General features: G+C 57.3%; 2 protein-coding genes across 6 annotated transcripts; both read right to left on the bottom strand.

Annotated features, from left to right (window-relative positions):
* Window positions 1-560: 560 nt before the first annotated feature.
* On the bottom strand, window positions 561-32,643 carry CAMKK1 (calcium/calmodulin dependent protein kinase kinase 1). Of its 5 annotated transcripts, none has more exons than XM_064378075.1 (16): window positions 25,959-26,160; window positions 24,804-25,207; window positions 23,928-23,975; window positions 23,435-23,488; window positions 22,358-22,409; window positions 21,993-22,126; window positions 21,522-21,558; window positions 20,627-20,648; window positions 19,367-19,455; window positions 15,328-15,527; window positions 12,274-12,327; window positions 11,468-11,541; window positions 8,319-8,406; window positions 7,969-8,097; window positions 3,952-4,055; window positions 561-711 (listed from the first exon to the last, which is right to left on the bottom strand). In XM_064378075.1, exons 1-16 carry the CDS (start codon window positions 26,125-26,127, stop codon window positions 639-641), a joined length of 1,731 nt encoding a protein of 576 aa, XP_064234145.1. In that variant the 5' UTR covers window positions 26,128-26,160; the 3' UTR covers window positions 561-638. The 5 variants fall into 5 exon arrangements, with proteins under 5 accessions (XP_064234145.1, XP_021526969.1, XP_064234146.1 ...); XM_064378076.1 differs by lacking the exons at window positions 561-711; window positions 25,959-26,160 and adding exons at window positions 720-3,702; window positions 32,624-32,643; XM_021671293.2 differs by lacking the exons at window positions 561-711; window positions 25,959-26,160 and adding exons at window positions 720-3,702; window positions 32,260-32,308.
* A 3,525-nt stretch (window positions 32,644-36,168) lies between these two features.
* Window positions 36,169-54,735, bottom strand: P2RX1 (purinergic receptor P2X 1). Its single transcript, XM_021671274.2, has 12 exons — window positions 54,582-54,735; window positions 44,616-44,763; window positions 44,268-44,339; window positions 43,800-43,869; window positions 43,405-43,501; window positions 43,035-43,115; window positions 42,686-42,827; window positions 39,900-40,027; window positions 38,929-39,019; window positions 38,487-38,552; window positions 37,876-37,977; window positions 36,169-37,754 (listed from the first exon to the last, which is right to left on the bottom strand). Exons 1-12 carry the CDS (start codon window positions 54,716-54,718, stop codon window positions 37,689-37,691), a joined length of 1,200 nt encoding a protein of 399 aa, XP_021526949.2. The 5' UTR covers window positions 54,719-54,735; the 3' UTR covers window positions 36,169-37,688.
* Between the last annotated feature and the right edge of the window lie 546 nt (window positions 54,736-55,281).

The following is a 55,281-nucleotide window of genomic DNA, read 5'->3' as shown; positions in this document are numbered from 1 at the left end:
GAACCCCCAGGTTAAAAACAAAAGTAAACGACAACACAGAAGGAACCTGAATTCTCCAACGCTGGCCCTCTCCCCAGTGCAGGCTCCGAGTCCCCACACCAGTGTCTGAATAGACCAGAGCCCTGGCGCCACCACCCCAAGGTGGGCAGGGTCCCCCCCACTGTATGCCTGGGGCAGCTGAGCCAGGCCGGCCGGCCCAGCGGGAGGTGTCTTCGGTTGCAGTAAGCCAGGCCTCCACCTGCCTTCCCTCACTCGAGTGTCTCCATCCATCCTGGTAACACTGGTCATCATTGGTCTCCTGCCTCTGCCTCATGCCCTGGGCCATGCCAACCAGCCGGGTGGGCTTTCTAAACCTCCATGGGTGCCTGGTTTCCCCACAGAATGGGTCAGGCCAAGGACAGCCAGGAGGAGGAGGAAGGCCTCGTGGGAGCGCTGCCCCAAGACCCCAAATGACATACATTCCAGTCCTGTCCCTGGACGTGCGTGCGTGGAGGTCATGCAGCACGATGGGGGGAGGGGCGGGAGAGGGGCGCAGTCCCTGGCCCCCTGCCCGCGGGGGCAGCTGTGGCATGAGGGCGACGGGCCTCTGGAGGCGCAGGATGAGGTGCTGCCGGGCGGCCCTGGGCGCATGCAGGGGCTCAGGACGCAGCCTCGTCTTCCTGGACGCCGGGGAGCTCTGGGCTCTTGCCCCCTTCACCACACCCTTCTTTCCTGTTCAGGGGACACCAGGGATAGAGGGACCTCCGGGTCAGAAGACGGCCTCTGAATCCCACGGGCTCTCAAATTCCCCTTCACCGGCTCCCCCATGCTCGGCCTTCCTCTGGCCTCCCTCCATCACGACAGATGCTCCCTGCTGGTCTCCCTGTCCAGAGCCTCAGCCCACAACCCCTCAGTGGCTCCCCATTGCCCAGAGATGAAGTCTAAACCTCCCAGCACAGCCTCCGGAGCCTCTTATGGTCTGAGCCAGCCAACTTCTCTACATGCTCCTACTATCAGCCTGGCCAAGGGCCGTGTGTGTGTGTGTGTGTGTGTGTGTGTGTGTGTGTGTGTGTGTGTGGTTTTGTTGTTTTGAGATGGGGTCTTGCCCTGTCGTGCAGGCTGGAGTGCAGTGGCATGATCTCAGCTCGTTGCAACCTCCGCCTCCCAGGCTCAAGCGATCCTCCCACCTCAGCCTCCTGAGTAGCTAAAACTACAGGCATGCATCACCACGCCCAGCTAAGTTTTGTATTTTTTAATAGAGACAGGGTTTCACTAGGTTGCTCAGGCTGGTCTCAAACTCCTGGGCTCAAGTGATCCACACACTTGGGCCTCCTAACATGCTGGGATTATAGGCGTGACCGTGCCGGCCTGAGGGCCTTCTGTGTCCACCTCAGTCAACCCCCAGCAGATCTGGGTAGAGGGACCTTCATTTTGCATTTTTCTTTGCCTTGTTCACAGGACAGAGTCCATCTATCAGTCTTGGGATTCTGTTACATTTCAACAGATTTCTGTTGCTAATTTTCCTCCCAAAATGTGTTTTTAAAATAACCAATAAATGGGTTTTGAGATCTCTAAAAAGGACCAACCCCATTTAACTCTACCATAGAGTTTCTACAATTATCCCAAAGTATAAAAAACAGTCTATGGCTGGTGTGGTGGCTCACGCCTGCAATCCCAGCACTTTGGGAGGTTGAGACGAGTGGATCGCCTGAGGTCAGGAGTTCGAGACCGGCCTGGACAACATGGTGAAACCCTGTCTCTACTAAAAATACAAAAATTATCTGGCATGGTGGTGCGTGCCTGTAATCCCAGCTACTAGGGAGGCTGAGGGAGAAGAATCACTTGAACGCAGAAGGCAGGGTTTGCAGTGAGCCGAGATCGTGCCATTGCACTCCAGCTTAGGCAGCAAGAGCGAAACGCTGTCTCAAAAACAAAACAAAACACGTCTATCAAGGATAAATGTTGGGACTTGATGATGAAGTAACATCTGCTTTCAAAGTTAAATCTGGAGGCCAGGTGTGGTGGCTCATGCCTGTAATCCCAGCACTTTGGGAGGCCGAGGTGGGCAAATTACGTGAGGCCAGGAATTCAAGTGCAGCCTGGGTAACATGGCAAGACTCCATTCCTATTAAAAAAAAAAAAAGCTCTACTCTTAATTAAACTTGGGTCACAGAGTATAGAATTTTATAGCTGGAAAGTATCTTGACACTGCTAGATACAACCTAGGCACTAAATATGTCTTTATCCTGTGTCTGGCTTCACCCGCCACTAGGGGGTGCTGGACCACAGGGTCTGAGTCAGAGGGACCAGGTCTCCAGGTTTGCTGGACACAGGCCTGATTCCACCTGTCCTGGCATAATTATTATTATTATTATTTTTTTTTGAGACAGGGTCTGGCTCTGTCACCCAGGCTGGAGTATAGTGGTGCAATCTCAGCTCACTGCAACCTCAACCTCCCAGACTCAAGCAATCCTCCCACCTCAGCCTCCTGAGTAGGTAGGACTACCAGTGTGCACCATCACATCCAGCTAATTTTTCACTTTTTATTCTTAGATATGGGGCCTTGCTATGTTGCCCAGGCTGGTCACGAACACCGGGCCTCAAGCAATCCTGCCTTGGCCTCCCAAAGTACTGGGATTACAGGCATAAGCCACTGTGCTAGCCAAATTATTAATGGCTTCCCCTTTGACTATCAAAAATGTCCCCATTTGGATGTCAAATTATATATGCCCCCCCGCCCCCTGCCACTAAGCACAATCGCAGCATTAGGGGTCTACATTCCTAGATAAGCTCAGAGAATCCGCCAACCCAACCACCTTACTCAGGAGATGTCGGGAAACTGCAGGTGGGACCTCCAAGCCCCTCCCAGGACCCACACCTCATGGTGGGCCTCTCCCTGGGTGCAAGCAACCTCCAGCAGGAGCAGATGCCAGCCTGTCCACTACGAGGGGGCCCGATGCTTCTGAAGAGCCCACTTACGACGGGGAGACCTCACGGGAAACAAAAGTGATGGTCCTGGACAGCCCCGGAGACAGCGATCCACTCGGGAAGCCAGGGTTCCCGGGCAGCGCAGGGACTCACCCCTCCGGGGAGTGCGCCTTCCACACGGAGCGGGTCGGCGTGGGGCAAACGCCTCCCACCAGCCCCTTCCCTGACGCTTCTCTCCTGGGCCAGAGGAAGGCAGTGGTGGTCCCAGGACCCCCTGGTGGGTGTCTCTCTGCAGGTTTCTGTACAGACTCCAGCAGGCCTTACTAGCATCCCAGACTGGCTTTTATTACAGTGGACGAAGGTGGAACTGCTGAGGCGGAGGTGCACAGGTTTGGGGAGCTGCTTTTCTGACCCGTCCTAGGAGGTGGTGAATCCACAGGCGTGGTCCACTGTGGGGAGCCCTCAGCAAATGGGGGTTCCTCTCTCGTGGTCCGTCGGCCAGCCTGTCCCTACTTACTCACTGGACAAGCACTTACAAAGCGCTGACGGGGCACGTAGCCCCAGCGACAGTGCAGGCAGCCTGGGCCACTCGGGACAGCAGCCAGCACTCCCCAGAGCCAGGCCGAGGGGCCAGCACCCCTTCAACAGCCTGCCAGCCTCCTACAGGGAGCCCACATCAGCCTGTCTGCAAACCTCTGCCAGGCTGCCATGGGCTGACGGGGCCACAGATTTGAAGCCCCAGAGGGTCTGGACTCCATGGGAATGTGTGACATCAAGGTTGATGGAAGGGTCTTCCTGTCCATGCATGAGGAGTGTGTGAGTGGGGGATGCTGGCCCCAGGGGTGCAGCAGGGGCTGGGCCCCTAAGGTCCCTTTAGCCCCGACTAACATTGGGGACAGAGACGCAAATGGGGCCATCATCGAGACCTGGCCACATCCCCAGGCTCTGGCCTCAGCCCAGCACCAGTGAGAGCGGGAGGATGGGGCTCCGTCCTCCCCACCGCCCTCCAGGGAGCACCGGAGGCCTCGGCCCACCAGTACTTACAGCAGTAAGTTCCCTGGAGCAGACATGGAGCGCTCTTCCCTCCGCGCTTGGGGTTCAAACGGGTTCCCAAAGGAACGCTTCCTTAGCATGGACTTCACCAGGATCTGAGGAGGACACGGCGGCGTGAAAGCACGGGCCCCGGGTCCCTGACATGCAGCTCCGCTCTGATTCCCGCCCCCATTTCAATCAGCAGAGCACGGAACAGCAGGGGCGAGGGCACAGAGGGCCGGTGGCTGGCGGCCAGTTCCCGGGATGGCAGGGGCCACTGCTGCATGAGGAGGGGCCAGGGCCAGCCCACGAAGGGTCGGCAGGCCAGGCTGAGGGTGGGGCGGCCAGGGCTGGAAGTGGGAGTCCATTGGAAAATGCCTTCTCGCTATGGTGGCAAGGTGCACGGAGGAGAGGCCGTGCCATCCTTCCCGCCTTCCCGCCACAGAGGATGTGACCACGGGCCGGGAAGCAGCTGAGCCGCATGATGGCGGAGTCTGTGGGGATGCCACGAGGGGAGCACCGCCACAGCCTGGCTCTCTGCCTCTGTCCCTCCTCCATGACAAGGACGGTTCCACACCCTGCCCACAGACACGCCGACTCACGCACAAGCAGAGCCAGCGGTACACTGACCAGTCCTACCCTCACTCACGTGTCTGCATCCATCCTGGCAACACTGCTCATCACTGGCTGCCTGCCGCATGCTGGACACTGCGCTAGGCACTGGGGCCGCACAGAGGTCAAACGTCTAGCCCTCATGTAGCTTTCTTTCTTTCTTTTTTTTTTAGACAGAGTCTTGCTCTGTCTCCAGGCTGCAATGCAGTGGCTCGATCTTGGCTCGCTGCAACCTCCACCTCCTGGATTCAGGCGATTCTCCTGCCTCAGCCTCCTGGGTAGCTGGGACTACAGGTGCACGCCACAACACCTGGCTAATTTTTTTTTTTTTCAGTAGAGATGGGGTTTCACCTTGTTGGCCAGGCTGGTCTCGAACTCCTGACCTCAGGTGATCCACCCACCTTGGCCTCCCAAAGTGCTGGGATTACAGGCGTGAGCCACCGTGCCTGGCCATCATATAGCTTATATTCTAGTTGGGAGGACGGACAACAAGTAAAGATGACAGATCAGTAAAATATGTATGTTAGCAAGTGGAAAGGAAAAAATAAAACCAGGGAATGGCGATGAAGTGACACAGGGAGGGAAGCTACAGGATCAGGAAGGCTCGCTTCTCTCTCAAAGCTGAAGGAAGAGGGGCAGCGCGTCCTGGGGCTGACTGGAGCGGTGCTCCCCAGGCAGAGGGAAGTGAAAGCTGAAGGCTCTCAGCAGCCCCTTCCATGGCACATGGCCAGAGCTGAGGGCATGATGAGGGACAGTGGAGGAGCCCCGCAGAAAAACAGGGTTGGGGAGGGCAGGCTGGGGGTCCGACTCTGAGGGACACAGGAGCCCGAGTGAGAAGCAGGCTCTGAGCTGAGAGGTGACACTCATGCCACCAGGACCATGCTGGTTGCTGAGTTGAGCATTAACGGGGGTGAAAAGCAGAAGCAGAGGACAATATGAGAGGCTCTTCCAACGTCTGGGGGAGAGGCGATGCTGGCTAAGACCAGGGATGTGGCCATGGGGACCCTGTGGGAGCCGCCTGGCTCCAGGGACCCCACAGAGCCAAGTAAGCATACGGGGCAGGGATTCAGCCAGCTGGTCCTAGCTGGGCCAGGACCCTGCAGGGGGGGTGACGGGGGTGGGGATAAAGGCCCCACCCACAGCAACAGCTTCCCTGGCCCTCATTCCTGGCCTTGTGCTTGCCCTGACTCACTCTCAGGCAGGGGCAGGGCAGGACTCTCAGTGGCCCTGATGGCCACCAGGGACAACATGAATCACTTCCAAGTGCCAACACGGAAGCTGAGCAGAGGAAGAGGAGCAAAGCTGAAACAGGAGTGGGCCCGCAGGCTGTTCTAACTGACTCAAGGGCTCTGGGGGGGATGCAGGCTCTGACACACAGGCTCTGCAGGAGATGCAGGCTCTGTCTAACTTACACTCAGGCTGTAGGGAGGATGCATGCTCTGTCTAACTGACACTCAGGCTCTGGGGGGGATGCAGGCTCCGTCTAACTTACACTCAGGCTGTAGGGAGGATGCATGCTCTGTCTAACTGACACTCAGGCTCTGGGGGGGATGCAGGCTCCGTCTAACTTACACTCAGGCTGTGGAGGATGCAGGCTCTGTTTAACTGACACTCAGGCTCTGGGGGGGATGCAGGCACTGCCTAACTGACACAGGGGCTCTGGGGGGATGCAGACTCTGACACACAGGCTCTGCGGGAGATGCAGGTGCCGTCTAACTGACACTCAGGCTACAGGGGGATGCAGGCTCTGTCTAACTGACACTCAGGCTCTGGGGGGCACACATGCTCTGTCTAACTGACACATAGGCTCTGGGGGGATGCAGGCTTTGTCTAACTGACATGTGGACTCTGGGGGGGATGCAGGCTCCGTCTAACTGACACTCAGGCCCTTAGGCTCCGTCTGACATGCGGGCTCTGTGGGAGATGCAGGTGCCATCTAACTGACACTCAGACTCTGGGGGATGCAAAATCTGTCTAACTGACACACGGGCTCTGTGGGGGATGCAGGCTCTGTCTAACTGACATGGGCTCTGCGGGAGATGCAGGCACTGCCTAACCGACACAGGGGCTCTGGGGGGATGCAGGCTCTGACACATAGGCTCTGTGGGAGACGCAGGTGCCGTCTAACTGACACTCAGGCTACAGGGGGATGCAGGCTCTGTCTAACTGACACTCAGGCTCTGAGGGGGACACAGGCTCTGTCTAACTGACACATAGGCTCTGGGGGGATGCAGGCTCTGTCTAACTGACACGTGGACTCTGGGGGGGATGCAGGTGTTGTCTAACTGACACTCAGGCTCTGAGGGGGATGCAGGCTCTGTCTAACTGACACTCAGGCCCTTAGGGAGATGCAAGCTCCCTCTGACATGCAGGCTTTGTGGGAGATGCAGGTGCCATCTAACTAATACTCAGACTCTGGGGGATGCAAAATCCGTCTAACTGACACGCGGGCTCTGCAGGAGATTCAGGCTCCATCTGATACTCAGGCTCTGTGGGGGGTGCGGGCTCCATCTAACTGACACTCGGGCTCTGGGGAGATGCAGGCTCCATCTAACTGATATGCGGGCTCTACAGGAGATGCAAGCTCCATCTAACTAACACGTGGGCTCTGGGGGAGATGCAGGCTCCATCTAACTGACATGCGGGCTCTGCAGGAGATGCAGTCGCCATCTAACTGACACTTGGGCTCTAGGGGGGATGCAGGTTCCACCTAATTGACACTTGTGCTCTGGGGGGGATGCAGGCTCTAAGTGACACTCGGGCTCCAATCCGAAGGCCGCCCAGGCCGTTCCCCTGCCGTGTCCTCAGCACCTGGTGCGGTGCATGGAGAACAGGGTTTAGTAACTGTCTGGAAGGAAGGAAACGCTTTATCCAGTCATGGTGACTATTGCCGCTAGCAAGCACCGTCTATTTCTTTTTCTTTTTCTTTGTTTTTGAGATGGAGTCTCTTTCTGTTGCCCAGGCTGGAGTGCAATGGTGTGATAGCTCATTGCAACCTCCGCCTCCCAGGTTCAAGTGATTCTCCTGCCTCAGCCTCCTGAGCAGCTGGGATTACAGGTGCCTGCCACCACACCCGGTTAATTTTTTTGTATTTTTAGTAGAGACAGGGTTTCACCATGTTGGCCACGCTGGTCTCGAACTCCTGACCTCAAGTAATCCCAAAGTGCTTGGATTACAGGTGTGAGCCACCGTGCTCAATATTCCTTTAAATCAGTCACTCTCCTTACCAAGCCCCCGGTCTCCCTACCACAAGACCTCCTCCTCCATGGGCCTCCAGCAGAATGGCATTTCCAGTGGCCCGATCACAGCTGGCTGGCCAGCCAGGCAGCCTCTGTGCCCCCACAGGACCAGGCATATAGCAAGGCTCAGGCCCCCGAGGCCTTCCAGGACAAGGGAGCATCCACCTAGCCCTCTTACCACGGTGGTCCAGCTGGGGATGAGCCTGATGGAGTTCTTCACCTCTTCCTCCGTCACCTCCACCACACTGCAGTGCTCCTCCTCCGAGGGCAGGGGCTCCTCCCCGTTCTTGGTCACCCAAGGGTGCAACTATAGGGTCCGAGAGGGCAGGGAGAGGGGAGAGATCAGGCCACAGGCAGACACTCAATCAGCAAAGGACTACAGGCCTCTTACCAGAATCACCTGGAGGGGTGCAAAGCCCACAGACCCAAACCCCACCCACATGCATCCTAGTGTAGAGCTCTCCAGAAGGGGAAACTGACGCCTGCTTTCTGTGCCCCAGCCCAGCCCAGGACCTCCAGTTCCCCGACCTTGATGTCCGGCACCCCAATCCTCGTCTCGGGATTCTTGTCCAGCATCTTCAGGATTAGGTCCTTGAGCTCCTCGCTGATCTTGGGCCTGGAGAGGGCAGAGGAAGGAGAGGGTGGGTGCGCTGATGGGGACCCTTCCTGTCCACCTCTCCTCCCCAGACCCTCGTCCCTTGGACGGGAAGACTGAGTTCATATGACAAGTGCTTGGAAAGCCTTTCCTGAGCAGGAGGAAATGTCTCCCTCCAGGACAGGGGCACAAACAGACTTCCATGCATGCTAGACACCCCGCTGGGTGGCAAAATGGTGAGGAGAGTCACTTTATGGACCTCAGGGCCTTCAGTTCCACTCACCACTTCATCCTTTTTTACACCCAGGGAAGATCCTCTCTCATTTCAGAGGAGGAAGGAGAGGCCCACAGAGGTTAGCAGGCTGGCACAGTGCCACCCGGAAGAGGGTAGGCAGAGATGGGAGACTCGGGGCGGGGGAGCAGCCCCCTCAGTGCCCCTCAGCCTGAACTCTCTCTGCCCAGACCCCAGGCTTCTTTGCCACCAATGGCCTTGGGGAGCCCATCCTTCCAGGTCTGGGGAGCAGAAGCCACTCTTGGGACTGTTGACCTCAGTTCTTCCTATTGTCTTAGATGCTTCATCCCTTCTAAAGTTCCTAGGCTGGGGAGAAAGACATCCCTGGCAGGGGGCAGAGGAGGAAGAGAGGTACCCGGTTACCACTGTGGAGGCCGGGAGGGAAGCCAATTAAAGGATGAGGAGGAAAGGGACAGAAGCCAGCTGACTGGTGCTTGGGAAAGGGAGTCACACCCCAGATAAGCGGGAAGCAGAATCTGAAATGCTTGAACGCCAGGGCTAGGGCATGGCCTCCATCCTGCAGGCTTGGAGAAGTCCCAGACAAACTTTAGGCAGGAGATGCAGGCAGGTGTGCGGGCAGGAGATGCGGGCAGGTGTTCGGGCAGGTGTGCAGGCAGGAGATGCAGGCAGGTGTTCAGGCAGCTGTGAGGGCAGGACACGCGGGCAGGAGATGCGGGCAGGTGTGCAGGCAGGAGATGCAGGCAGGTGTGCAGGCAGGAGATGCAGGCAGGTGTGCGGGCAGGTGTGCGGGCAGGTGTGCGGGCAGGAGATGCAGGCAGGTGTGCAGGCAGGAGATGCAGGCAGGTGTGCGGGCAGGTGTGCAGGCAGGAGATGCAGGCAGGTGTGCGGGCAGGAGATGCGGGTGGGTGTTTGGGCAGGTGTGCAGGCAGGAGATGCAGGCAGGTGTGCGGGCAGGAGATGCGGGTGGGTGTTCGGGCAGGTGTGCAGGCAGGAGATGAGGGCAGGTGTGCAGGCAGGAGATGAGGGCAGGTGTGCAGGCAGGGGATGCGAGCAGGAGATGTAGGCAGGTGTGAGGGCAGGAGGTGTGGGCAGGTGTGCGGGCAGGAGATGCAGGCAGGTGTGTGGGCAGGTGTTCGGGCAGGTGTGAGGTCAGGAGATGCAGGCAGGTGTGCGGGCAGCTGTGAGGGCAGGAGATGCGGGCAGTTGTGCGGGCAGCTGTGAGGGCAGGAGATGCGGGCAGGTGTGCGGGCAGCTGTGAGGGCAGGAGATGCGGGCAGGTGTGTGGGCAGGAGATGCGGGCAGGTGTGCAGGCAGGAGATGAGGGCAGGGGATGTGGGCAGGTGTGTGGGCAGGAGATGCGGGCAGGTGTGAGGTCAGGAGATGCGGGCAGGTGTGAGGGCAGGTGTGCGGGCAGGTGTGAGGGCAGGAGAAGCGGGCAGGTGTGAGGGCAGGTGTGCAAGCAGGAGATGCGGGCAGGTGTGTGGGCAGGAGATGCGGGCAGGTGTGAGGACAGGTGTGCGGGCAGGAGATGCGGGCAGGTGTGAGGGCAGGAGATGTGGGCAGGAGATGTGGGCAGGAGATGCGGGCAGGTGTGCAGGCAGGAGATGCGGGCAGGTGTGAGGGCAGGTGTGCGGGCAGGAGATGCGGGCCGGAGATGTGGACAGGTGTGAGGGCAGTAGATGCGGGCAGGTGTGCAGGCAGGAGATGCGGGCAGGTGTGCAGGCAGGTGTGTTGTGCCTTGTGTACCAGGGCTGCCCCCGCCTGACTATGTTGGCTGGACTGCAGGGAGGCCAGGGGCAGGGAGAACAGGGTGGGGAGTGGTGAGACAAGTCTGGGAGGAGCCTGAGCCCTGAATGAGGCACGGGGTGCAGGTGGCAACAGAGCCCAGAGATGGGGAAGAGGAGGACTCGAGGAGGCCTGGGGACCACACAGGAAAGGAGCAGGCATCACTGAGGACAAGGTCCATTCAGTTTCCTTATTTTTTGGGAAACAGAGTCTCCCAGTGCAGTGGGGCAATCTCAGCTCACTGCAACCTCTGCCTCCCAGGTTCAAGTAATTCTCGTGCCTCAGCCTCCTGAATAACTGGGACTACAGGCACGCACCACCATGCCGGCTAATTTTTGTATTCTTAGTAGAGACAGGGTTTTGCCATATTGCCCAGGCTGGTCTCGAACTCCTGACCTCTGGTGATCCACCCGCCTCGGCCTCCCAAAGTGCTAGGATTACAGGCGTGAGCCACCGCGCCCAGCCTCCATTTCACTCCTGAAATGCACTCCTGAAGAGGAGACAGGGAGCTCAGGCTCCTCCATCAGGAGGTGAACCACGCAGGAGCAGGAGGCCTACCAGACAGCCCGCCAGGCTAGAGACCTCAGTCACAATGGGAGGAGCGGGGAGGAAGGTGGTTTGATTCCCAGCCCCTGACAGCTCTCCTCCAGAGCGTCCTCTTTTCCATCTGTGAAATGGGGGGCGCACTAGCATCCCGAAGCTCCCTGACCCTGAGTGGGGGAAGGAGAAGTTCCCCTGGAGTCCAGGGGCTGGGTGGGTGGTGCCACTGACCCCGGGCAGGCCTGCGACGAAGGAGTGGTGGGAGCGATGCCTGTGGTCATCCCCGGCCAATGCTGGAACTCAGGGCTCCCATCCATACAGTGGTGTCTCAGAGACCCTTGGCTCCAGAGTCCCACCCCTCCATCTTCTCAGGGGTCCCTCCCAGGGAACTGCACCACCACCTTCATATCTGAGGCTGGGGTCCTCAAAGGGCAAAAGCTCCGCTAAAACTCAGACACCAGGGGTGGGTGGTAGCCCCCTTGGTCCCCTGGGTGGACAACTCACTCCTCCGGAAACACCACGGGCTCATTCTTGATCTTCCTATGGAGCGCCAGGATGTAATCGTCGATGAATGGGCACTGCGGGGTGGAGAGGCAGACAAAGGAGGTGGGCCCGGGGCCTTAACGCGTGCCAGGGGACCAGCCCCCACCCCTTGGTGGAGCCGGGGCAGGGGCAGCTCTGGGCTCCCGATTACATGAGAAGGACCTCAATTCACTTGCTCAGGGCCTGGCACACTGCAAATGTGCCACAAATGTTGACCGAATGAATGAGTCACTGGGGGAATGATGAGGCCGGGTGCATCTACCGCCATGACAGCCACCTGCAGCCAGGCCTCCGCTCCCAGCCAGAGCCACTGAAATTCCCTCCTGCCCCTTGGTGCGGTCACCAGAGCAGGAGCACCTGCGGGCCAGGATCTCGGTCACGCCAGCGCTGGGTGTCCCCAGGGTTCCACCTCAGCCAGGGTAGGAGTGAAGGACAGTTGGTTGAATGAATGAGCAACAGAGTGAATGTGTGGCTGAATGAATGAATGGCATCAAGGGACAGAGGGACGGGAGCACTCTGCTGGGGAGGTGGCAATACCATCAACACCTCCCCTTGGGTGCCTGCCATCTTGGGACTCCTTCCTTCGAATCCCTCCGCAGGGGATGGGAGAAAGACAGAAAAAGCCTCTTCTCTCTCAGGTTTCTCTGAGCCAGGTGGGCCCTTTCAAAAGCCACTTTGCTTAAGGACAGAAAGGAAGGGCCTGCGTCTGTCACCCATGCCCGCCTCCCTGGACCTGCCCCAGCTCTGCTGACATGCCCCGCACTCACCTTCCCATAGACAAAGCAGTACAATGTGACGCCAGTGGCCCACATGTCCAAGGCCTGGAAAGAAACATGCTCACATCAGTCCCCAACAGGCACCGCTGCCTCTGCCCACCCAGCTCCAATGGGCTGTAGGAGAGGCCTGCAGGGAACCTCCTTCCTCTGTCATGTATTCACTCAATAAACACGCCCCAGTGCCTCCTCCACGCTGGGCGATGTGCTGAGTGCTGAGGACACAGGGCTGGCCAGAACAGGGCCTCCACCCTCCAGGGGTTCTGAGTCTCCTTGGGACAGGCTCAACCAGGTACATTTCCAAACCAACAGGTACAAAACCTCCTTCATCCACAGGGTCACATGCGCTGCTCCTGTGTCACATGCCACCCCAGGAATGACGGTATGTACGGAACTTCTGCTCAATAAACCAGCTCGGTCGGGTTTGTAGGAGTCACCCCTTCTCCTAACAATCCACCTTCTTCCTGATATTACGAGCAGCCCCTGCCCAAACAGAGACCCTGCCCACTCACTCCCTCGCCCACGGCCACTGCAGCAACTCCTCCCGGCTCCCAAGCACCCCTGGGCTTCCCCACGGCCTGGATTCCAACGTGCACTCTCTCTACCTTCTTCTGCTCTGGGACGTCACCTCTTCTGGCATCCACTTTCTTGCTTACATGAGTGATTCACAAATCTCTACCGACATATTCCTGCCCCAGATGCATCATCTGAATCCAATCAGGGAACACCAGACAAATGCAAACTGACAACATTCTACAAACGAACAGGCTTGTTCTCTTCAAAATGGTAAGGTCAGGAAAGGCAAAGGCAGGCCAAGGTGCTCTTCCAGACCAAAGGACACCAAGGACAAGAAAGAGAACGGAGCAAGTGGCTCTGGATCGGTCCCTGGACCCGAGAAAGAAAAAGTGCCGAAGGACAGTATCGGGACAATGGAGTTTAAATAAGGTCTGTGGATTACATATGTATTTTTTTTTTTCCAGATGGAGTCTCATTTTGTCGCCCAGGCTGGAGTGCAATGGCACAATCTCAGCTCACGGCAATCTCTGCCTCCTGGGTTCAAGCAATTCTCCTGCCTCAGCCTCCCAAGTAGCTGGAATTACAGGTGTCCGTCACCATGCCCAGTTAATTTTTTTTTTTTTTGAGATGGAGTCTCGCTTTGTCACCAGGCTGGCGTGCAGTGGTGGATCTCAGCTCACTGCAACCTCCGCCTCCTGGGTTCAAGCGATTCTTCTGCCTCAGCCTCCCTAGTAGCTGGGACTACAGGCACACGCCACCATGCTTGGCTATTTTTTTTGTATTTTTAGTAGAGATGGGTTTCACCATATTGGCCCGGCTGGTCTGGAATTCCTGACCTTGTGATCCACCCGCCTCGGCCTCCCAAAGTGCTGGGATTACAGGTATGAGCCACCACGCCTGGCCAATTTTTGTATTTTTTAGTAGAGACAGGGTTTTGCCATGTTGGCCAGGCTGGTCTTGAACTCCTGACTTCAGGTGATCCACCAGCCTTGGCCTCCCAAAGAGCTGGGATTACAGGTGTGAACCACCATGCCCGGTCTATATTTAAATCTTATCAGTGATGAATTTCCTAATTTTAATCACTGTACTGAGGTTATGTGAGAGAATGTCCCTGCTCTTAGGAAATGTCCACTGAAGTGTTTAGTGATAAAGGGGCATAACACCCTCCACGTAACTTTCGAATGGCTCAGAAAGATGCGGTATGAGTACAGATAAATAGAAAAAGATGACGAGAGAGCAAACGGGACCAAAGGTCAACAATTGGAGGGTAAAAAGATATGTGGGGTTTCTTTGCACTGTTCTTCCAGCTTTTCTGTAAATGTGGAATTATATCAAAATAAAACATTTCAAAAAATCTTTGTCAACATCCCCAACTGCAACCTCTGCCTCCCCTCCCAGGTTTAAGCAATTCTCCTGCCTCAGCCTCCCGAGTAGCTGGGACTACAGCCACATGCCACCACGCCCAGCTAAATTTTGTATTTTTTTTAGTAGAGACAGGGTTTCACCATGTTGGCCAGGATGGTCTCCATCTCTTGACCTCGTGATCCGCCCGCCTCGGTCTCCCAAAGTGCTAGGATTACAGGCTTGAGCCACCACGCCCGGCCCTTTTCTTTCATTTTTAGAGACAAGGTCTCACTCAGTCACTCAGGCTGGAGTGCAGTGGCATGATCACAGCTCACTGCAGCCCCCGGCTCCTGCACTCAAGTGGTCCTCCCACCTCCGCCTCCCGAGTAACTGGGACTACAGGCATGCACCACCACACCTGGCTCATTTTTTTTGTAGAAATGGGGTCTTGCTATGTTGTTGAGGCTTATTTCAAATTCCCAGCCTTAAAAGCCCCACCTTTGCCTCCTAAAGCACTAGGATTACAGGCATGAGCCACTGTGCCCAGCCTCCTAAGCTCTTTCCTGGACACTCAACACGTGTCCAAATGCCACTCAGCCACAGCCTCCCTGGCGGCGGGGTGGTTGGCACCCCACAGGTGAAAACAGTCATGTGCCCAGGGAATTATGCCAGACTGTGTAACCTCTCATTCAGACAACCCTGCCTATGCTTCTGTCGCTTAGGAGAAAGCCCAGACTGCCAGGCCCTCTACTCTCTGCCCCCACCCCGTGCCCCTCTGCTCTCTGGTTTATTCTCTGGGTTCCAGGTCCTGCTCAGATCCTCCCCATTCTTCAAGGGCCAGTTCAAACCCTGCCATGTCCAAGATCTGCGGGGGGCCTCCAATCTCCCCCTAAACCAACCGGAGGGCAGGAAACATGCTTCTCTTTGGCTCTGCCGGTTCCACAGCCCGGTCCAGAACCCAGCACAGAGCAACCGACAGGAAATATCTGCAAGGGAGATTTGGGGCTGCTTTGCTGGAAAACAGGAGAAGGCCAAAGGCGAGGAGTTTATCATGCTCCAAGAAGAGGCAACTGTGTCACTCCCTAGACACAAGGACCCTGGCACCCTCCGGTGGGAAATGGGGTCCCTGCGGCAAGCTACCACGCCCCTCCACCTGAACACCAGTCTGACCCAGGGCCTGAGAGTCACCTTCCCACTGAAGCTCTGGCCGGAGTCAGAAATGGCCTCAGGCGCCATGAAGGCTGGCGTCCCGGCCGTGCTGGACAGCTGAGCGTCGTTCCCTTCAAACTGGTTGCTGACGCCGAAGTCAGCGATCTTCACGTGCCCATCGTCCCCCAGGAGCAGGTTGGACGGCTTGATGTCCCTGTGGACGATCTTCTGGCAGTGCACTGCAGAGAAAGGGAGCTTGATCTGCGCGCTGGCCTGGGCACTGCTGTCCGGGAGCCCACGCCTGTCCTCGCCCAGCCAGGGACACCCCAGCCTATGCATGCTTTCGTCTTGGTGACGAACCGGGAAGAGGACGTCAGGGCCATCCGCTCCATGCAGGTGAGGACACTGAGCCCAGGCTGTGAGCAGCAGAGCCAGGACTGGTACCTTAGAGTCCTCCCTGCCCTCTCCATGAAAAACGAGGTACCTGTTGCTGAGCGGGCAGGTCACAGGAAACTAGGGCAGAAGACTTCTTTTTTTTTGAGACAGAGTCTCGCTCTATTGCCCAGGCTGGAGTACAATGGTGCCATCCCGGCTCACTGCAACCTTCGCCTCCCAGGATCAAGCAATTCTCCTGCCTCAGCCTCCCAAGTAGCTGGGATTACAGGCATAAGCCACCATGCCTGGATAATTTTTGTATTTTTGGTAGAGACGGGGTTTCACCATGTTGGCCAAGCTGGTCTGGAACTCCTGACTTCAGGTGATCCACCCACCTCAGCCTCCCAAAGTGCTGGGATTCCAGGCGTGAGCCGCCGTGCCGGGCCTGGAGGAGGCTTCTTCCTAGCCCAGTTCTGCCCCTTCCCTGTGAGTGCTGTCTGCAGGCCCAAAGCCCACTGAAACCTTTCTCCAGTTCCATCCCCACCCAGTTGAGTCAACGATGTCCCTGGCCGCTGGGACTGAGAGTAAGATTGTAGGGACTGTGCTATCCCACAGCCCTCAGGATCGGGGCTGATGGGGTTTCAGAAACGCTGGCACCCCAAGCCTTAAGGCTAGCAGATGGCACAGCTGGGGTGTAAGGCCAGCCATGTCTAGTAGGATGAAGCCAGAATCAGAAATGACTCAGTAGGTGGAAGCCTGCCCCACTTCCTGGGTCAAGCACCACCAGGAAGTCACGAGTGGCTCAGGCTGAGATGGCCAGAAAGGTCCCAGCCAAGAGAGACACTGACCCCATCCCATGACCATCCACTTGCAGGCTCCCTCCTTGGCAAATACCTTCCCTTCCCCTGGGCCAATGGACCCCAGGATGCTAAAGAGGAGGGAAGAGAGGAGGAGAGAGAAGAGAGGGGAAGGGAGAGGAAGAGAGGGAGGCTGGGGGCAGAGAGGGCGGGTGCCATATAACAATAACCACAAAGCCAGTGGCACTTTCTTGATGGCCTACTATGTGCCAGGCACACATAAGGAATCCGACACACACCCATCAGGGCACAGCAGCTTAGGGGGCTGGATGTTTGGCCATGGATCTCATGCCCTTATCTCAAACCCCAGCCTCTCCCTTGAACTTCAGGCTCTTTACCCACATGGATTTCCAGTAGACATCTCGTTAGACAGCTAGGCGGCTGGCATCAACATATGTCCCTATGCATCTGACTATAGTCAGTAACATGTCTAATTCAGAACTTGATTATCCTCTGCCTGCAACTCCCGCCACCCACAAAAACAAACAACAAAACAAAAAGCCTTGCTGCTCCCTAGTCCTTCTCACTCTGTGAAAGGCCAAAACCCTCAGGATCATCCCCAGCTCCTCCTCTGAGACCCCACCCCCCATTCATGGGTGAGGTCTGTGAGCCCAGCTTCTCACATCTATCCCAGATCCAACTGCTTCTCATCACCTGCATCGCCGCCCCTACTCGCATCAACTGAGAGCCGGGTCAGGGCCTCCCTGACCCCTGGGCCCTCTCAGGGCAGCCTCCACTCTCCCTTCTTGGGGCCAGAAGCACAAGGCAGGTCTCCAGTGCCCTGTGCCTCTGTTCATCCACCTGCCAGCCCCTGGCACTAACCGCTCTGCTCTGGAAAAGCCCTTCACTGTGATGAACTGGGTCCTGATGAGGCTTTACCCAAGAACCAGGGAAGATAAACTCGTTTCTTTGTGGCGGCTAGGGGACAGCAGACCACAGGACTTCAGCTGGAAAGAAGGGCCTAGAACAGGAAGTGGTGGAGCCAAGCTGGTACAGGACTGTGCCTGTCGCTGACCATAACAGGGGTAAAATGTCCCCTTCCTATCCCATGCCTCTAAGCCCTTGGTAGGGACTTTTTGCAAAGCCCTCACTTCTGTGTGCCTCAGTTTCCCCATATGTGCAAAGAGAATCTAAATCTGAGGGCACAGGAGAGGCTGAGCAGGATAAAGACAGTCCTGTTTCTGTCACTGCAGGTCAAACCTCAGCCAGATCCCCACCCTGTTCCCCCAGGGAAAAAATATGTTCCCCAGAAACCAAGCTAAAATTTTATTTTGTATTTTTTAATTAATTAATTAATTAATTAATTTGGAGATGGAGTTTCACTCTTGTTGCCCAGGTTGGAGTGCAGTGATTCAATCTCAGCTTATGGCAACCTCCACCTCCCAGGTCCAAGCGATTCTCCTGCCTCAGCCTCCCAAGTACCTGGGATTACAGGCCCCTGCCACCACGCCTGGCTAATTTTTATATTTTTAGTAGAGACAGGGTTTGGGTTTTCACCATGTTGGCCAGGTTGGTCTCAAACCCGTGACCTCAGGTGATCCACCCGCCTTGGCCTCCCAAAGTGCTGGGATTACAGGCATGAGCCACCGCGCCCGGTCTAGCTAAGATTTTAGAGACCTGGGTCCCCAACCCAGGCCAGGGCTCTAGGTGTCTGGGGGCTCCCCCTCCCCAGACCAGCCAGTCACCCCATGCTGACCACCCTACCTCCTTCCTGTCCCCACCCCGCTGCCACTGCCCTAATCCAGGCCTCACCATCTGTCACTTGGGCTGCAGAAACAGCCTCCTCCCTGGCCAGCTGGCTGCCTCTCACCCTCCGATGACACCCTCCAATCCAGCTACCACACAGCTGCCAGACAGGGCTTTCTCAGGCGCAAATCCCATCACGCTCCTCCCCTGCTCAAAGCTCTCCGGGCCTCACAGTGCTGGCAGGATGAAGTCTTGAGAGACCTCAGAGGAGGCTCCCCAGCCCTCAGGCTGCAGCCTGGAACAGGTTTCCAGCACCATCTTTCACTAACCACGGCCGTGCTCTGCCCGCTGGAGGTTTCAGCCGGACTGAACTTCTCCCCAGACTGCAAGAGTGCGAGCCTATGCCTGGCGCACTCTCTCCTACCCCCACCCCTCAAAACCTGACCAGGGAAATCTACTCATCCCTCAGGACCCTCATCCTAAGTAGCCTCTTCCAGGGAGCCTTCCCCAACCCCCTGGCACTCCAACAGCCTGCAGGCTCCACTGTATTATCTGCCTGCCTGGATTCCTGTCCCTCCCACTAGGCTGTGAGGTCGGGTCTATGCTCCCAGCCAAGTGAATGCAGCAAATGAGTGAAATGAGACAGAGGCTAAGCTCACATCACCCTCCTGAGCTCTCATCAGCCTAGGGCCCCTGATGGTTAAACCCGCCCTGCCACCATGCCCTGGCCCCCTGGCCAGGACAGACTCTCCCCCAGAAGCTGGACATAAATCTCTTCCTTCCCATATCGCTTGAGGCCCCCTGGCGACGCTAAGCTAGAGGAAGAACTCAGCAGAAGAAAGATACACACGGAACACCCAGGACTCAGACCGACAGGACCAGACCCTGAGATGGATCTGGCGCATGTCCAGTGAAGTCCACCGCCCCCACCCTTCCCCTCCCCCTCCACCCTCCCCCTCCCCCTCCGTCCTCCCCCTCCGTCTACAGCTTCCCCCCAATGGAGGCCTTTGGCCCCGCCCACACATGCATACCCCACCCCCACTGAAGCTGATTGGCAGGTCAGCTCTGACTGACAGGAGCTGCTCAGCACCTGCTCAGCCTGGGCCCTGCTGTCTCCCAGATCCCCTAGCCTGAGCCCAGGGGGCAGGCCCGGCACTCACAGTACTCCAGGCCCAGGATGACATCCCGCAGGTAGAGGCGAGCTTGCTCCTCCGAGAAGGGCTTGTCGCAGGGCACTTCCATGACGGGCCTGTGGAGAAGGATGTGGGGAGGGGCATTCAGCCGGAATCAGGAGACCCCACCATTTAGGCAGTCAGGACATCCTGGGAAACCTGTGCTCACATGGGTCCCTACAACCCAAGATAGGAGCTTTTTCTCCTACATAATAAAACATTTAAAGCACACGTACTCATACATATTCCGCTTCAATCATAATTTCAAATCAGCTTTATCTTAATTTCTGACTGGCTTGATATTCCTTCTTTTAAGTATTTAACTGTCTGTAATCAAACAATTGCAAAGACACCATTTAGAGCACCGTGTTTCAAACTGTGGATCCCCACCCAACAGAGGATCATGAAATCAATTTAATGGGTGGCAACGGCTTTTTTTTTCCCTAAAGAAATAGAATATATCAGAATATATCACACGTAGTAAAGATATACGCTGTTTTGTAAAACTTTGGTTTCAGTTACAGATATGGATAGCAGTATAAACATATATTTCTTGCTTTGGATAGAGGTCAAAACATTGGAAAGCCTCCAAGTCTTAAAGGGACATCACTCCCTGCCCCCTCCCCAAATTGGCCTGTGGGAAGCTGCCAGGCAGAGCACCAAGCCGCAGCCTGCATTCAGGCCTTGGCAGTGAGGGTCCTGGTCCACTCAGCCCCAAGCTCACTACTCCATGTCATCCGCTCTGTAAATGCCCTGGAAAGCCACACAGTGCAGACATGTGGAACCCTAGGCTCCATCCGTGACTTGCTGTGTGACCGTGAGCAAGCCACGTACCTTCTCTGGTCCTCAGCTTTCCCTCTTGTAAATGGGAGCAAATGGAATCCCACCCACTCCATTCACAGGCTTGTGCAAAGCTGAAAAACCCTTTGTGATCTGAATACAGGTAAGAGTTGAGTCCCATCTCTCTACTTTTACTTAAAAACCATGCCTTTCTTCCCCTCTCCTCTCTCCATATCTTCCTAGTTCTTCAAGGCCTGGGTCAAAAACTCATCCCCTCTTCCAGAGGCCTCTCTGACTATTTCAGCCTCACTAACTCCCATCTTCTTGCTCTCTTATTTACCCCCAAGGGCAGGGCCTCCGTCTCTGATTTCTCCTGGGGTAGCTGACCCTTGGGCCGGGGACACAGGGAGGGAAAGGAAGGAAGGCCTGGATGAGAATTGACCTGCCTGATCAGGACGGGGAACTCACCCCTTTCTCAGGAGGTCAAACACTGAAAGAAAAGACAAGAAGGTAAGGTGTAGCTGGCTGGCAAAGCAGCCGATGCCAAGGTCCCTCCCTGTTCTGGAGGGTCGGAGGGGGCAGGCATGCAGGCGTGCTTGAGGCAGGGACAGGACCAGGGGTCCCGGGATATCAGAGCAAATAAATGGATGAGAGCGGGGCCTGCTATGGACCTGCCTCATCTGATCGCCAGGTGCCAGAGGGAGCCGGCAGCAGAAGCACGGGCCGTTTTACAGAAGGGGAAACTGAGGCACAGAGAAGGGGCAGAAGTTTTCCTAAAGGTCATAGGAGACAGGCAGGCAGGGTAGAGAGAGGAGACTAAAGCCTCAGCCTCTAATTCCTAAGCCAGTTCTTCTTCTGCCCCATTTTCTGAGGCTTCCTCTAAGCCCAGCCCCGAAGCAGACGCAAGGAACTAAAATAATAACATCACTCTTGACAAGGCAAGTAACGAATGTGCTTTACATATCATCACTCATATTCTCCTCACATCAACCCTATGAAGTAGATACCATTCGTACCCATTTTACAGGTGAGGAAACTGAGGCACGGAGCTACAGCATCTGGGAACCCATGCAGCCTGCTTCCTGCCTCTACCTGAGTGCAGAGCCTAAATGCATCCCCTGTCTTGCTGCTCAGAGGGATGCAGGGAGTGGGGCTTGGGAATATCTGCTGCGTCTAACTGGGTATTCTGGGCCTGGTTTTGCAGGGCTGGGCAAGGGACGCTGGGGCTTCAGAACGCGTGTTTCTCTTCTGTTCTCAGGAGGTCAGTGCCTTCACGCCGCCCACCTGAAGGTCATGCGTGTCCCAAGGGAGCCCTTGGACCAGCCCAGGGTGAGCTGCTATGGAAACGAGCTGGGTTACTCACCCAAATAGAGATTGTCCTCAGCTGGGTCATCCAGGACCTAGTCAGAGGGAGCAGACATGGCGGGGGGCTTGAGGAGGCATGGGGTTGGGGTCCCAGCCCAGCCCCGGAACCCTCAGTATCCACTGCAACCCCGGCTGATGGAGCAGGAGTGTACAGGTGCCAGATGGATGGAGCCTCAGAAATCACTGGCCCCCAGTCTGGCATCCAGCCCTTCTCCCCTCTTGCTGCATCGAGGGGCTCACTTCTTGCCTCTGGGGCAGCCCCTCACCCTCTGTGGGAACAGGGGAACACCCCTGACCAGGCTGGATCCCCAAAGCCTCCCTGCAGCCCCACCCCAAGTCTGGCCCTGTCCTCAGAAGCCCCAGCCACATCTGCTCCTTTGGCAAGAGCCCTGGGTCTGTGGTAGGGGCTCCCCAGCCCTAGAAGTGAGACTCAGGCTCCTGCTCCCACCAGCTCACCACCGCCCCCTACCTCGATCAGTTTGACTACATTCACGTGGTCCAGCTTCTTCAGGATGGCAATCTCCTGGTACACCCGCTCCAGGGGCAGCAGCTGCTTGGCAGGTCCTCCCTGGGCAGCCTGGGACCCTCTTGGGGGAGGGCGACCTGTGACCAGGGAGGGAACTCAAGCACCTGCTCCAGATGGCTCGGTCTCACCGTGGCCCAAAGCCAGCCTCTAGCATGTCCCAACCCCTGAGCACATTCCTTCCCCCAGCCTTTGCCCAGGCTGTCTCCCTCTCTACCCCATCCCCAGCCAAAACTGGCTCGGGACTGAGGTCTCCTCCTCCTCTGCCACTCAGGCTAGGAGCTCCCAGGGGCAGACCAGAAGATACATACGTGGAAAGCCATATTGCTTCAGTAACTTCTTTTTGGAAAGGACTTTCATCGCCTAAGGAAGGAGGGACAGAAATGTCACTAGTGGGCTAGGCCCGGGGGCTCACACCTGTAATCCCAGCACTGTGGGAGGCTGAGGCGGGCAGATCACCTGAGGTGAGGAGTTCGAGACCAGCCTGACCAACATGGTGAAACCCCGTCTCTACTAAAAATACAAAAAATTAGCCGGGCGTGGTGGCGCATGCCTGTAATGCCAGCTACTTGGGAGGTTGAGGTAAGAGAATCACTTGAACCCAGAAGGCGGAGGTTTTGGTGAGCTGAGATCGTGCCATTGCACTCCAGCCTGGTGACAGAGTGAGACTCTGTCTAAAAAAAAAAAAAAGAGCCGGGCGCGGTGGCTCACGCTTGTAATCCCAGCACTTTGGGAGGCCGAGGCAGGTGGATCACGAGGTCAAGAGATCGAGACCATCCTGGTCAACATGGTGAAACCCCGTCTCTACTAAAAATACAAAAAATTAGCTGGGCATGGTGGCACGTGCCTGTAATCCCAGCTACTCAGGAGGCTGAGGCAGGAGAATTGCCTGAACCCAGGAGGCGGAGGTTGCGGTGAGCCGAGATCGCGCCATTGCACTCCAGCCTGGGTAAAAAGAGTGAAACTCTGTCTCAAAAAAAAAAAAAAAAAAAAAAAAAAGAACCGTCACTAGTGTGCAGCCACCAGGGGCTAGAACAGGCCAGGATGTGTGGACTGAGGTCCAGAGACGCACACTGACTGGGCATCTGCTGCGCCCTGAGGGTGTGGCCCAGGCGTGTGTCACGTGGGTTTTGGGGGTGGCCATAGCTATGTCTGGGCCTTCCCCTTACTCCCCCAGCAAGCCTTTCTGGAGCTTTCCCCTAGGAATCCAGCCTCTGCTTGGATATCTATCCCCAGGGTTAGGAAGCTAATTCCTTTGCATGCCCCTAGGGACAGGGAGCTCACTCCTGGGCAGCCCTGTCCGCTCTCTCCTGTGCACACTCCTGCCCTACCCCTCAGGCTTCTAGGGCCCGGCTTGGGCAACGCCTCCCTCCCATCCCCAGACTCACGTAGTGTCTGTCTTCACTTTCGTTGTAGGCCAGCCTCACCACACCATAGGCGCCCTGCAGACAGGCATCGGTCAGCCCCACCTGGACAGGCAATCCCTCCCAGGACCAGCTCGGGAAGTGGGGAGCCTGAGCAGCTCTGGTCTCTCCTGCCCTCCATGTGCACCTCTCACCACCAGCTGGCTCATGGGCATATATCATAGCAGGGGGGGACTCCTGTGCCCCACTAACTGCCCCTACTTGGCTCAACATGGCTCCATGCCTCCCTCAGTCCCTCCTTGTCAACTGTCAAGAGCTCTTGAGGAGTCAGGACTCAGAATTCATCTTCCACCCTCCCCCTGGGTACCTGGGTACCTCCCACAGGGCACGACACTGTCCTCACCCCTAGGCTAGGACCTGCCTGGCTCTGCCTCCCATTCCCTCCCACACAGGAGAAGAGCCAGTGCCAAGCAGAGGATCCCGGAGCCCGCACTGCTTCCGGCCTGCCCCGTCCTACCTTGCCAATCTCACTCTGCAGCTTATACTGGTTCAGCTGAATACAGTCCTGTGGGGGGAAGAGTAAGCATCAGGTCAAGCTGGATCCAGAAGCAGCCCTGCTCCCACCTCAGAGCCCGTCCAGTGCCTAGTCCTGGCCACAGGCCCCTCATTCCCAGACCCCCAGGTCACACCAAGCTTCTGAGTCTGGATGGGGAAGTCAGTGGCGCCATCGACCCCGTATGTGATGAGAAGACAAGGCTCATGTTTGAACACATGACAGGAAAACGCAGCAATTCCTATCTGGATTCTGGAGTCTGGGAGACCCCATTCCATGAGAAACCCATGAGCTACTATTTCCAGAAGCAGCTGAATGAGAAAGTCTAGACTCCAAAAACAAGATGAGGAGCCCTGAGCAGAGGCTGAGAGGCTGGGTTCAGGCACAGAAAGCTCAGCCCCTGACGGAGGCCAGCTCTGTAGACTGCTTAGTACCCGAGTTCACTTTCAGACCTAAGTGGTAAGAACTCCAGCGGAAGCCAGAGGCAGGAGGCAGGCAGGCCACTTCTGAGTCAGAGCGGATTCTAGGAGGCAGAATTAGAGGTGAGGAGGGCAAGCTGGGGAAGAGTGAGGAAGCAGGGTGGACATGGCATCTATCTTCAAACCTCTGAGAGGATGACACAGGGGACAAGGGAGAGACCTATGTCCTAGGCCTGGGCTAGGGGTGGGAATGGCAGCCTTTGGCTCAGCTGGAGCTCCCCTGGGTGGGAAGAGGCTGCATTGTTAGGTAGTGATCTCCCCAGCTCTGAGGGTATGCAAACCAAAGCTAGATAGCTGTGTGACACAGATAGGGACAGAAAAGAGTTTTCACTGCAGTCTACTGAGGGGCTCTGCCACCAACCTCTGCATCTGAGATGGCCACGTGGTGGGACTCGACGGTGGGCCTCCGCCAGGCCCGTGGGGAGATGTGGCTGGCAGGCCCCGTGGCATAAGGCCCAGCCTGTGCCCCGAGATAGCTTCCTGCCGGCCGCTCCTGCAGGGAAAGCTTCCGAGCCGAGAGGCTAGGCCGGGCCGGGAGCAGTCTTGAAGCACTGCCAGGGATGACAGAGGCGGCTCTGGCCCGTGGCGGAGGGTCCACACCATTTCTAGTGGGCTCTGGGCCACCATCTGCTTCTTCCAAGTGGGTCACATCAATGGCTGCTACCCGTTCTACTAGCTCTGCCCGAGGATCCTGGCAGCAGACAGCTGGGCCACTCTCCATTGCTTCAGTCAAGCAGGGGTCTTCTGAGTAGCCTTGCTGGAAACCTGAGAAAAGAGGACAGAGAAGCCTTCACTCCTGGATGTCAGGCTGGCTGCCAGGTAAGGAGCAGCCCCGTGGCCACAGCCCCCTGGCTCCCACCTCGATGCCACTGCGCTGGCTGTTCCCTCTACCGGGAGTGCCAACACCCCAACTCAAGTCTGTCCCTATGAACTGAGGGAATTCACATCCGCTTCTGCTGTATGCCAGCCCTCCAGGCCTCAGTCTCTCCACCAGTAACAGGCAGTCACCTCTGCCTGCTGGCTTCACAGGGAAGCAGAGAGAACCTGAAACTCTGGGGTCAGGACAGACAGGGGCAGAAGCCTGGAGACCCAGCAGCACTGGAGGAGCAGAGCCCAGGGTCGGCTCAGCTCCAGCAAGGCATGCAGCCCTGTGAGCCCTGAGTCCCGACCCTGGACCACAGAGCTAGGCACTAGCAACTCAGAAGCTGTGCTGGTGCTGCAGACACACCCGCCTCCTCCAGGGAGGCCTCCCTGATGTTCAGCCTCCTATCCCCATCCCTCTCACTGCTTCCAGGAAGACTTTCCTGGGGCTCCTGACTCCAGCCGGCCCTGCCTCATTAATATCTGTTAAAGCAAGAGGATGGGCCTTGAGGGGTGGCTCAGGCTTGTAATCCCAGCACTTTGGGAGGTGGAAGCAGGCAGATCACCTGAGGTCAGGAGTTCGAGACCAACCTGGCCAACATGGCAAAACCCTGTCTCTACTAAAAATACAAAAATTACAGTTGGTGGCACACACCTGTAATCCCAGCTGAGGGAGGCAGAGGCAGGAGAATCACTTGAACCCGGGAGGCGGAGGTTGCAGTGAGCTGAGATCGTGCCACTGCGCTGGGCAACAGAGCAAGACTCCATCTCAAAAACAAGCAAGGGGATGGGAACGAGGGGACTGAGGGGTGATACAGAGGCATGACACCCCAACACCCATGTTCTCAAAGTCACTGTGTGGTGGCTGAAACATCAGGGAGGTGACGCCCAGCCCTCACCTTCAGCCATGACCCTGGGCTACACCCTGAGCTCGGACTGCACCCTGACACTCAGCCTGAGACCCCTGTCCCTGTCCCAGGCTGGCAGAGTGCTGGCCACACCCAAGCCGATGCCCCACCCCTGCTTGTGCTGGACTCCGCATCTTTTCAGGAGAAGGAAGTGAGTGGACTCCTGACCCTCCATCCTTCCTGTCTGCTGGTAACTTCCTCTGGACCCACACAGCGACTGAGAACATGGGTCAAAGGGAGCGTCGCGCCTGTGTCACCCCGCGTTCCCCATGCCCTTGCTTTGACAGATGTCAGCGAGGCAGGGCTGGCCACTGAGGAGCCAGGGCCGGGTTCCAGTCCTGCCTGCCGACCTACCAGGGGCCCCAGACAAGCTCCTTCCCGATTCTGAGCCCCGGTCTCCTGACTTGTCATGGGGATTCCATACCTTCCAGATTCCCCAGCCTCACAGCAGGGTTTGGAGGTAGACTGTGGGTGAGGGTGTGGTCCAGACTCCCGTGCCTGGCAAGTGGCATGTTGACAGAGTGGCAAGTCTAGAGGTAGTGGGGCTGATGCTGACACGGAGAAAGGAAGAGGGAGGGGTCCACACCGGGAACAGGAAAAGGCATGGAAGCTGGACCCAGAGGAGTGAGAGGGAAGCGGTGGGGCTAGAACATCAATCAGGCCTCCCTGGAGGAGGTGAGAGGGACAGTGAGTGGGGCTGTGGCATGGGGAGGGCTCCCTGGAGGAGGCGAGAGGGACAGTGAATGGGACTGTGGCATGGGGAGGGCTCCCCGGAGGAGGTGAGAGGGACAGTGAGTGGGGCTGTGGCATGGGGAGGGCTCCCCGGAGGAGGTGAGAGGGACAGTGAGTGGGGCTGTGGCACGGGGAGGGCTCCCCGGAGGAGGCGAGAGGGACAGGGAGTGGGGCTGTGGCACGGGGAGGACTCCCGGGAAGAGGCAAGAGGGACAGTGAGTGGGGCTGGAGCTTGGAGAGACCTTGGAAACCAGATGCATGGCATAGGGAGGAGGAAGCCAAAGCAGGGAAGCGCCCTTCCGCCAGGCTCCTCCCAGCATGTGGCCTATCCCTCCACCCAGTCCCCTCACCCCGCAAGCCTTGTCTTCCCTCCTGAATGTAAGCTTTGAGATTAGGGCTCTTGTCTGCCTTGTCTCTAAAAGATCACCAGTGCCCGGCGTGTAATAGGAACTTGATAAATATTTGTTGAAGAAATGAGTGGTTGCCATAGTGACCGTGACAGCCCTGTCCCCATTAGACAGATGAGAAAGCAGCCTCAGAGACGGAACCCCAGCCAGCCTCCGGCCCCAGCACATGGAAGAGAATGAACGGCAGATCAGGAGCTCCTGCTCTTTGGCTGGAGCAGGGACTACGGGACTCAGAGCCACCACAGGCAGAAGCCATAGGCTGCCTGGGCCCATACAATTTGCCTCTGATTTTCCTGAAGTTGCCATTCCAGCAAGAGGCCATCCTCTTTCATCCTTTAACACCGTTCCCCACTTTTCTTCTATTGGTAGAGTGAGGCCCAGCAGCGGGAGGGGATGGGGATGGGGATGGGGCTGGGGCCGTCCAGCAGGTCAGGGCAGAAGGCTCCTGTCCCAGCCTGAGTCCTGCTACCCGGTTTGATGCCCCGGCTCTGAAGCCAGGCAGCCAGGCTGCACCCTTTCCTGGCTGGGGGTCCTGATCAGGTGGCTTCGCCTCTGTGCCCGGGTTTTTCTCACCCGCAATGGGGTTTCCCCTCACCACACGTTGTGAGATGCTGAGGAGGGAATGCCTGTAAGGCGCTCAGACCAGGACCTGCCACTAAGCGGCCCCGTAAAAGTGAGTTGTTGTTGTGCTGCGGCTGTGGTGATTGCTTGGGACACGCAGTGGCCCAGATGGATGCGCGGGCGGTGGAAGGCAGCTCCGAGGGCTGACGTCAGGCTCTCCCTCCCTCCCTCCCGCCTGGATCAAGTTCAGGTGACTAAGCGCGTCTGTGAGGGAGGTGGCGGCCGGGGAGGCCCGAGGTTCCTGCCGCGTGTCGGGGAGACAGGGCCTGGCAGCACGGCGGTGCATGTGAGGGTGTGTGTCCACGCAGGAGAGAATACGTGCACGCAGGCTGTGGGCCTGGGGTGGCGGCATGTGTCTGCGTGTGTTGTGGGTCCACACACAGGAGTGTGATGTGTGTGTGCAGGTGTGCGCATGCGCCTGTGTGTCTGCGGGTCTCCATGGACGCGTGCCCAGGGTGGGGGTGGCCTGCCCCAGGGGCCCTGATCCCAGAGCTCATATCTGGACTTTCCTCACAGTCACTGGTGCTACCAGCCTGGCACTGCCTGCTGGGTGGGGTTCTGTGCCCCAGGCAGAAACCCAGGCCCATTGGGGGACTCACACAGGCGTGTCTCAGGCCCTTCCCAAGCTCAGGCCTCAGTAGATGCTTTGTAGAAACTAATTTGGTGGATAACTAGGGCCATGTGGGCAAACAGAGCGACGAACAGCCAGGCTGGGACCCAGGCCCATGGCACAGCAAGGATTCCCATGGGCACGGGGGCTCCCCAGGCACTGGCACAGTCCTGCGGCCATGAATGGCCAGACTCAAGCCCTCCCTCTTTGGGAAAAATACTCCAGTCCTGTCCTCCCAGACTGGGGGTCCGCTGCCTTGGACAAGTCACTGTGCCTCCTGAAGCTTCAGTTTCCTAATATGTGAATGAAACAGATGGCCGTCGTCCTGCCAGCTCCCAGGTCTACAGAAAGAACAGAACGAGCTGTGGACATGGAAGTAGCTTGTGCCGGGGCACTGTGGGGCTGGGATGTGTCCGTGTCTGGAAGCCTCCAAGAGAGCCTTGATGTACAAGGTACAACCCCACCTCTGCCCCCGGGTCCAAGACGGCCTGGCACATACCCCGCCCTCCCACCAGGTTTCTCCTCCCAGGCTGTGCCCCATCCCACAAGTGTCTGGCCACTCCCAAGGAATGTGGGCCCCTGGCTCCAGATGCCTGCTTGGCCTGGCCTCTCAGATCATGCCCCATGCAGCTGCATCCCTCAAAGGAGTTCCAGAGCAGAGCAGAGCAGAGCAGGCAGACCCTGCAGCCATCCTCGCGGGTTCAAGCAGCTCCGCCTGGGAGGATTTCAGGCCCTGGTCAGGCCGCATTCCGAGCTCTGAAAGGCCGAGGCAGGGGACTAGCTATGTCCAGGTGAGAGGACGGACAGCTCTGACCAGCCGAGGACCCACTAGAAGGGACAGCCACAGAGGTGGCAGCCACCCAGGTCAGACACAGAAGGTGGCCCTGACATCCCCGGGCCGCCTCGCTGGAGCCGTGTTTATGATCCCGATGAGTGTCTGGATGGCCCTGGCAACGGGTGCCCTCCACAGCTCCCGCCCCCACCCGGGATGACTCAGTCCCCTTGAGGGAGGCCCAGGCGTCTGTGCCAAGTCATGCTTGACGACTCCTGCTGTGAGGACGCCCGCTCCCACCATCCCCGGGGAGCCCCCAAGCACCAATAAGGGCTCCATGCCTGACTCAGCACAGCTACCCCGGCACCTCGTCCTGGCCCACCCGAGGAGGCTGATTCCAGGCCCCATCCTCCGCCTCTGCCCCTCCTCATCCTCCACACCAGGTCTGTGCTCCAGCCCCACTCTTTCCAGCCAGCTGCCTCCTCCCCCTCCACAAGCAGCTCAGATCCAGCAGGGCCCCGTTCAACTCAGCATCTTCCCTGAAGCTGCTCATCCTCCTGTCTCCATTGCTGAGATGGGTGCCGCACCCTCCCCATTCTTTCCTGACCCAGGCCAGCAATCCAGGAGCCCTCCTTGTCACTCGGCCTCTCCCTGCAGCCCATCCTCGCTCCCACCCCACACTCACTCTCCACCCCAACCACACCACAGCTGCCCCAACTGCAGATTCTGTCCTGCTGCCAGGCCTCTGTACAAGCTGTGCCTTCTGCCAGGAAGACACCTCCCTCTCCTCTGCTGCCTGGAGGACAGCCTCTTCTGAGAGCCTCCCTCATCTCCCCACTACTGGCTGGGTGAGCTCACCACGTCGAACCCCTTAGAAGTCCAGATTCCGACCCCTCTTCCTTTCCTGCCACGTGTGTCTTCCCCGATCCCAGGCTCACACCTCCACCCCACCCTACCCCCTCCTCCACACCAGTTGCTAGAGGGAGGATTTCTAATATGCAAATGTGGGTACAGTTCTCTCAGACCTGGCCTTCCAGGAACTTGGAATGTCAGGGACAGAGGAGCAGAGCTGGCCTCAGACCAGGGGCAGGGGGTCACAGGTTAGAGGGCAGGGCCACGGACAGACGGACGCCTGGGATGCAAATCCAAATAGTCTCCAAGCACCTGCTGGATGCCTGCCAGGCTCTGTGCGAGGTGTGGGGAGACACGGCAGCGAACCAGAAAGACAGTCTCCGCTCTTTTACAGTTTAATTGATCCTGGGGGCAAGAAGCAAGAAACAAGAAAGCCAGTGATTCAGATATGATATGTGAGGTGGTACATGCAGTGGAGAAAAACACAGCAGAGTAAGAAGGATCAGGAGAAGGGGGCTGGGAGATGCTGCTGGTACAGTGTGCTTCAGGAAGGCCTTTGCGGTGCAGGATTTGAGCAGACGCCCAAAGGAAGGAAGGGGGAGCAGGCAGCGTGGCTATCGGGGGAAGAGCGTTTCAGGCGCAGGGCCCAGAGGGTGCAAAGGCCGTGAGGGGCAGTGTTTGCTCCGTGTGAGGAAGAGCAGGGAGGCCGATGTGGCTGGAGTGGAGTCTTCCCCACATCAGAGGCACCTGATCACATGAGGAGTGACATGTGGAGAGAAAGCCCCTCATTCACTGTGCTGGCCTCAGGGATGGCTTCCTGGAGGAGGTGGCACCTGAGCGCTTTTCTGAGCACCGAGTAGGGTTTCAGGAGGAGGAGAGGGTGGAAGTTCACACTGTGCACAGCAGAGTCATTTCCTGGCTGGGACTTGGGGCTTGGTTTGGGGGTGGGGGCAGCGTGGTGGACAGAGCCCAGGAACCCCCTAAGTCAGGGGGAGATTGTTGGCAGGGGAGTGCCTCATCTAGGTGAGGTTTAAAACGACTGCCACGGCTGCTATGGGGACTGACAGTGGGAGACCAACAAGGAGGCGAAGTGTCCCCAGAGTGTGTGTGCCTGTGACAAAGTTGGGGGTCAATTTGTAAGTATTGGAGGAAGGAGCGCAGGGCTTGGGGAGGCTGGTGCTGCTCCCTAGGATCCTCCAGGGCACCAGCTGTGTGCCCCTCCCACGCTCCTGTGCCTGCCCCGTGGACTCCACCAAGGCACGGTGCTGTGGCCTGTGACACCGCCTTCTCTGCACGGCCCTGTATCGCCCTCCAGATGCGTGCACACCCCCTCCCCGGACAGGCACACGCCCGTGTCCGCGTGACCCGCCCTCACACACCACTCCATCCTGTCCTGCACCCCCACGCAGACACAGGCACACTCCCCCGTCCACGTGACAGACGCACGCCCGCCTCCAAACAGCACACGCAGGTCCCCGCGCACGTGGGCGCCCCCCCAGCCGCCAGCCCTGCGCCTCCCGGGCCCGGGAGCCGCAGCGCCCGCCTCTGCCGCCCCCTCGCGCCCCGGCCGGGGCAGCACCCCGCGCAGCCCGCGCCGCACGCCGCCGCCGCCCCATTCATCTCCCACCCCGCCCCCGGCTCCCGCAGGAAGACGCTCGGGAGGGCCGTGGGAGGAGCGCTCCGCGGAGAGCCGCACGTGGGTGCCCCGGGCCGGGCTCACTCCGCACAGACGCGGCCTCCACCCACCCGGGGCCGGGCGCGGGGGACGGTGCGCCCGGGAGGGATGCGTCCGCAGACAGGCGCTGGGGAAGAACGCAGGCGGCGGGGCGCCCGCAGCGATGCGATCCCGGCAGCCGGCGCAGACGCGAGCAGACTCTACGGGGCACAAACCGACCCCGCAGACAGAAGGGGAAGGTCCCCGCCCGCGCCAGATGCGCGCTCGCTTCCCCGCAGACGCGGCCCGGCAGACGCCCCTCTCCGGGCAGGCTGGGGGCAGGTGTCACGGCGTTCGTCCTCCAGCTCCCGGCCCGCGTCCCCTCCCCGCCGATCCCTACCTGGGCACCCGGCGACAGTCTCCGCAGCCCGGCGGGCGGCCCGGCTCGCTCCCGCTGCGCGCCCGCCCCGCCCCGCCGCCTAGCCGGGGCCCGGATCGCCGAGCTCAGCCCGCGGGCGCCGCGGCTCCCGGCGGCGCTCGCCGCCCCGCCCACCGCCGCTCCCGGCCCGCGCTCATTGGTCAAGCTGAACGGCCCCGCCAGCGCCGCCCAATCAGAGCCCGGGACTCTCGCCCCCTCCTGGACTCTGGGATCGCGGCGGGCGGCGCGGGAGGGGCGCTCCCTCGCCTGCTCTACGCTGACCTCGCCACGCCCCCGGCGTCCGGGGCCCCCGAAGTCCCTCCAGGCCGCGGCGCGGGGCCTTCACCTGGGCCTGCAGGGTACGAGGCTTCCTCGCCAGACCCTTTGCGCCCCGATCCCGGCCTGCGGGAGCCAGGGTGTCCCTCCCTCCCGGGCTGGGCGCGGTGCGTGCGAGGGAGGGGCGAGGCCCGGGAGGAAGGCCTTGAATGGCAGGCCCAGAGTGTAGCTGCTGCGGGGCGGGGGCAGGGAGGCTGAGAGGTGGTTCAGCATAGAGCGAAGTGCTGGCTCGGGGAGCAGGCGACAGGATGGCCTAGCGGGGCCCCAGGGGATGGAGGGAACTCAGCAGGGCATGGTGACCTTCCCCGTGGCTGTTCCTGGGGACTCTGCCTCCACCTCGTCCCCTGACGCCTCCGGGTGTGAAAACTCTAGCATTACCCCTTGCCCCATGTCCTTCCCCAAACCTGACCTCCTGTGTCCCGGTCTGGAAGTGGAGCCAGGAGCCTGGGAGTCACCTGCAGCCTGTTTCCGGCTCCACCCAGCCATCTCCAGGTCCTGCCATGCTGCCTCTTAAGTATCCCCGGAATCTGCCCACTCCTCTCCACCCCAGGTCCTCTCCCTTAGCTCAGGCTACCACCACCTTGCCCCTGATTGCTACAGCAGCCTCCTCACTGGCCTCCAGCCCCTTTCAGTGCACGTCCTCCTAGCCTTTCTCTACCTGGCAAGTTTTCAGGAACAAAGTCCACAGAATTAGCTCCTGCTTAGGCATCTTCTGTGGCTCACGGCTACCCTGAGAATAGGTCCGATCAAGCCCTGTATAACCTTACTCCCAACCATCTGCCTGTTTAACGCCTGCTTGGTCTTTCAGGACTCACTTCAATGCCCCTTCTGCCAGAACCTTCTCCATACCTCCCCACTTCCCGCCATGGGTTAGCAACCTCTCCAAGGTACTGCTTGTACCTGACATCTGTTTACCTGCCTGTTTGTCATTGGGACTGGGAGCTCCTATGGCAAGCGCTGTGCCTGATTCATCCAGCACACAGCCTGTCACATGGCATAGGTGCTCAATGGGTGATTGTTGAATGAACAATTCCAGCAACTTCTGGGTTGTGGCTTTTGCCTTCATGGTTCAAGATAGCAGCTAGAGCTCCAGCAATCACATATGCATTCCAGGCAGTAGAGTGGAGAAAAGGATGAAGAGGGCAGAGGGTCTGCACCAGCTCTCTTTTCAGGAAAGTTCCCAGAAGTTGCCACGTGACACTTTCACACACACCACTTGAGCTTAGTCACGTGACCAGACCCAGCTGCAAGAGGAAGCTGGGAAATGCAGCTTCCGTTCTGGGTAACCACATGCCCAACCAAGAACCAAGGACTGAATTGCCATAGGGATAACAGATATCCCGAACAACTAGCTGACTCCACCTTTGAGAGGGTGGATAGATGGAGGGGCAGAGCACGACTGTATGCCAGGCTCCGTTTACATGTCTTTTCTCATCCCTACTAAAAGCTACTATTGGCCGGGTGCGGTAGCTCCTGCCTGTAATCCCAGCACTTTGGGAGGCTGAGGTGGGCACATCATTTGAGAACAGGAGTTCGAGACCAGCCTGTTCCACATAGTGACACTGTCTCTATTTAAAAAAAAAAAAAAGCTGTTATTATCCTTGACTCACAGAGGAGGCTTGGAGAGTTAAGCCACTTCCCCAAGGACACACAGTGAACTGTGGCAGAGCTGCAGTTGAAACCTGTCTTTTCCTCGCACACCAGACAGGCTGGAAAATCAGGAAAGGGTGTGTCCTAGGAGCTGCTGGAAGGAAATCTTTTCACAAGGAGGGCTTGGACAACGATGCCAGATGCTGTCAGGCCAAGCAGGATATGGGGCCAAAGAGTCTGCCTAGATATGGCAACCAGGACACCGCTGGTGACCTTGGCAAGGGCATCGAGGAGAAGTGGTGGGTGGAGGCCAGTTGCATAGGGAAGTGTGGACTGGTCTTTCTGGAAGGGTTGCAGCGAGGGGAGAGTGGGCAGAGCTGCTGGGGAACCTGGGCCAGAGGAGGCAGAAGAGGGGAGCAGGTGTAGGGCTGGGAGAACGGGGGTGGCTTCCGCTGTGCAGCCTGTGGCTGGGTAATGAGGCCGAATACAGAGGAAGGGCCCTTTTCTGCTCACTCGGAAGGGAAGGGGGCAGGGGGTGCAAAAACAGGTGGGCCTGGAGAAGGAAGGGAGGGCGGAAGAGGGAGTTCCAGTCTTGTAAGTGATGGTTCTTGGTTGGGGAAGAGGGCAGAAGGCCGAGGGCCTGAGGGAGACAGCAGGGGTTGGCCTGTGTCATCCAGTCTGGCAGCCACTAGTGATCCGTAACTATTTAAATTAATTACAAGTAAACTGACCAGTCACGGTGGCTTACGCCTGTAATCCCAGCACTTTGGGAGGCCGAGGCAGGTGGATCACCTGAGGTCCGGAGTTTGAGACCAGCCTGGCCAACAAGGCGAAACCCTATCTCTACTAAAAATAGAATAAAACTAGCCAGGCGTGGTGTCGGGCACCTGTAATCCCAGCTACTTGGGAGGCTGAGGCAGGAGAACTGCTTGAACCCAGGGAGTGGAGGCTGCAGTGAGCCGAGATCGCACCACTGCACTCCAGCCTGGGTGACAGAGCAAAACTCCGTCTCAAAGATAATTATCATTATTAATATTATTAAAAGTAAATAAAATACAAATTTCATTTCCTTGGCTACACATTTCCACCAAGGCCACCTGTGGCTATTGGGTACCCAGTTGGACAGCACATATAGAGAATGTTTCCATCATTGCAGAAAGTTGTTTTTTTTTTTTGAGACAGAGTCTCGCTCTGTCTCCCAGGCTGGAGTGCAGTGGCATGATCTTGACTCACTGCAGCCTCCGCCTCCCGGGTTCAAGTGATTCTCCTGCCTCAGCCTCCCGAGTAACTGGGATTACAGGTGCCCACCACCACGCCCAGCTAATTTTTATAATGTCAGTAGAGACAGGGTTTCACCATGTTGGCCAAGATGGTCTCCATCTCTTGACTTTGTGATCTGATCACCTCGGCCTCCCAAAGTGCTGGGATTACAGCCATGAGACACCACACCTGGCACATTTCAGAAAGTGTTACTAGATGGCACTGGTTTAGATAGAGCATGGTGACTGGGGGGGACGCGGCCCAGAGAGCATCTCTGGCTGTAAGTCCAGACCCCGAAGTCATGCCCAGAGCAGCTCCCTCCACATTGTCTCAGTCAAGACCTCGTCCCCTCTTTGGAATTCCCCCAGATGTCCCTCCTGGACAGCCAGCCCCTTCCTCCCCACTGTTTCACGAGGCCACTCCTGGGGTTCTCTATTCGTCCCAGTGCCAGGCCTCTCACAGCTGGGGAGGGTTAGGGAGAGTGCCGATGTCGGGGCTGTGCCAAGATAGCAGCCCGTGGACAGAGGTGAGCTGACGTCCCCACCCAGTGCTGGCCCTGCTGGGCTCAGGGCGTATGAATCGGCTCACTAGTCCCCCCCGGCAGATCCAGAGGGATCTCAGAGACTGCCCAGCTCAGCCCCACATTTCACAGACGAGCACACGGAGTCACAGAGAGGTCTGGAAAGAAAGCATGGAAGACAGAGGTCTGTCCTCACTCCCTTTATTGTACTCCGCCCCTCGCTTTCCCCAGACCTTCTGTTCAGACAGAGCCGGGCAGGCCTTGGGAGCTGGGGCTGAGCCACAGGCAGGGAGCCCAGGATGTGGCTGGAGCTCCCACCCCAACCCGAGGTAGCTGCGTAAGGATTCGTGGCTAGAAGGGCTGGCCTGGCCTGGCATTCTTGGAGAGAAGCTTTTCCCTGTGGAGGTGACGTGGCATGGACCCTGAGTCTGTGTGTGGGGGTGGAGGTGTGTTTAGATGGTTGTGTTTGACGGGCCCCAGCTGTTCACAGACACAGCGTGGAAGGACGCTGTGTGCACGTGGACAGTGTGTACTCCAGGTTGTGTGCATGACACACTGTGTGGCACGTGAGCATACGACACACACACTGGAGGTGTCCAGGACCCTGCTCCGTGTCTGCACCTGTCAGGCGGTGCAGGCTCAGGACCAAGTCTGACTCCTGCTCAGGAGCTTAGGGTCAGAAGGTTCATGATGGGGCACGGTGGCTCATGTCTGTAATTCCAGCACTTTGGGAGGCCAAGGTGGGCAAATCACAAGGTCGGGAGTTCAAGACCAGCCTGGCCAACATGATGAAACGCCATTTCTGCTAAAAATACAAAAGTTAGCTGGGCTTGGTGGCAGGTGCCTGTAATCCCAGCTACTCAGGAGGCTGAGGCAGGAGAATCGCTTGAACCTGGGAGGCAGAGGTTGTGATAAGCTGAGATTGCTCCACTGCACTCCAGCCTGGGCAACAGAGTGAGACTCCGTCTCAAAAAAAATAAAGAAAGTTTGAGGACAGTAATTCTTCAGCTTAGGTCCAAGAACGGCCTGGGGAGTTTGCCGTCCGTGCAGGTCATATGGCCAGCCCTGGGGCCTGTGGTTTCGGAGGTCTGGGCTAGGCCCAGGAGCCTGCATGGTCGATACGTTTCCCAGGGAAACCCAAGGCCAGGAAGAAACAGGGCTCAAGCAGAGCTGTCTCATAGAACTTTCTTCGATGGTGAAAATGCCCCGAGCCGTCCAATATGGCAGCCACTAGCCACACGTGTCTACTGAGCAGCCGACATCAGGCTAGTTCAACTGAGAAAGTGAATGCTGTGTTTCATTGATTTTATTTTAGTTTAATTTAGTCGCCTATGGTTATCCACTGCCACATTGGAGAGCCCAGAGCTGGAGGAATGGAGGCAGAGGGATGGATCGTGAGGGTCCAGAGACAGAAGCGTGAGGCTAGCATACAGGTGTGTGGGAGGGGCCTGCCCAGCCCCAGCCCTTCCCCACCAGGAGCGGCTGAGACCGGGGCAGGCTCCCTTAGGGGGTGTGGAGTTGGAGCCGGTGCTCAGATTGGCACACGTCTCTCCTAGTTTGCACCCTGAGCTTCTGGCAAACTGGTATGTGCCTGGCTGAGAGGGTAGGAGACTTCCTGCGGAGGAGACCCTCTGCCCCAGCTGGGACCCAGCAGGCCCCCAGCCTGAAGCCTCACGCTGCATGCAGTCGGGAGTCAGGGCTGGCATCAGGATACCCTCATGTTCTCCTGTAGGCCCAGGGTGGAGCTGGTGGCAGCGGGGTCACGCTCACCCTGTGTGTGTGGTGCAAGGTTGGGGGTCACAAGTCGGTGCTGGGGAAGCAGCTGCCCGCCCCCCTCAACACAGACGCCCGTGCGGGAAGCTCCAAGGGGTGGGCTTAGGGAGCTCCCTCACCTCCGCTGGCCGCATGTCCTCGGCATACTTGAACTTCTTCTGCTTGTAGTAGTGTCTCTTGGGCAGGATGTGAAGCAGCAGCAGGTCACAGAGGACGGTGGCCTGGGGTCAGGGAAGGGCAGGGAGACAGCGTGGGAATCCGGGGGAAGGCACAGAGCCCGCCACATCCCCGCTCAGTCCCTGATGCTGTGGCCTTGCCGGATCCCTCCTCACTGGAGGCCTGTTTCCTGGAGGGTGGATGAGGCCCTGCAGGACTCTCAGGGGACCAAGATGGTTCCACCCCGACAGAATGAGAGGGGGGTGTCATTCAGCCGCCAGGCTGGAGTGCAGCAGTGTAATCACAGCTCACTGCAGCCTCAGACTCCTGGCCTCAAAGCCAGCCTCCCACTTCGGCCTCCCAAGGTGCCACGATTCTAAGTATGAGCCACTGTGCCCCAGCTCTGGGCCTTAGCTTTCTTAGATCTGCTGTGTGTGGTGGGGTGGGCAGCTGCTGTCCCAGAAATGATAGACAGTTAGGGTCAAGTTTTAGGGTGAGGGGTGTCTTGCTGCTACTGACTTGTGGAAGAGGAGGGGCCGACCCAGCACAGTGACCCGGTGACCCCAGCACTTACCACCCCAAAGATGCCAATCCCAGAGCCGATGGTGGTCATCGTGGGGATAATGTCAAACTTCCCGGCCTGGTGGCAGGACCCAGGGAGAGAAGGGCTATCAGTTGGAAGGGGCCCAGCTGGAAGAGGGACAAGGGCACTTCCCCACCCTCAGCTGTGAACTGTCCCTGCCTCTGACTCTACATGCACCGACAGCTGCTGGTCAGTAGACCTGGGTTTTGACCTTGGCTCTGCCTCCCTGGGCTCAAGGGGACTGTGGGGAAGGCATGGCCACAGGTTGCAAAGCTCTGTCCTGGACAGCCCCCACGCCCCGTCTGTTATTAGAAGTAAAACTGCCGGATGAACCCATCTAACTTCCAGATGTCTGTAACTGTAGATGCCCAGAGGTACTCAGAGGAGCCAAGAACGTGTCTCAACTGCCACCACACTCACGCTGGACGCTCACCTTGCCGTCCACCAGGATGTCAAAGCGAATCCCAAACACCTTGAAGAGGTGACGGTGGTTGGTCCCGTTCTCCACAAAGTGCCTGGCAAACCTTGGGGAAGGGATCAGGTGGCAGGAGGGTGATGGAGGGGACTGTCTTGGGTCTGGATTTCTCAGCGGATCAGGGATGCAGGAGCCTTAGCGGTCTCTAAATACAGCCCCATCCCCAGCCCGGGCAGGCTCCCAGGCCTCATTCTGGGAAAGTTGTACTCAGCTCTTGCTCCAACTCCTTGCTTTTGTTTGTTTTTTTGGGACTGAGTCTCACTCTGTCACCTAGGGTGAAGTGCAATGGCGCTATCTCGGCTCACTGCAACCTCCTGCCTCCCGGGTTCAAATGATTCTCCTGCTTCAGCCTCCCGAGTAGCTGGGACAACGGGAACGTGCCACCATACCCTGCTAATTTTTGTATTTTTAGTAGAGACTGGTTTCACCATGTTGGCCAGAATGGTCTCAAACTCCTGACCTTGTGATCCACCTGCCCCAGCCTGCCAAAGTGCTTGGATTACAGGTGTGAGCCACTGCGCCCAGCTGTTTGCTTATTTTAAAGAGATTGGTCTCATTCTGTCGCCCAGCCTGCAGTGCAGTAGTGTAATCACAACTCACGGCAGCCTCAGACTCCTGGCCTCAAAGCCATCCTCCCACCTCAGCCTCCTGAGGTTCAACAATGACAGATATGAGCCACTGTGCCCAACCATTGCCCCAGCTCCTGATGTCAGCAATTTCTCCAGCTAGTCCTGGCCAGGTGGACCTCAAAGGGACTGAAACCCAGGGACAGGGGATCGGAGACGTCAACGTCTCGCTCCCTGCTGGCTTCCTGCATGGGGGGAAGGCACAGTGGGAGCTGCGCAGACCCTCCGCTCCCCTCTGGGGATGCTTTTTCAGCCGCGAAGGACCACCAGGAAGAATGGCTGGGGCGTGGGGCTGACAGACACCTGAAGTTGAAGCCTGGGGAGAGGTTTTTCTCCTCGTACAGCCCATGGAAGTCGTAGATGGGTTTGCAGTGTCGCACGTGCCAGTCGAGGTCACAGTGCCAGTCGATGGTGATGCCAACCATGCCGCCCTGCCAGGGACACAAGTGGTTAAGAGCTGGGGTTTCAGGATCAAAAACCCCCATCTCGGCTGGGCACGGCGGCTCATGCCTGTAATCCTAGCACTTTGGGAGGCCGAGGTGGGTGGATCACCTGAGGTCAGGAGTACAAGACCAGCCTGGCCAACATGGTGAAACCCTGTCTCTACTAAAAATACAAAAATTAGCCAGCATGGTGGTGCGCACCTGTAATTCCAGTTATCAGGAGGCTGAGGTAGGAGAATCACTTGAACCCAGGAGCGGAGGTTGCAGTGAGCCGAGATCGCACCACTGCACTCCAGCCTGGGTGACAGAGCGAGGCTCCATCTCAAATGCGGTAACAAACAAAAACCCCATCTCACAGGTGGTACCAGTTCTCTCTCAACGACAACATTTTGGAGCCAGTCGCAGTGGCACACACCTGTAATCCCAACACTTTGGGAGGCAGAGGCGGGCAGATCACCTGAGGTCAGGAGTTGGAGACCAGCCTGGCCAACATGGTGAAATCCTGTCTTCACTAAAAATACAAAAATAGTCAGGTGTAGTGGCAGGTGCCGTAATCCCAGCTACTCGGGAGGGTGAGGCAGGAGAATCGCTGGAACCTGGGAGGCGGAGGTTGCGGTGAGCTGAGATAGCACCATTGCACTCCAGCCTGGGTGACAGAGTGAGACTCCATGTCAAAAAAAAAAGAACATTTTTTATTTGAAAAAAGACACTGAGAAGCTATTTTGGGGTAAAGGTCCTCTCACCCTCTCCAGCCTTCTAATTACCAATTACCCTCCACACTCCAGCTTTCTGACCATTTCATTTTTATTTATTTATTTTCAATTTATTTATACATTTATTTTCACCTTGTCGCTCAGGCTGGAACAGAGGTGCAATCTTGGCTCACTGCAACCTCCACCCTTGGGTTCAAGCACTTCTCCTGCCTCAGTGGGATTACAGGCATGTGCCACCACACCCAGCTAATTTTTTTTTTTTTTTTTTTAGTAGAGATGGGGTTTCACCATCTTGGCCAGACTGGTCTTGAACTTCTGACCTTGTGATCCACCTGCCTCAGACTTCCAAAGTGCTCGGATTACAGGCGTGAGCCACCATGCCCGGCCTGTGAGTGGGGTTTTTTGGTAACATCACAGAAAAGGGACTGATTTCGTCCCTGAATAGGCAACTGCAGGAGCAGGACTGATAAGGAGCACGTGGTAGCAGCTGGATAGGCCTGCCACGTGCTAGGCATCGGGCATGCCAGGTGCAGCGAGTCAACTCACTGGACCCTAGGGACAACCCCTTGAGACCAGTGCCATGATTGCCCCCCTTGATGGGGCAAAAACTCAGCCCCACTGAAGTTTAGAGACTTGTCTGAGTTCCTACTGCTTGTTTGCGGCAGAGCTGGGATTGGAACCCAGTCAGCTAGTTCTGTGCTCATAGGGACTGCTTCTCTGGAGTCGCAGGTGATTGTAAGGATCTCAGGGGCACAGGATTTCTCAGGGCCATAGGCTATAGGATTCGAGCTGCTTTTATCTTTTTTTTTTTTTAAGATGGAGTCGCTCTGTCACCCAGGATGGAGTGCAATGGTGTGATCTCAGCTCACTGCAGCCTCCACCTCCCGGGTTCAAGCGACTCTCCTGCCTCAGCCTCCTGAGTAGCTGGGATTACAGGCACCCACCACCACACCCAGATAATTTTTGTATATGTGTGTGTGTATATATATATATATATATATTTTTTTTTTTTTTTAACAGAGTCTTGCTCGGTCACCCAGGCTGGAGTGCAGTGGTGCCATCTCAGCTCACTGCAACCTCCGCCTCCTGGGTTTAAGCAATTCCCCTGTCTCACCCTCCCAAGTAGCTGGGACTACAAGTACACAGCACAACAGCCAGCTAATTTTTTTTTGTATTTTTAGTAGAAACAGGGTTTCACCATATTGGTCAGGCTGGTCTTGAACTCCTGACCTCAAGTGATCCGCCTACCTTGGCCTCCCAAAGTGCTGGGTTTACAGGTGTGAGCCACTGTGCCCGGCCAATTTTTGAACTGTTAATAGAGACGAGGTTTCACTGGCCAGGCCGGTTTTTTTTTTTTTTTTTTTTGAGATGGAGTCTCACTGTGTCACCCCAGCTGGAGTACAATGGCGCAATCTTGGCTCACTGCAACCTCATCCTCCTGGGTGCAAGTGAGTCTCCTGCCTCAGCCTCCCGAATAGATGGGATTACAGGCACATGCCACCACACCTAGCTAACTTTTGTATTTTTAGTAGAGAAGGAGGTTTCGCCACGTTGGCAGGCTGGTCTCAAACTCCTGGCCTCAAGTGATCCTCCCACCTCCGCCTCCCAAAGTGCTGGGATTACAGGCGTGAGCCAGCGCACCTGACCAAGCTGCTTTTATCTAATTTTTTTTTTTAAAGCAAGACATCAACAAACATCCAGGTGACAAAGTCTGCCCACATCTGTTCATTCTGGGTACCTCCTTTGTGCCAGGTCCATGCCAGGACCTGCTGAAGACACAGATCTGACTCTCAAGGGCCATAGGATCAGGGGACAGACCCATACATACACTCAGCCCTCACCAAGGAGACAGGAGGATGCACTGGGCCTAAGCAGCCTTGACCAGGATCCTGCAGCCCAGCCCTCCCCGTTTGCCTGGCACCATGCCCCATACCTTCTCAGCCAGGGTGCTGAAGTTCTGGCCTGACTCTTGCACCACATAGCCAAGCTGGAAAACGGGGCACAGGGGGTGCAGGGTCTTGTGGTAGAGGCAGGTCTTCATGTAGGCGGCATTCACCTCTTCCACCAAGTTGCGCCTGTCAGGGTGGAAGGTGTTGACAGCAGCCGTGTGTCATCCAGGAGGGTGCCCACCACCCCCCAAAGCCTGGGGACCCCTCATGGGCTCCACAATGCCCCTTCGATTCCTTCCATGCCAGTAGGAATGGAGGGAGACAGAGACAGCTGAGAGCAGCCGGGGCAGTCTCGGACAGCCGCCTGCACTGCTGGCCGAATTTCCCACGCACCTGTTGACCTTGAAGCGTGGGAAGCTGATGCTGTTCTTGATGAAGAGAGTAAAGTTCTCGGCCTCACGGAGAAGGGCAGGGCTGGAGGACATCACACTCACTCATCCGCTCCTCCCCAGGGGCCCCCTGTGTGTCCCAGGCAGAGCTTGACATAGCAGGGGTGGGGCGTGCATCCGGGACCCTCCTCAGCCCTGGGCGGGTGGAGGGGCGGGTGTGCTGTGACCGGCCAAGGCCCTGGGGAATCTTCGGCCCAGGTCGTGCGGACGGGGTGGGGGTGGGGTCAGAAAGGGGGTAAAGATCCTTTCTAGACACTGGTCCCCCTCTGCCTGGCCTGGGACCCTGTTCTGGCTCCCTGGAAGGTCAGTGTTACCGAGGGATGTCATCGTCCACCTCCACGGGGCACCAGCCAAAGATCTCACACGTCTTCACGGAGGCGTTGAAGGCCACACACTTGCCCGTGCGGATGCCTGCGGCCAGAGAGGAACCCCTGGGTGCACACCCCAAACTGGGGGTGCAGAGGAGGCCGCCCAGGCCCCTTCCCCAGGGGCCCCCAGCGACAGGCACCCAAGCAAAGGAGCTGAGGACAGAAACGTGTCTGGGTCTGGGACAGGGCAGCCCGAGCCCAGGTGGAGGAGGGGAGAGGGCAGGAGGGAGCCCCTCTCGGAGGACGCCTCTGCGAGAGGGGTGTGGGGAGACACTGGTCAGCAGCGAGCTGGGCCTGCAGGACGCCAGGGCTGTGGAGGGACAGGAGGAGGCTGACCTTACCTTGGGCCTTCCTCTTGGCTTTTCCAGGGGTGCAGCCACTGTCTTCCTTGCATATGCCACCTTCCGGGTGCTGGGGGAGGCGAGAGCTGCTGGCCTCAGGCCCCTCCCACCCCCAGGGCCCTAGGGGAGTGTGGGGCAGAGTCTCTGACCTCTCTAGGGTGACGTTCGCTCACAGCCTCCTTCCCTGTTTCCCCCACCCCGGGCTCCTGCCCAGCCACCCACTGCCGGTGTCAGCTGGGGGTGGGGGTGGGCAGTCTCTGCACGCTGCCAGGTACACCGAGTGCTGGGTGGGAAGGCTCAGCTCTGCAGGCCCTGACAGTGACTGTGTGTGAATACACGCCCGAATTTCCACCGCCGTGGCCCCTGCGGAAGCCTCTCTGGCTTCCTCTCCGGTGACCACGGAGACTTTCCCTGCAGGTAATTTTCCCCTGTGAGTCCGGGAAGGGGCTGGTGGGCAGAAGTCCTCACCTCTGCGCAGTACCCTTGAGCCTGCTTTGGGGTCACGATGAAATTGGTCATGACCACGAAGGAGCTGTCCCCCTAGAAGTGAGGGGCACGGGAGGGAGGGGTGGGCTGGGAGCTGGGAGAAGAGCCCGAGGACCCCAGCGCTGCCCCAGCAGACCCCTAGAGCCCACAGGACACCCAGCAGCCGCCACACCCCCTGCCACCAACATGGGGTGACATCACCAGGCTGCTTCTGCACAGTATTGCTAAGGCCCGGAGAGAAAGAGGAGCTGGGCTGCTCCCACTGGGACAGAGACCCACCCGCTCCAAGACAGGCCCTGTGAGGGCAGGCGCAGCCCCAGGCCAGCTCACCTGTGCTGGGAAGACATAGTCAGCCACATCCCAGACCTGGGGGCCGAGGCCAGGGAGCTGGGTCACAGCCAGGCCCTTGAGTTTCACAGACACACTGCTGATGAGGCCGCTGGACGTCTGGTAGCCCTTCTCGTAGACAAACACCCACCTGTGCGGGTAGGGGACAGGGGGAGTTGTGGTTCTGGCACCGGCTGGACCCGTCGCCTCCTTCCTTGCGCCCTCCCCAGATGTGCCTCTGAGCCACCGCCTGCTCCTGAAGCTCCTGTCTTGGGCTAGAGGCAGGACGGCCTCCCCTGCCTCCCGCTGCCTCCGCCTGCTGGCTCGCGCCTGAAGTTCCACTGCGCTTCTCACTATGAAAACGTGAATTCAGGCTCGGAGCCGTGGCTCACGCATGTAATCCCAGCACTTTGGAAGGCCGAGGCGGGCAGATCACTTGAGGCCAAGAGTTTGAGACCAGCTTGGCCAACATGGTGAAACCCCGTCTCTACTAAAAATACAACAGTTAGCCAGGTGTGGTGGTGGGCTCCTATAATCCCAGCTACTGGGGAGACTGAGGCAGAATTGCTTGAACCCGGGAGGTGGAGGTTGCAGTAAGTTGGGATCGCACCATTGCACTCCAGCCTGGGCGACAAGAGTGAGACTCCATCTCAAAAAGAAAAGGAAAGGAAAGAAAAAAGAGAAAGAGAGGAAGGGAGGGAGGGGGGAATGGGGGAAGGGAGGAAGAAAGGGAGGGAGGAAGGGAGGGAAGGAAAGGGAGGGGAAGGGAGAAATAAATGCTAATTCAAATACTCCCTCCAATCCTTTTCCAAGAACAGAGTTTGCTGGGGCCTGGAGGCCAAGCCATTCGGACCCTAATCCTTCCCAGGGTGCTCCTCATTCCAGAGGCACCAGCAGAGCACAAAGGCTGAGAATATGGTCTTTGGTGCCTAACAGCCTGGGTCCAAATCCCAGCTCCACCTCTTCCTCACTGGGATTTGGGGTAAGCTATTCAATCCCCCTGTGCCTCGGTTTCCTCATCTATAAAACGGGAATTATAGCAGTACTTCTCGGAGTGATTGAATGAGTGAGTTCATACATGTAGAAACACTCAGAATGGGGGCGGCACAGAATCGAGGCTGTAGAGACATGAGTTGTTATTATGATCCAGCCATGCCGGGGCCCCCTGGGAGACAGGAAGGAACACAGAGCCGGGAGGTGGCCCTCTGAAGGGCTTGCAGCGTCCTGCCCCTCGGTTGAGGCGCTGTGGGAGTGGCTCAGACTGGAGGGCTTCCAGCTTTCTTGGGAAATTCTGGCCTTGCCTTCCCAGCATTGAGCAGTCCTGTTCCTCTGGGTTCTCCACTTTCAGTCTGGAAGGTTCCGTGGGGCTAACCTCCCTCTTAGCCCCTGAGTGGGCAGATGACCAAGGCTTGCCAATCAGTGTTTCATCCCCCTGGTAGCAGTGATGGGTCTACAGAGAGGCATATGACCTGGGGAGTTTCAGCAGTGAGGCCAGGACTTTTCTGGGAAGTGCCAGGAAAGAAACACCCTGTCTACTGAGTGGCTAAGCAGGGCGGCTGCGAGACAAAAACTGTGGTGGTCATCTTCGCCGCCTGATGGAGAGGGCAATCCTGACAGGGAAGCTCACCTAGAGGAAAGCCAAGCCCAGGAGATGGAGAGGGGCAGAATCCTGACAATGTTGTTTGAGCACCTGGATTCAGCCATGCCTGAAGCACACTTGAAAAATCGACTTTTGGACTTTTCAGTTACATAAGCCAATACATTTCTTCCTTTACTGAAGCCAGTTTGGGCTTGGTTTCTGTTGCTTACAAATGAAAAAGTCCTGGATCACACTGCTCTCCAGGCGGTGGGCTCCTTCCTTGAGGAAAGACTCCTTATGGAGATGCCCGGTAACGTGTGTGTGTGTTGGCATAGGGGGTGTGTGGCTGTATACCTCCAGGGCAAATCTGTGAGTGCACCTGTGGGCAGATTGTCATTCCGCTCCACTCCTTACCCTACCCCAAGCTCACCTGTCTGAGGGGAGCTCAAAGCAATGGCCCCTTCTCCTTTCCCCAGGGCTCAGGCCGGTAACAGAACTCTCCAGGCCTCTTAGTCCCAGAGTCATCTCTCTCCCCGCTGCAGGCCCCAGGAGGCCAGCCACCGATGTCCTCTCCTTCCTCCTCATGGTCCACCCACCTCTCCTCCAAGTCCCCCTCTCACCCTGGCACTGGGGCCAAGCTGCAGAGTCCGGAAGCCTCAGCTTGGTCACTGCTATCCCCTGCAGGTCCCAGAGAGTGACAGGTGAGGCATGACAAAGGCCCCTGGCTCTCAGTGTCCTGAGCCTGTCACGATGCCTGCAGCCCCATCGGGGAGAGTGACGGCATCGCCCATCCCCCTGCCCTCCTTGGGTCCCTTCCTCCAGGAAGGCCTCTGGTTCTGTGTCCAAGCCAGAAGGAGCTGATGCAGGGGGGAGGGAGCTGCTCCGTGTTCTGAGCCCCTCTGCAGACAGGCCATGGACCTCCCTCTTGGTATCTCCAACCCCAACAGCTTAGCGACCTTTCTATATTTACCTGATACCAACTTATAACACAGCCAGGGAAACTGAGGCCTGCAGGAATGGCACTCCCAAGTGTCCCCACGCTTGAGGCACCCAGCCCAGGATTCAGCCCACCTCCAACCAAGCAACACTGGCTTCCACGCGGCTCCCAGGAGGCAGAGCACAGTGGGCACACAGAGCCACGTGGAGCCTGCACGCCTGATGGGGCTGATGCACTCATCGTGCCTCTGTGTCTGCCCTTGCGGCCGCGGGTCTTGAGGGTTGGTTAAATCTGGCGTTCGTGACCTCAGCTCTTATGATAATTGAATGACTTTGGGCTGGGCACGGTGGTTCATGCCTGTAATCCCAGCACTTTTGGAGGCTGAGGCGAGCAGATCACTTGAGGCCAGGAGTTCGAGATCAGCCTGGCAACATGGTGAAACCCCATCTCTACTAGAAATACAAAATTAAGCTGGGTGTGGTGGTGTGTGCCTGTGATCCCAGCTACTTGGGATGCTGAGGCAGAGAATCGCTTGAACCCGGCAGGCAGAGGCTACAGTGAGCCGAGATTGCACACTGCACTCCAGCCTGGACGACACAGCGAGACTCCATCTCAAAAACACAAAACAAAATAATAGAATGACTATGGTGCCAGCCCACTCCTCCAAAGCCATGCCTGGATCTGGCCTTGTTATCACCACCCTGGAAGGCAACCTATAGGGCCAGACGTCAGACACGGCGTCTTCAGAAGCCTCTCCCCTTCCAGAAATAACCCCTGCCATGCTTTCTACCTTGTCATCAGCAAACCCCGTGCTGGGGCTCTCCAACGGCCTCCTCGTGGAAGAGGCCACATGCTAGAGTGGCTGAAGGTCAGGGGCCAGCCCTGCTGCTCCCCAGCTGTGTGGCTTCAGGCTAGACACTACACCTCTCTGAGTTTTCTCAATACAACAGAAGTGATGCCACCTACCTCATAGATACTTTTTACTCAAGAACTATTTAGCCGGGCGCGGTGGCTCACGCCTATAATCTCAGCTCTTTGGGAGGCTGAGGCAGAAGGATCACAAGGTCAGGAGTTCAAGATCAGCCTGACCAACATAGTGAAACCCCGTCTCTATTTAAAAAAAAACAAAAAAAAAGAAGAAGTATTTAGTGAGGCCCTACTATGTACTCAGCCAGGGCTCAGGAGACGAAGGCATCTGGGTAAATGTTTGGGGGAGAGTTTCCATGAGATCTTTTTTTTGAGACAGAGTCTCACTCTGCCACCCAGGCTGGAGTGCAATGGTGCAATATCAGTTCATTGCAACCTCTGCCTCCTGGATTCAAGCAATTCTCCTGCCTCAGTCTCCTGAGTAGCTGGGATTACAGGCACGTACCGCCACATCCAATTTTTGTATTTTTAGTAGAGATGTGGTTTCACCATGTTGGCCAGGCTAGTCTCGACCTCCTGACCTTGTGATCTGCCCACCTCGGCCTCCCAAAATGCTGGGATTATAAGCGTGAGCCACCGCGCCCGGCCTCTATGGTTCTTTTTAAGGGAATCAGCACAGTGCCTGGCACTCAGTAGACACATATAACGCAAACCTCCCATTTTCACTGTTCTCTGTTCCTCCTTCATGAACTCCTCTTTCAATGTTGATCCGGCCCCATCCCTGAGTGAGCTGCCTCAGACACGCTGTGTCCTCAGAATTCTATCTCCAGACTGCACTATCTCCTGAGATTCAATTCCAGTCATTCAGCAAACGTGGGCCGGGTGTGGTGGCTCAGGCCTGTAATCCCAGCACTTTGGGAGGTTGAGGCGGGAGGATCACCTGAGGCCCAGAGTTTGAGACCAGCCTGGGCAACATAGCGACACTCCGTCTCTACTAAAAAACAAAAACAAACACGTATTTATCCAGCCCTATTATGGGCTGTTGAACAAAGCAAACACAAAAATGAACAAAATAGACACAAATCTTGCACCCAAGAGACTTACACATGTGCTCCTGGAATCACGATGGAGCTGTGGCTGGATGAACCCATCCTGAGTTAAAAGTGCTCTTAATACCCCCAGGTAACCCACCACAAAGTCAAAGAATCCCAAGTCACACCATTGTTAAGTCCAGATGCTCCTCAACTTACAATGGGGTTATGTCCTGATACATTCTAAACTGACCCATGTGAGTGGGGGACCGTCTGTATAAATGTCCACATTTCCAACTGCTGGGTGGCTCACAGCTCCCGACCCCTTACCTAGACATCACACGGGTTCCTTGAGCTCAACTGAAACGTTTCAAAAACAGCCCTGCACTCCCTCAAAAATTAAATTTGACCCAGCAATTCCACGCCTAGGTGTATACCTAAGAGAAATAAAAACATATGTCCAGGCTGGGCGAGGTGGCACATGCCTGTAGTCCCAGCTCTTTGGGAGGCCAAGGCGGGCAGATCACTGGAGGTCAGGAATTTGAGACCAGCCTGACCAACACGAGGAAACCCCGTCTCTACTAAACATACAAAAAATTAGCTGGGCACTGTGGCACGTGCCTGTAATCTCAGCTACTTGGGAGGCTGAGGCTGGAGAATCACTTGAACCCGAAAGGTGGAGGTTGCAGTGAGCCGAGACTGCACCATTGCACTCCAGCCTGGGCAACAAGAGCAAAACTCCGTCTCAAAACAAAACAAAACACAACCTATGTCCGCACAAAAACTTGTACACAAATATTCACGGCAGCATTTTCATAAGAGCCAAGAAGTGGAAATAGCCCCACTATCCATCAGCTGACAACTAGATAATCAAAATAGAACCACACGGTGAAATACTATGTAGCCTTGAAAATGGATGAAGTGCTGATACGAGTTGCAACCAACGCGGATAAACCTTGACAACACTGCAGTAAGTGAAAGAAGCCAGACGCAAAAGACCACGTATCGTAGGATTCTGCCCACGTGAAATACCCAGAACAGCCACAGCAGGCTGTGGGGAGGAGAAATGGCGGGCGATTGCTAAAGGGTGGGAGCTTTCCTCTTGGGGGGAAGAAAATGTTCAGGAATCAGTGGTGATGGTTACATAACTCTGTGAATATACTAAAAACCACAGATTGGATTTTTATTTTAATATGATTTTTTGTAGAGACAGAGCCTCTGTTGCCCAGGCTGGTCTTGAACTCTTGGCCTCAAGGAGATTCTCCCACTTCAGCCTCCCAAATTGCTGGGATTACAGGCATGAGCCACTAAGCCCAGCCAGAATGGTATTTTTTAAAGGGTAAATGTTATGGTATATTAAATTTCTTTTCTTTCTCTCTTTTTCTTTCCTTTCTTTCTTTCTTTCTTTCTTTCTTTCTTTCTTTCTTTTTTCTTTCTTTCATTCTTTTTTTTGAGATGGAATCTCTCTGTCTCCCAAGCTGAAGTGCAGTGACAGGATCTTGGCTCACTGCAACCTCAGCCTCCTGGATTCAAGCGATTCTCATGCCTCAGCCTCCTGAGTAGCTGGGATTATAAGCACCCATCACCACTCCCAGCTAGTTTTCATATTTTTAATAGAGACAGGTTTCACCATTTGGCTGGGCTGGTCTCGAACTCCTGACCTCGTGATTCACCTGCCTTGGCCTCCCAAAGTGCTGGGATTACAGGCATGAGTCACTGCGCCTGACTTACAAAATTATTCCAGTGCCGAGTACTAACCACTATACAAACAGAAACTCAACTGGACCAAACTGATCTCTTCATCCCCCTTTAGAACTTGTTCCCCTGTGTCCTCATCATGGAGAATGGTGCTGCCCCCACCCCATCTCCCAGGCTTGGCACCTGGGCAGTGTCCTCACAGCCACCCTCGCCATCATGCCCACATTCCTTGGGTCCCTCAATCCTCCTGTCCTCCCTCAGCTTTCATCTAAGGACTCAGAAGGGCTCATGGTGGGAAGGCTGAGATGCTGGAGGAGCTGGGGCAGGTGCGGGGGGCAGCTCTGGCGCAGGCTGGGGGGCCCGGCCAGGTGGCTGATGGGACACAGGGTATGACCATGGGCCACAGAAAGGAGTTAACCAGATGGAGCATGAGCTGTCAGACAGCAGTGGCCTTGGGGAGGGGCACGACCAGACGCCAGGCCTAGGAGGACTGCTCAGAACTGAGCCCACCCTGAGGCGCCAACGCAGCCTACAGACAAGTCCAGGAGCATCTGAGCATTTATTCCCTGAACTGCAGGATCTTTGTTCTGTTCGCTTCTGTACTTTTAGCGTCCAGAGCAATGCTTGGCACATAGCAGGGGCTCAATAAACATCTGTGTATTGCATGACTAAATGAATATGGAATTGAATCACAGGCCAATGATTTGTGTTTTTACTTATTTTATTTTTATTTATTAATTTTATTTTATTTTTATTCTTTTTATAAGACAGGGTTTCACCATGTTGGCCAGGCTGGTCTTGAACTCCTGACCTCAGGTGATCCGCCCGCCTAGGCCTCCCAAAGTACTGAGATTACAGGCATGAGCCACCACGCCCGGCCATTATTTATTAATTTTTGAGACAGGTGTCACTCTGTCCTCCAGGCTGGAGTGCACTGGCGCAGTCATGGCCCACTGCAGCCTCAACTTCCCGGGCTCAAGTGATCCTCTCACATCAGCCTCCTGAGTAGCTGGGACTGCAGGCACGCGTCACCACATTCGGCTAATTTTGTTTTGTTGTATTATTTTGTAGATACAGGGCTTCCCTATGTTGTCCAGGCTGGTCCTGAACTCCTGAGCTCAAGTGATCTGCTCACCTTGGCCTCCCAAAGTGCTGGGATTACAGGCATGAGCCACCACACCCACCTAATTTTTGTATTTTTAGTAGAGACGGGATTTCACCATGTTGGTCAGGCTGGTTTCGAACTCCTGACCTCAGGTGATCCGCCCACCTCGGCCTCCCAAAGTGCTGGAATTATAGGCGTGAGCCACTGTGCCCAGCCTTATCTGAGACCATCTTAACTGGAGAGGGTCAGTTCAACTCAGCCCAGCCTTCTGGTACCAGGCCCACTCACGTCCTCCCTTGCCCAGGATTTCCTGGAAGAGCATGACTAGCAAAGACCACTGCCTCAGTTTCCCTCCTCAGGGTCTGCGTTCTCGGCATCTCAGCCTCTCTGCTCAGCCTCAGTAACTGTCCATCTCTGAGTCTCAGGACCTCCCTCCCTTCGTCTGAGTTGTGCTCTGGTGTTTGTCCCTCTGTCCAGGTCTGTCTCTGTGTCCACCCATCCCCGACCCAGGCTGTGCCCTGTCTCTGGGACGCAGGGGCCTGGCTCTTCTCTCAAGCTCCTTTCCATCCCCCGGCAATGCCCACAGGACCAGACATGAAAGCAAAGCCCTCCCCAGGAAACAGCCACATGCTGAGCTGAGTGCACTTTAGGGAGGTCCCCTGCAACCCCTGCCCCAGGGGCCGGTTAGGAAGCTGAGGTCTGAGATGCCAAGACCAGGTCCAGGCTGGGTCAGGGGTTGGGTTTGCAGCTGTGGGTTCCTGGCTGAGAGTCAGTGCAGTACTGGGCAGTGGCCAGACGAGGGCGCAAGGGACAGCAGGAGCCACAGCCCACATGTGAGCTAGGAGGCTGTGCTGAGGGACCCTGCCTTCCTTCCACCTTCTGCTGTGTGACTCGGGCAGGCCAGTGTCCTCTCTCTGAAGATGTTTCTTTCCAGAATATCAAGGCTGACTTTGGAGCCCTGCAGGTGGGTGGGTTCAAATCCCGGTTAACCTCTTACTCAGCTGTGAGATCCTGGCTAGACCCCTGTGGCCCTGGGCCCCACGGACACCGAGAAGGGCCGTGGCCATCTGGAAGCTGATGAGACAGTCTTGGGAGGGAAGACGAGCAGGAGGGCGGTAGTGAGGTCCCCATCACTGGAGGTTTAGATTCCAGTCTGGGGAGCAGCTTGGGACATAGGCTGTGGCTGTGGCTAGGGGGGGTGGGGGGAGGGGTGGGGGTACAGGGTGGGGGCTCCCACGCTGACAGCCTGTGACCCTCACATAGGAGCCCTTCACACCTGCAGATCTGAGAGCAGAACTAGGGAGCCACAGGGGCAGAGAGAGGACAACCAGCCCCCCGCTCCCACCTCTTCCAGCAAGGGTAGGCTGGGCCTCAGCAGGCAGTCTCTCTCTTCCAGGGAGGGTCAGGAGTGCCGCTAGGTGGACCTGAGGCCCGTCCTGCACCTGGCATCCCATCATAAGTGCCCGCTAGAAAGGATCTCCAGCCCCTGTGATGGCGCGGAAGGAGCAGGCCTAGCAGAGGCCTGGGGGTCAGGGTGCGTACGGAGCTCTGTGCCCTTGTGTGTGGGCTCAGCTCCAACACCGGGTGTGCTGCTGACTCGCTGTGGACCTGGAAGGCCCACTGCGCCTCTCTGGGCCTCAGTTTCCTTCACAAGCTCAAACAGCATTACAGATGTCAAATTGGTTTCTGAACGAGAGAGAGGAGGGAGGCCAAGGCTGGGGCCTGGCCCTGGGTGCACCTGGCCAGCTCTGAGCTTTGGGGAGTGGGGGCACAGAGGGATGGCTCTTTTGGACACCATTCGTTTCAGGGGGACTGGGACACTGAGGTCCTTGTTGGGGCCCTGGGTCAGCCTGCCCTGGACTCCATTTAGCAGTTCTGGTTTGGAACCGCGGTAAACATGATGTGGAGACCAGAGTCTCAGAATCACACAGCAGAGTCAGGCAGGGGCTACTAGGCACCCTGAGGCCCCCAGCAGGGGCTGAGCCCCCGCCAGCGGCCCTGGGGCCTCCAGGAGCCCTCTGCAGAGTCACTGTGAGTGGACAAGATGAACCACACACAGGGGACACGCACCAGCCACAGGGCAGACATGGGCACAGCCATATGCACACACAGGGGTCCCCCCACGTGGGCAGCCAGCCCCGTGGACACACACGGCACCGAGTCCATGCACACACCCATGTGTGTGCCAGTCTCTGCCAGGCCAGGCCTGCCTCCCGGGAGCACTGGACTGCAGAGTGTCCCCTGCTGCCTCTGACTGCACTCCCAGCCTGGCAGGATAGGTCCAGAGATGCCTGGGAAGAAACTGTCATCCCAGGGAGCAGAACTTCCGATCTCCGGCCTCTGCCTGACATGCCAACATGAAGGCACCAGGCCTTCAGGCGGCAGGGGCTTCTCTGCTCCAGGGGCCTCAAACCTCCCCGGATGCCCCTTACTTAGGCAGGGAAGGTGGCAGCAGAGCCTGACCCTCTCTGGCCTGTGCGTCCATGGCAGCCTGGTTTGGCAGGCGGTCAGGGGTCGAGGGCTCGGTGGCTGTGGTTGGTGGGCCTTGAACACCACCCCTCAAAGGAACCGCGACACTGAGCCGGTTCCTCGAAACCCGACAACTCTGCCTCCCGTTCACTGAAGGCCCCGGATGGGGCTTCCCCTCCACTGCTGGAGAGGAAGAGGCCTCCCTGGTGTCTCAGAAGGTGTCTCGGGGCCTGGAGGACAGGCCCGGGGCGGGGGCGGGGACAGCGGGAGGCGCAGGACTCACCCCACGACGTAGACCAGGACCAGCAGCTGGATCAGCCGGAAGACGACGCCCACCTTCTTGTTGCGCACCAGCACCATGCGGGGGGTGTCATACTCGAAGAAGAAGGCGGCCAGCTCGGCCCGGAACCGCCGCGCCATGACAGACCGGCGGGGGCTCAGAGCCCACCCCTGCCCAGCCTCTGCTCTCAGGGCGAGCCAGTGCCAACACCCACGCGGATGGCAGGGCTTCTGGGGGCTGCGCGGCCCCTTAGGAAGAGCGGGGCCGTGCAGGTGGGGACAGGGCCGGAGCCAGGGGTCTGCTGGAGGTGTGTGGGTTGGAGAGAGAAGCCTGGGGCGGTCGGAGCAGCTCTTGGCCCCTGGAAGGCAGGAGACTGCAGGCCTGCCTCGCCCATGGACAAATAAATTCCCAAAGATAGACGGGGCGGGGCCGGTGGGGCCACCCAAGCCCAGCCCCGCTGCCCCTCCTGGCTCTGCCTGGCCTTGCTGGGCCTCCGGAAGCAGGGGTTGTTGGCAGGAAACCGCTGGCCACCCATCACGGGGGCAAAGATAAAGCTCCCCGCCAGCTCCTCAAGTTACCCCTCCAAAACCTGGCAAGATGGAGCTCTGGCCAGGGCCCGAGGGAAGCTGGAGTCCCCTCAGGTTCAGAAGCCCCCGCCCCTGCACCCCCGTGCCCTCGCTGCCAGCCAAAATCAGCCGTCCAT

The sequence above is a fragment of the Aotus nancymaae genome, unplaced genomic scaffold, assembly GCF_030222135.1.
Source record: "Aotus nancymaae isolate 86718 unplaced genomic scaffold, 86718_ANA_hifiasm-v0.15.2.pri h1tg000018l, whole genome shotgun sequence".
Classification (NCBI taxonomy): Eukaryota; Metazoa; Chordata; class Mammalia; order Primates; family Aotidae; genus Aotus; species Aotus nancymaae.
This window is presented reverse-complemented; position numbering and strand designations above follow the sequence as displayed.

Coding starts and splice junctions, on each gene's coding strand:
- P2RX1 (XM_021671274.2), bottom strand. CDS start 54,718: ATGGCGCGGCGGTTCCGGGCCGAGCTGGCCGCCTTCTTCTTCGAGTAT. Junction 37,978..38,486: donor GGATTGGCATCTTTGGGGTG/GTAAGTGCTGGG, acceptor CCCTGACCCCAG/GCCACCGTCCTCTGTGACCT. Junction 37,755..37,875: donor AGGACATGCGGCCAGCGGAG/GTGAGGGAGCTC, acceptor CCACACACACAG/GGTGAGCGTGACCCCGCTGC.
- CAMKK1 (XM_064378074.1), bottom strand. CDS start 26,127: ATGCCTCTGTATCACCCCTCAGTCCCCTCGTTCCCATCCCCTTGCTTG. Junction 22,410..23,434: donor AAAGTGAAGACAGACACTAC/GTGAGTCTGGGG, acceptor CTCCTTCCTTAG/GCGATGAAAGTCCTTTCCAA. Junction 8,098..8,318: donor TTGGGGTGCCGGACATCAAG/GTCGGGGAACTG, acceptor CGGACCCTATAG/TTGCACCCTTGGGTGACCAA.